Source organism: Engraulis encrasicolus, chromosome 6, assembly GCF_034702125.1.
Source record: "Engraulis encrasicolus isolate BLACKSEA-1 chromosome 6, IST_EnEncr_1.0, whole genome shotgun sequence".
Lineage (NCBI taxonomy): Eukaryota > Metazoa > Chordata > Actinopteri > Clupeiformes > Engraulidae > Engraulis > Engraulis encrasicolus.
In genome coordinates, this window is record NC_085862.1 from 20,751,765 (window position 1) to 20,813,418 (window position 61,654).

At 43.9% G+C, this 61,654-nt stretch overlaps 4 protein-coding genes and 1 long non-coding RNA gene across 8 annotated transcripts in view; 3 read left to right on the forward strand and 2 right to left on the reverse strand.

Annotated features, from left to right (window-relative positions):
• The window catches only part of LOC134450886 (glutathione hydrolase-like YwrD proenzyme), a 21,971-nt gene extending 10,640 nt beyond the window's left edge, over positions 1-11,331 (forward strand). Inside the window, exons 6-11 of one of the 2 annotated variants that reach the window (XM_063200920.1) lie at positions 2,992-3,079; positions 3,418-3,589; positions 5,515-5,671; positions 7,347-7,517; positions 9,344-9,428; positions 10,655-11,331. In XM_063200920.1, the coding sequence (XP_063056990.1) occupies positions 2,992-3,079; positions 3,418-3,589; positions 5,515-5,671; positions 7,347-7,517; positions 9,344-9,428; positions 10,655-10,902 (921 nt within the window). In that variant the 3' untranslated portion in view covers positions 10,903-11,331. The remainder of the gene's footprint in view (positions 1-2,991; positions 3,080-3,417; positions 3,590-5,514; positions 5,672-7,346; positions 7,518-9,343; positions 9,429-10,654) is intronic. The other variant, XM_063200921.1, reaches the window with a different exon arrangement.
• Positions 11,332-15,199: 3,868 nt separating this feature from the next.
• Positions 15,200-21,163, forward strand: tm4sf18 (transmembrane 4 L six family member 18). The gene is made up of 4 exons (XM_063200865.1): positions 15,200-15,960; positions 17,571-17,642; positions 18,685-18,830; positions 19,802-21,163. Exons 1-4 carry the CDS (start codon positions 15,784-15,786, stop codon positions 19,998-20,000), a joined length of 594 nt encoding a protein of 197 aa, XP_063056935.1. The 5' UTR covers positions 15,200-15,783; the 3' UTR covers positions 20,001-21,163.
• LOC134450855 (uncharacterized) lies at positions 18,751-22,470 on the reverse strand. Its single transcript, XR_010035162.1, has 3 exons — positions 22,339-22,470; positions 19,806-19,969; positions 18,751-18,838 (listed from the first exon to the last, which is right to left on the reverse strand). It is a non-coding gene; the product is annotated as an uncharacterized LOC134450855 (long non-coding RNA).
• A 188-nt stretch (positions 22,471-22,658) lies between these two features.
• cp (ceruloplasmin) lies at positions 22,659-39,994 on the forward strand. The gene is made up of 20 exons (XM_063200866.1): positions 22,659-22,839; positions 24,073-24,317; positions 25,420-25,632; positions 26,082-26,255; positions 27,565-27,819; positions 28,160-28,325; positions 29,059-29,198; positions 29,429-29,569; positions 29,897-29,941; positions 31,513-31,727; positions 31,992-32,142; positions 32,800-33,012; positions 33,720-33,927; positions 34,621-34,760; positions 34,945-35,073; positions 35,348-35,454; positions 36,270-36,489; positions 38,814-38,953; positions 39,244-39,403; positions 39,803-39,994. The coding sequence occupies exons 1-20, from the start codon at positions 22,667-22,669 to the stop codon at positions 39,829-39,831; spliced, it is 3,264 nt and encodes a 1,087-aa protein (XP_063056936.1). The 5' UTR covers positions 22,659-22,666; the 3' UTR covers positions 39,832-39,994.
• Positions 39,994-59,406, reverse strand: hps3 (HPS3 biogenesis of lysosomal organelles complex 2 subunit 1). Of its 3 annotated transcripts, XM_063200867.1 has the most exons (19): positions 58,835-59,406; positions 58,092-58,631; positions 56,297-56,471; positions 55,817-55,899; positions 55,356-55,578; positions 54,321-54,402; positions 52,859-53,013; positions 51,909-52,010; positions 51,081-51,128; positions 49,306-49,414; positions 48,680-48,864; positions 47,849-48,026; positions 46,963-47,196; positions 45,259-45,447; positions 44,228-44,428; positions 43,419-43,526; positions 42,249-42,455; positions 41,754-41,844; positions 39,994-41,404 (listed from the first exon to the last, which is right to left on the reverse strand). In XM_063200867.1, exons 1-19 carry the CDS (start codon positions 59,049-59,051, stop codon positions 41,277-41,279), a joined length of 3,255 nt encoding a protein of 1,084 aa, XP_063056937.1. In that variant the 5' UTR covers positions 59,052-59,406; the 3' UTR covers positions 39,994-41,276. The 3 variants fall into 3 exon arrangements, with proteins under 3 accessions (XP_063056937.1, XP_063056938.1, XP_063056939.1); XM_063200868.1 differs by lacking the exon at positions 51,081-51,128; XM_063200869.1 differs by lacking the exons at positions 51,081-51,128; positions 51,909-52,010.
• Positions 59,407-61,654: the final 2,248 nt, after the last annotated feature.

Here is a 61,654-nt window from a genome sequence, read left to right on the forward strand (position 1 = left end):
CAATGCTGTTTATGGCCGCTTGACTCAGTTTTAAATGTCATCACCGTTTCAATGTCGATATCCATTCCTGACTGGAGTGACATACATAATTAACTATCATCACTTATAAGTAGGCGGGCGGATTTGGGGAACGGGCGGAGGCGACTTGGCTATAGCTTGTTACGCACGCAGTGAAGCACTGGGCGCGCTCTGTTTCGAGTTCTTTGCATGGTCCGTAATTAGGCCTATAGGCTACCAAACGGGAAAAAAAATATCCACATAGAAGAAATCAAGTCTTCAGTTTCAATAATCCACGTTACTGCGTTCCGTGGCACAAAGAAAGTCTCTCGCTCGGCCAAAAGTGACTGAGCTCACCTGATGCTTCTGATGAGTTTGCATTTTATTGACATGAATTTTAAACTTTGCAATGATTCACGGTGTAATCCAAAAAGTCAGAGAATGCGCGCACCACCCACCACTAAAGGGAAAAGGTCCCCAACACTGTTTGATGATTCATGGTGGAGTGAAAAGTGTTGCCGACTTTTACTTTCCTCATATGCCGATGTAACCATCTGCGTGAGAATGATGGAATGCTTCTTTTGCACACCTCTTGCTGTTTCTTGGCTCGCAGTGGCTGTATCGAAGACAAAGTTTGAATTCTTTGCCGTCTACAAACGCTAGAAATAGGCTACTCTTCTCGGTAAACCTACACAAATTAAAGATGGGCTGATGGTAGTTTGTCTCGTAACAGCGTTAGTATCCATAGATGATTTGACGACCTGTTTAAAAGGGGGTTGTAGCCGGCCAGCAGTCTCTGCAAGCCCGAATGATCACAATTAATGTTACCAGATTTTTTGCCAGAAGCGACTGCCGTTCTGACTGCGTTAACGTTCTGGGGTTATAAATGCGAAATGATAACTGACGTGATGGACATCTAGGAACCGAAATGTGGAACCGACAGCCAAGGCACGTTTCGATGCCAAGTAGAACCTTAGCCTTTCATTCAATTCCATTAAGGAACCGAATTTCGGTACCCAGTCCTAGGCAAGAAGCGAATGTCAACATAAACAGAGATTACACAATCTTCGATATGGTCAGCAAATGTTTTTTATGTTATGCCTACACTTTGGAATTAGATCAGAGTCTTGTTGTTACACAGGCATATTTGATTTAGCCCAACTGTACCCTATACTTAACTTTACTCAGTCTATCCTACAAGCAGATAGCCTACAGGGCGGATGAGAATCCGGTGCATATCACAAAAGCTGCCACACCGGTGCCTGCGTACGAATTGGATCCACAGAGCCCTTGTTTTAGCCTTCTCCACAGTTGGCCACAGTTCCATCATTCTTCACAGAAGGGAACTTGTGCAAAGATATTCCTTCTGTCAAGTAGCCATTTTTGCAGCTGGCACCGTTCGGCCCTCCAGCAACACACTGCTTGACACTGCGCTTTGGTTTGGTACTAGCCGCCATTGATCTGAACAAGGTGGAATGAGGTGAACTCCCCCCTTTTATGTCACGCATATCATTTGCATAAAATTTGCATGTCACCAAAAAAAAACGAACATAACACTTTTTGGGAACGTTTTAACATGACTTTTAGGACAAAATATCACCCAGACAATATCCCATTTTATTCACAAGGCTTAGAACTGTTAGAGTCTGTCCTGGAAATGGTCCAATTCCTTTACTTTGTTTTCGTTTCATAAACCCTTTAACTCTAAATTTTCAATAAAAAGAGGCTGCAGCTTGCAAACAGTGTTAATACAATAAAAAAACACTGTAGTGTAAAGTGCAATGAAAAGTTATAAGGTACTATATACAGTGCACAGCAATAATGAGTACACCCCTCTTGAAAAGTAACATTTTGAACAATATTTTAATAAACCCACAAGTTATTCCCAAAATGCTTATAGAGTAAGTGTAAAACAACATCTTGTGTGTTTATTGAAATATTGTTCAAAATGTTACTTTTCAACAGGGGGGCACTCATTATTGCCGTGCAATATGGCATACCGCACAGCAACATACCTATCTTTGTGAATTACATGTTATACAGCACAGACAGATGCCTTTCTGCACCGAATTACAAGGTGCACAGCACAGAAAGGCGCCTATCTTCACCACAAGGTATGCCATGCAGAAGCATGCTTATATACACCAGCACAGAAAGGTGCCTATCTTCACCACAAGGTATGCCATGCAGAAGCATGCTGAAGTATCGGCCGGCGATTTAATCGAATCGCATCGTATCGTGGGGCATTCTTAAGAATCGAAAATAATCGAATCGCTGCCCCTGTGCAATGCCCTAGCTCCATAACACAATAGTAGTAGAAAATTAATTGGAAAAAATCAAATCGAATCGAACCGAACCGCATCGTATCGTGGGGAATTCTTAAGTATCGAAAAAAAATAGAATCCCTGATTTAAGAAATCGATACCGTATCGTATCGTCATGAAGGCTGTGATTTACACCCCTTGTCACTACAAGGTAGACAGCACAGGAACATGCTCGCCCCACATACACAGACTGCAAAGTACACAGTACAGGAATGTGCCTATCCTCACTACAAGGTAGGCGGCACAGGAACGTGCCAATCTGCACCGACTATAAGGTCTATATTAGTGCAGGAACGTGTTGCTGTATAAGGCCTCACTCACCCCTCCTCTCCTCCTGTCCTTTTTTGTCACTTTTACACCCTTACTCACATGTCAGCACTCAGCAATCAGATCGGATTAGTCTTGCCCACAGATCATTATCAAGCATGCCAATCAGTGTTGACTGTGCACATGTCTGTTTTATCTTTAGGAGATGATGATCCTAGGTACTGAATAGACGCCTACATGTAGATGTTATCTTGTCCTCATAAACTTTTCAACAAAAAAATTCATTCATGTGATGGTACAATGTTGTACTGTCGTAGGTGACTTCTACAGGTCATTGAAAATATGTTTGAGGTTTTCATTTTATTTCATTTTATTGCTGTATTATTTTGCTGTTATATTACAGACGGTCAGACTTTGGGAGGTCCCGCCAAATGGCCAAGGGATGGCTGCCCTCATTGCTCTGAATATAGTGGAGAACTTCCCCATAAAAGGTGACAGATATACGGTACAGTACTCATGATGCCTCATGGTGCTGTACTGCTTTTCTGCTCCACACAAATTGTCTTTTTTGTACAAAGAATACATTGAATACCATTGAGTTGATTAAAACTGAACTGAAGTAAACCCAAGGTTGTTTCCCAACCCTTTCCTGTCTCTCTCCCCACACTCGTTTCCTGTCCCTCTCTATTGTCCAAAATAAAGGCATAAAAGCTCATAAAAATACATTTTCAAAGATTGTATAAAAATTGAATTCAACTGAAATGAATGGAAAGGATAGACTGGTGATGAATGATGTTGCCCTACCGGCGTCTGCCCTCCCTCATATCAGGAATGGACCACAACAGTGCTGACTACCTACACCTGCTGGTGGAGGCCTTCAAGCTGAGCCTGGCTGACGCCACCCACTTCAACGCAGACCCTGCCCAGGTAGAGGTGCCCCTGGAGGGGCTACTGGCCAAGGACTACAGCCAGCAGCGTGCCCAGCTCATCCACATGGACAGGTGCCGGGAGCAGGGATAGCGACATGGGTGGGGGCAAAGGGGCCAGATTTCCCAGGACCAGGGAGGTGGGGTAGAATTGGGTCCCTTTTATATTACATTACATTATACTCAGCTGACACTTATATCCAAAGCGACTTTCAGTTATTTAGATACAGTACAGGTTGTTGGTTACAGTCCATGGACCAATGTTGGGTTAGGTGCCTTGCTCAAGTGCACTTTCGCCATAGATTGAGGTGTAGGGAGAGGTGAGGGAGGGATTAGAATCTGCAACCCTCTGATCTTAAGACCTCCTCCCTAACCATAAGGCCACGGCTGCCCCCACGAACATATCAAAATGAAAGCTACAAAGAGTTGCTGGACAGTATTCATGGCAAGAGCGACACGAGCGACAAAAGTGATCATTAGGTATGAGGAGTATGGCCGTTAAAAGCAGAGCGCAAACAGTCCGACATTCCAATTTGCTGTGGCAGCTCTCACCGATCCGCATCGTAGCTCATTTGCATGCCCATTACATTGTTTGCATTGAGTGGGGAGCCTTTCAGATGACTTTGTCTGGGGCCCGGTCAAAGCTGTCAGCGGCCCTGGCGATGAGGGTGGTTGGTGACTCAATAGGTTACACAGCACATGACAGTGAAACAACTTAACCACTGGAGTCCAGCAGAGACATTCCCAAGTAATGATAGTAGATTATCAGCCAGACCCTGTGAATTACAGTGTGTTTGTTTGTTTATAGTAGGTGTTGCTTCGTTTGTAATGGAACATCCCCATCATCCTTTATTATTACAATTGAGTTTATTGTGGAGATAGTAAAGCACAGGAATGGACGTCACTGTCAGAGGCTTAGACTTAGAGTATCATACTTCACACGTACCGCACTTCTAGCCATAGTTCAGTTTTACTTTTACCCCACCTCACTCAGGCACCACAGTACTTGCTCTGTCAGAGCTTGGTACCAGCCTGTGATGGGCACAGTGTGCTTACTTTAGATAGCAGTGTTTACCTAACCCCTCCCCAAGAGGAGAACACCAATACCTACAGAGAGAGAGAGAGAGAGAGAGAGAGAGAGAGAGAGAGAGAGAGAGAGAGAGAGAGAGAGAGAGAGAGAGGAGAGAGAGAGAGAGAGAGAGAGAGAGAGAGAGAGAGAGAGAGAGAGAGAGAGAGGAGAGAGAGAGAGAGAGGGGAGAGAGAGAGAGAGAGAGAGAGAGAGAGAGAGAGAGAGAGAGATGCGAGGGAGGGTGGGAGGGAATATTTTTATTGATTGGTCATAAACTGTAGACTTTAGACTCTCTGGTTGCCATCACAAACACAGCCGTCTCATTCTTTCTTTCTGTTGACATCGACATCCAAAAATGTTTCAGTGTGGCTTGGAGGCCTACATTCCCTGGGTACTTGTAGTGATAACAGTATTGATTTTGGGACCAAAACCATATTTATTTTCCTGATATTTGATGTTGTTTCACACATTACTGATGTTGGTGTGTTTTGTGTATTCCTTTTATAAAAAAAATACACTTGTGCAGGCAAAAAGTCTAACAGCAGCCATGGTTTGATTACAGTAATTAATTAGGTAGAAGAAGCCAATACGCAAACCTAACTAAAATGTACATGCAGATACAGGGTATGACTAAAGAGTAAGCATCCCTTATATGGCCTGTATAATTTGTACATATTTAAATTTCATGTATGTCCCAGTAATTTACTGTATACTCTATGTCCTTTGTTCTTTGTCAGAGAAAGCCTAAAGAGAGAAAACTCAGACAGGGTGTCATGGCTTGATAGGTTAGGGTGCTGTGTTACTGTGCCGGGGACCGGGGTTCCCTATCCCTCCCCTTTTCTCTCTCCCACTCTTTTCCTCTCACCATCTTCAAATGTTCTGTCTCCATGAAAACGCCCAAAAAAGATGAAGCTTGTTTTTCTCTCCTCAGAGCGAGGGCCGTGAAGGAAGCCGGGATTCCCAGAGGAAGTGACACGGTGTACTTCTGTGTGGTGGACGGGGAGGGCAATGCCTGCTCCTTCATCAACAGCAACTACCAGGGCTTTGGCACAGGCCTGGTGCCACATGGCTGTGGCTTCTCCCTTCATGTAAGCACACACACACACACACACACACACACACACACACACACACACACACACACACACACACACACACACACACACACACACACACACACACACACACACACACACATGCATTTCTTTATATGCTTTTGGCAATACTGCCTTCTGAAACGTCAATCACAATGACAAGACACAATGAAAGAGTTCAAGAGAGTCCTTGTGCACAAGCCCTCAGTAATGCAGGTGCAGGTGTGAGGCAGGAGAGGGTGAACAATGAACAAAATTCAAAAGACACCGCACACTGCTTACTTTTTCTTACTTTATTTTTCGGAGCGAACAACGCATTTCGCCCAGTGCGTCATCAGGTTCGCTCTTGGCCAACCCCCATTACCCAGGTATAATAAGGTATATACCCAGGTATATAATATTTATTATATATAATATTACATGTTATTATATATATTTGTACACCTGGGTAATGGGGGTTGGCAAAGAGCGAACCTGATGATGCACTGTGTGAAACGCGTTGTTCGCTCCGAAAAATAAAGTAAGAAAAAGAACAGTAAGCAGTGTGCGGTGTCTTTTGAATTTTGTTCATTGTACACAATGAAAGAGGTTTCCATCACATTTTGTTGTTAGAAACGTAACTGAATATGACCTACAGTAAATCCTAAGCTCATAATAACATGACTCCAGGATTGTAACACTGAGTTCATTAATTGGCCCAGCACACAGTTTGGATAAAAGCGTCAGCCAAGTGTTATGTAATGTAATGTGATGTAAATGTATGTTATTGAATACATGACTTTACTTGGTGTAAGCGAAGGTTAATGACCTAACTTGGTCTCGTCCTGTGACGCATCGATTGAATATCTTTGAGGAAGCTTGCAGCACAACACATTACACTGCTATAACTGCGGTATTGTGACGGATCTTGTAATCCTGTAATGTTTTATTTGGGGTGTGTATGACACGGATGTGTTTTTTTTATTAGTGTATTCACTGGGCTTCCCTTTCAGGGTTTATGATTAACAGCCATAGCTGATCATTAACACTTTGATTTTGACATCGTTTTTTTTTTTCTTCCATTTTTCAAAATCATCTTTGAAGGGTTGTGTTTGCACAAACTTAAAAATCAATCTATGAATCAGTCATGTACTGTAGACGAGTTTGGCTGGTTTGAGCAGACACACATATTGAAATGTGATCATTTTTCACAATCATTGAAGAGCTGTAGAATTTGATGGCTAGGCGTATGTTCATCCTTCACACATTCTCTCTCTCTCTCTCTCTCTCTCTCTCTCTCTCTCTCTCTCTCTCTCTCTCTCTCTCTCTGTCTATCTCTCTGTCACTCTCTCTCTCACACTCACACACACACACACACACATGCTGCACACACACACACACGCTGCACGCACACACACACACACACACACGCTGCACGCACACACACACACACACACACACACACACACACACACACACACACACACACACACACACACACACACACACACACACACGCTGCACACACACACACACACACACACACACACACACACACACACACACACACACACACACACACACACACACACACACACACACACACACACACGCTGCACACACACACACCCGCGCGCGCACACGCACTCACCCTCCCTGACACCCTCTCACTCCTGCTCTCCCCTTCCAGAACCGAGGTGCCTTTTTCTCGCTAGACCCCAGCCATGCCAACTGCATGGGGCCCGAGAAGAGGCCCTACCAGACACTGATCCCAGCCCTGCTGACAGAGGCGGCCTCTGGCAGACTGCTCTGCTCCCTGGGGGTCATGGGGGCATTCATGCAGCCCCAGGGACACATCCAGGTACTGTAGCTATATATCCATCCATCCATCCATCCGTCCATCCTTTCGTCTGTCTCTCTGTCTGTCTGTCTCTCTATCTGTCTGTCTCTCTATCTATCTATACAGCCAAGGAAACATTCAGGCACTGTGGCGCACACAGTGCAACTCAATAGGGACGGGCATTGGAAATTAGCTTTTGGCTATAAATGCTATGATGCTTGCTGTTTGGTTGTTATGTAACCTACATGTTATGTATCTGCAGCCTGATCTCCAAAAATTCCATGCTCCTGGACAAGGAATTATTTTCCGTGATGGGCACACGGAAGTGCTTTCTATAGCTATTACCACAGCACTGTGTAACTCTTATCATTAGAAAATACATGCCAAATGCTAATCCTAAACAAAATAATGCTATAGCAATTTAAGTTGTGCCCTGACCAAATCATTCCCTAACCTTAACCTGTTATTAAAGACATATTTTTGAGAAATACCTTTCCAGTTGGTTGCTAGGCTATCAAATTCATATAATGAATGAAAGAAAACTAGCTGTGCCCAGACCAAAACAATCCCTAACCCTAACCTGTCAGTAGGAATGTTTTTTTTTTTGGGAAAAAATATTTGAAATTAGAAAAATCCTGAGAAAACACAAGACTGTGGAAACATAGAGCTGTGGGAGTAGCCTATAGAGAGAGCACTTCTCTGTGTCCATCACGGAAAACAATTCCGTGTCCAGGAGCACAGAATTTTGGCAAAATCTGTGCTCCTGGACACGGATTTTGTGCCCTTAACACCCGTGTCTAGGACCACGGAATTTTTGGAGATCATGATGGTATCTGTCCCTATCAAATAAACTTAACTAAACTAAAACTAAACAATACAATACAATTAAGTTGACTCAAAGCGATTTCAAAATACACCCCGTGCAGCAGTTCGGGGTTCATGTGAGAAAGTGCACACATGCACAGTACACACACAAGACACCATAATAGTAATAATCCTGAAGATTACTCTGGAAGTGATCGTAACATTTCAATTCATTTCATAACATCAAGACCTAGCCCAATAGCACAGGTAGACTGTGTAGTTCTACTTTCTGGACAATGAATGAATGAATCTCCACACAGCTTGGCAAGCAGAATATCTTTTTCCTATAGCATCTTGGTTTAGTTTAGTTTAGTTTAGTTTAGTTTAGTTTAGTTTAGTTTAGTTTAGTTTAGTTTAGTTCAACAGGGACCATGCACAATACACATTGATTACAGAAGTAAAAAGATGGCTTGTGCCAGATTATAGCTATATAGCTAATTTCCATCTGCAGTCCCTTGGTACATGTTCCAACTTGCTATACATCTTACATCCATCTCTTCTCTACCATTGGGGGGCGCTGTAGTATGCGTCACAGAGGTGGCCTAGTTAATCCAGCATCTGTTTTTTCTTTTTCTCACATATCGACACACACATTGGTACATTGCAAGCCCAAGCGAAAGGTGATAGAAATGGCACAGATGTGAATTTGAGGAGAAAGGGAAGAGGGGTTATGACTCACTGTGCAGACACACTACACATGTTTGGTTTTTGCAGTCAGGTGAATGGGCTTTTCCTATAAGCTTGTTGAGCTTTCTGTAAACCAGAACATCAGAGCTTTCTGTGAACCAGACCATCTTTACATCAGTTTGTTCTGATTGGCAGTGTGTGTGCAGATGATTGTTTCAAGTGTGCTTTCCTACCATATTTACATCCCGTAATTTCCTTCAGGATAAATAAAGCCTGTCTTCTCTCTACCCTATCTCTATATTCAAGTCTTAAATACATTGCTGAAATAATTTTTAAAATGTTGGATGTGCTTCCAGGTTTTACTCAATATGCTAGAGTTTGGGATGGACCCGCAACGGGCGTTGGATGCTCCACGTGTGTTTGTGCAGTACGATGAAGCTGGTAAGCCCTACTCAGACCCGGGAAAGCAGTCAGTGTCCAGACAGCAGTCCGTATTCAGGCCACTGGTCTGTATTTTTGTCTTGTAGTCTGACCACCATTGTTCCAGTGGCTGATCAGCATTGTTCCAGTGGCAATAGGAGTGCGGTGCGAGATGCAGGGGCGGGTAGCCATCTCTAGAATCTCCCCCTCTCTCTCGCCTGCTTGCCCTACTTCCATTGCTTGAGTTTCATCCAGCACTTCTCGCCAGAGCGTCTTAAAACTTAAAACTCTGGCACTTGTGAAAATCGTGCCGTGAATCAATCAGATTCTCAGACGCTTATTATTGAGTGGGCTAAATAGGACAGGGCCTTGACACGTGCAGACAAGGTAATGTGGCTCTGTGGTTGGTATGCGTAAAAGTAAGGCGTTTATTTTTTTCCAGAAGGCAAAGAAACACTGAGAGATGGTTTGTGTTTGGTTGACCAGGGCAGTAGAGGATTTATGGATTTTAGCGAAGGTATTTCCTAACACGTCATACTTGTTTACACTCAATGCCTCAGCTTGTTTGCCGTTTCCCTGGTCTCACACTGTGCACACATAGGCCTGCATGCGAATACTGTAGCCATTGCTAATGTAATCTTTATGACTGAAGAGGACTTTTAATGAAGACTTTAATGGAGTCTGTCTCCTATCTCCTATGCTGCCCACAAAGGCAAAGTACAGTAACATATTTTTACACTGAAAAGGGTCTTCATTCCACCTCCTTTATTTTGTGACAAAGCCTTACGGTCTAAATTTGTCCCATTTTAGAGATAAGTAGCTAAATTGGCAGTAACTACAACTTTGAAGGCATTTCTCTCAGTTTCAATGTTGGCATAGTTACTGTACTTTGCCTTTGTAGGGCTATATAGTAGCCTTATTAATGCAGACAATATTTGTTATTGGTACTCAGGAGTTAGCCCAGTTGTATTGTGGGCTATTGTGGAATTGAGAAAAGGGAAGTGGTGAACGATGACTCGTTACACGTCACAACCAAGAGTAAAATCAGATGCAAACATTTCTTACTTTTCTTTTATCCCATAAATGTGTGTGTGTGTGTGTGTGTGTGTGTGTGTGTGTGTGTGTGTGTGTGTGTGTGTGTGTGTGTGTGTGTGTGTGTGTGTGTGTGTGTGTGTCTGTGTCTGTGTCTGTGTCTGTGTCTGTGTCTGTGTGTGTGTGTGTGTGTGTGTGTGTTGGGACCCCTGCAGCCCAACAGTGGACCGTGAACCTGGAGAGCGGCATAGAAGAGGATGTGGCCAAGGAGCTCCGGGGGCGGGGTCACGTCCTGCGCTGGCCAGTGGAGGGCCATGAGCGCGCCCAGTTCGGCAGGGGGCAGGTCATCAGTGTGGGGGCGTGGTGGGACCCCGGGGCCGCCCCCTCCTCTGACCCTCACGTACCCAGAGTGCTCTGGGCCGGCTCTGACCCAAGGGCCGATGGCTGCGCTGTGGGCTATTAGATTTTGCATTCACATGGACAGACTTAGCCCCTATAGAAGAGGGGTGTGTGTGTTTGTGTGTGTGTTTGTGTGTGTGTGTGTAGGTGTGTGTGTGTTTGTGCGTGCGTGCGCATGCGCATGCGTCATGTGTTTTGGAGATATTCCCACAGCATTGTGGAGCTAAACCCTACCAAACACTGTGCAGTCTTACAGGTGATCAATAACTAAATCGGGTAAATATACATAGTTAAGCTGTTGGTACTGACTCAATCACTTGTGATGATCAAAATGACTAAAGATTACCAATATGATGTGTAAATGAAAGAAAATGGATAAAACAGATCTGTTAAGTTTAAGCTTACTTTTATGATGATGAATACATGAAAACTTCATGCGACAAATGTTGGTTTTGTTTGATTTCTGAATGAATCAGATTCTCATTTCAAGCAACTGTGCATGGTCTTTCAAGCTATTTTTAGTGTGACATTTGAAGAGAAAGGCTCTCTGGAGACAAGTAAACCAATTCATTATCATCTACGTGGCCGCTGACAGTTTTGGTGGGGCCGTGGACAAAGTCATCTGAAAGATCCCCCCCACCCAGTGAATACAATGTAATGGGGACCCTATTCTGGGCCCCTTTCTTCTCAGGCCCGGGACAACTGACCCTCCTGCCCCCTCTGTTAGCTTCCCTGATGATCTATAGAGTATTGGCTGGAGGACATGAATAATGGTGTCATTTAGTCCCTGAAGAATGGACTCATTGTGATTAACTGACTAACTTTTTCCATGCAATTTCCTTTTTTTTTGTCCTCGTCACTCACTTAGAAACGTTTTGGGATGTGGTGTACTACTACAATGTCCTAAAGTAGAATATTTGCATCACTATGGATTCAAATGACTCATGCAAGTGTTAATCAACACTTTGGAATGTGTGCACGAGTTGAAATGAGAATAAAGGCAGGGGGAGTCGGAATGGCGGGTGGGGCAGGTGTGGCGGGTCAGATGGCGGGGGTGGGGATGTGGGGGGGGGCCCTCCCTCCATCCCCTCTGACTCATTCCCATTCTCCACTTTTCCTTTTCTTTCTTTTTTTGCTCTGATTCAGAGGAAAAAAGCCAAGCCCATGATCGGCCTGAACCAAGCCATTTTCAAACCATTTCAGGTCTGAACATTTTATTTTATCCAGTGTTTCCCATACATTAAGGAAACTATGGCGCACCGCACCCCAACCCCCCCCCCCCCCCCCCCCCATTGCCCCGTGAAAAATACACCCCCCCAACCCCCCCTAAAAACAAAATCCCGCTGCCCCCATAGTTTCCAAAAATTCTGTGGGAAACACTGTGATGCCCCTCATATGTGGTGTGTGTGTGTGTGTGTGTGTGTGTGTGTGTGTGTGTGTGTGTGTGTGTGTGTGTGTGTGTGTGTGTGTGTGTGTGTGTGTGTGTGTGTGTGTGTGTGTGTTTGTGTGTGTGTGTGTGTGTGTGTGTGTGCAGCGTGTGTGTGTGCAGCGTGTGTGTGTGTGTGTGCAGCGTGTGTGTGTGTGTGTGTGTGTGTGTGTGTGTGTTGGCCTCTTGGGAGGACCTCAAATGTATTCTGTATAAGTTGGCCTCTGAGATGCCCCCATGTGCTTTTGTGTGTGTTGGCCTCTGGGTTTGTGTCCTATATGAGATGGGGTTAATCTCACTGTCAACCTTCTAAAGATACACACCAAGTCCCTGAATGCGCAGTGCACTTTCACATCTATTGATAACAATACTAGGTGAAATACATATTGTGCCTTTTGTTAATAGATTAATTAACTTGCTAGTATGAAAAACAATGACTGTAATTGTAATGCAGAAATTGTAATACGATGTGTACCGGAATAAACTCCTGCAAGCAGCCACACATCCGCGCCACTCGTATGCTTTATCATTCAGTTATTTATAGACAGAGAAGGGGTTGACGCCCAACCGTTAGTTTTAAAACCACAGAGACAAGAAGGGAGTGTTGTGCGCAATCATCCATGAAACCTGTAGACCCGCCTCGGTATTTCCACTTTCAACTCTTCTGCCTCTCCTCTCCTCCCCTCCCACACACACACATTCACAGCACAGCAGAAGTGATCGGTTGAAGGTGCTTATTTCTTTGCTATTGCATCACACATGTTGACATACAGAAGTTCAGCATGCATAGCCTCAGTCACATGTCACCCATGTTGACATGGTCCAACATGCTCCTTCCCTGTCACATTGTAGCCATCGAACACTCGAGCTTGGTTCTGCAGAGCATAAACAGTATTATTCCCTCTCAAGCCAAGCTGCTTCTACCAGGCAGGCATTGTACTGGGCATTTTTCTATCTTATTATGGCCTTTTTTCCCATGGGTCACGGGACAAAATAGTTCTGTTGTTCAAATCCCCTTTGCGTGAATACGTGTTGTCAGCAATTAACAATGAAAAAGCCGGCTGTATTTTCCAAGGAGGGCGAACAAACATTTGGTGGGGCCCCGGCTTTAATCCATGTACTGTAGTCCATGCAGGCAAAGGGTTGTGCTCATTAAAGAGAGGCAGTCTTCATTATGGCGGCTTACTGAGGAGGGTAATCCAGGCTCACGGCCACTTGAGCCAACCTGCCTGGCCTTCAGACATTGCATTCCAGAAAGAACAGACCTATTTGGCAATACGAAAGTGAGATACGGTATAAAGCTCATTTTTAAAAGGCTTCGGGGTGCCTAAAATGCAGGACGTAAATCTTGTTATAAAGCTTGTTTTTTAAAGGCTTCAGGATGCCTAGGCTGTTACTGGATGCTTTCATTATCTCAGGGATCAATAAAGTAGCTTCCTGTATGTCTGTCTCTCAGGCTACTGTATGTGTGGATGCACAGTATGTACAGAATGTGTTGTCCTGCTTCTCTATATACGCCCCTCCTGTCTGTCTGTTTGTCTTTGTTTGTCTGTCTCTCTCTGTTGAAATTTGACCATAATTCAGGGATCTGATGTTTGCTCTTCTAGACTACTTAGAAGTCTTATCGAAGAGAACACATTTTTGAGCTTTGTCTGTGAGTGTCTGAGAAAGGCACGAGCGTGTAGCATTGTACCAATTTTTTGTCTGTTGTGTTGCCTGTTCAGTGGGAACAACTCAAAGTAGAAGTGGTTACGAGACGTTGGTTTATTTTCCATAGTGTTCTCATCATGTCATGCATTACAGTGAACGGGCAAACATTAGTAGGTCTACCCAGGTGTGGTGTTTGGTGTGCACCTGTGAGGCTGGACCACACCCCTCACCTGCTGTACATATGTGTCAGTCTGATGCCATCTCCTGTTGAGCTGGAGAAGTGTATCAGGTGTGTCATGATGACATCGTCGCCACGTTTACATGATGTTTTCAAAGCAGAATTACTTTATATTCTGAATTAAATTGAGTTAATTCTGAATTAAACACCCAATATAAACCAACCAAATATCACTGTACTGGGTCCAGGCACTTAAAATAAAAGTATAAAATGATAGCAAGCCTATTTGCAATTAGATGTTTCCTCCCTTTTTTGTCTCATTGCCATTATCTATTAAACTTCCCCGGTTACCTACAGTCTTGTGTGATGTGCAAGATTATGCCCAAGCTGTTGTAGTTTGAAATCAAGACACTGTCTGAAAGGCCCTGTCGTGGCCTAATGGTAGGGCACTAGGTTACTACGCCGGCGACCCGTCCGGGTCATTTGTCGATCCTTCCCCGTCTCTCTCTCCCCACTCGTTTCCTGTCTCTCCTCCACTGTCCTGTTGAAAATAAAGGCAAAAAGCCCTAAAAACATATATAAAAAAGACACTGTGTATGGGTGTGTGGATATTAGAATATGTAATCTATGGGTATCAGATGAGAAAAGGGTCTCGATTCCATGTGTATATTAGATGGGGCACGTGTTGGGTTGATCACCCCAAGGGGTTATGGGAAAGCACATGCTCTGAGTTCTGACACTCTGCCCTGGGGATTCGTCCTCTCTGTTTGAATGCTTCCTCTCTTTCTCTCTTCCTCTTTCTTCCCCACCCTTACACCCCCCCTCTCTCTCTTTTCTATCATGCTCTACTGCTGTCGTGCGTGCTCTCTCTCTTTCTGTTATTCTCTCCCTACTTATCTCTCTTCTTTATGTTTTTGTTTTGTCTTTTTAATTTCCTAAACCAGTTTGTATACATGTGTACGGCGTCTCTGGTTCCCCCATTTCTCTCTCTCTCTCTCTCTCCCTCTCCATCTCCCTCTCTCTATCTCTCTCTCTCTCTCTCTCTCTCTCTCTCTCTCTCTCTCTCTCTCTCTCTCTCTCTCTCTCTCTCTCTCACCCACTCACACGCACACACATGCACGCACCATTGACAGTCTATGGCACACACACACACACACACACGCACGCACACACACTCTGAGTCCTTGAGCCCCCACCCATCGGTCTCCTCTGGAAAGTCACACTCTCTCCTCTCTCTCCTCTCTCTCTCTCTCCTCTCTCTCTCTCTCTTTCTCTCCTCTCTCCTCTCTCTCTCCTCGCCCTTCTTCCGCCTGTGGGGGTCAGTGTGCCCAGAATGGAAGCCTCTGCGTCACATCCCTGTGGCCTCTGAGAGCCGGGCCGGGCCAGGAGGTGGAGGGTCCACTTAAAAACCTACAAACACTGCTTTTGCCCTCACAGTTTCCTTCCTGGATTACAGCAGTGGACACAGACCAGGCCAGACCCTGGGAGAACCCCACCGCATTTTTTCCTCCTCCTCCTCCTCCTCCTCCTCCCCCTTCTCAACCTCCTCACCCTTTTTTTCAAATTTCCTCAGTCTCTTTCACTCCCTCCCTCACTCACTCACATACTCACTCACTCACACACTCACTGACACGGCTACAGAGAGACGCACACACACACGCACACACAAACGCACTTTGCCATTCGTCGTGATGTGCTCCTTCGGTTTTGCCCGCTCCCTGGGCTTTGCCCTCATCCCCCTGGCGACCTGCTGCATCGTGGCCAACATCCTGCTCTTCTTCCCCGGCGGGGCCACCAACTACGTCCAGGACAACCACGTCTCCCTCTTCCCCTGGCTCTTCATGGGGATAGGCGGGGGAGGCATTGCGGTGAGTTCCCTACACCAGGGGCTTCCTGTACTAAGAACTCCATAGAAATCTTTGTTTCTGTTTGTACAGTATGTAAAAAAGTAAGAAAAACGGCATGCTGTTTATGTTAAAACTTCAAGGATTTGTTTGAAAGGAGCTGATGCAATGTTAATAAACAATCAATCACTCAATACTCAAGACCAGTGTTTCCCCAAACGTTTTGCTTTGCGTACCCCTTAAGCCTTTTTGTCATACCATGAGTACACCCTGACTTGTGTCATGTCTCTCCCTCTGTCCTAATGTGATTTTATCGCATACATTTGTTGTCACGACTTATTTCCTTGTAACCCCTGCAATGTGCTGCCGTACCCCAAGTGGTACACATTCCCCTGGTTGGGAAGCACTTCACCTGAAAACCATCCGGCAAACGCAGTGTTATCACATAGTGAGAGGTAGCCTATAGGGCCGGGCTGGGCAGCGGTATAGTGGGGACAGGACTGATAAGACACCGCTGCTGTGTGTTATTGGGTTTTAGTGTGATGTACTGGAATAGGGTACTGTGTGTGACTGGGTTTTAGTATGTACAGGAATAGGGTACTGTGTGTGACTGGGTTTTAGTATGATGTACTGGAATAGGGTACTCATTAGGGGGGGATGGGCTTTCAGATGTCTGTTTTATTATGTAAATCATATGCCTTCTTGTGTTGAGCCCTAAGGGGGCACTTCTGGCTATGCTTTAAAGGTGCATTGTGTAGGATGGTGGCCAGAGTAGGTATTGCAGCTGCTGCTCATTGAAACTGTGCTGTCTATTGCCAAATTTGATCTTTTCATGAATATTTAATGAATAATAAACTAATATTAACTAGTATGACCAAGGAACAGTGAGCTTTGCAGTTAAAAAAATGTGTCTTTCTGGATATTCTGGATATTTCATGTATGAAAAGTGCAATTTTCTCAGTCAAAATGAATACTTAGAATTTGATGGTGGTGGTAAGTAAAAAGGTAACATTATGAATGGGCAGCATGTATTCGGGAAAAAAAACTTCTAAGAATATAAACAGTGCACCTTAAACTCATTTGGGATTCTACTTAATGGTGTTTTAATTTGTTGAGCATGATTTTTGGAGAAAAAAAAGTTCTAAATATGTAGTAATGTGACTTCTATTATAAACAGTAACAGTGTACTTGAGGTTGTTGACGTTAGGCTCGAATTCTGCGTGTGGGAGAGTAAACTGTGAGCTGAGCTCCCACTAACTAGCACCAAGTCTGCCGACTTCAGTGTCACGTGCAGAGGATGTTTGTGATGGATGGGTTTCCGTTGGATGAGATCACAAACTATTCTGCTGGGGTGTGTTTCCAAGAGTGAAGGACTGCGAACTAAACATCCTCCCTGTCTCTCTTTGCCCCCCCCTCTCTCTCCCACACTCTCTCTCTCTCTCTCTCTCTCTCTCTCTCTCTCTCTCTCTCTCTCTCTCTCTCTCTCTCTCTCTCTCTCTCTCTCTCTCTCTCTGCCATCACCTCATTCTCTTTCTCTTTGACCCCTCTGTCTCTTCTTTTCGTCTTTTACACATGTGGTGTCCCTGCCTTCTATTGTTCCTCTTCCTCTCATCCCCCTCCCTCTCTCCCTATAGGTCTTCCTGCCGGCAGCTGTATTCCTAAGCATGGGGAAGTGTGCATCCAACTGGGTTACTGACAGTTGTGCTGTGAGTACTATTTTGTGTGTGTGTGTGTGTGTGTGTGTGTGTGTGTGTGTGTGTGTGTGTGTGTGTGTGTGTGTGTGTGTGTGTGTGTGTGTGTGTGTGTGTGTGTGTGTGTGTGTGTGTGTGTGTGTGTGTGTGTGCGTGTGCGCGTGTGCGTGTGTGTGTGCGTGTGCTGAGTTTGTTTATGTGGCTGTTTGTTCTTGGGTCCTTTATATTGTTAAGAAGCAACATGTGATGGATTAGAGAAGAGACCTCATGACAGTGTATGAAACAGAGCAGAGCAAATGCCAGAGGGCCTCATCTCTTCCAGTCAGTATATGAAGACCTCTTTTCCAAAACTACATGCATCTGGTTTCAAAAATATTTTAAAAAAATTGTTCTCTGTTAATGTAAACCCAGTTTCAGTTTCCCTGATGCTGTCTTAAAATCAGAATCAGATTATGTCTTAAAATCATAAGAAATATTCATGAAAATTGTTTGTAAGTGTAACCGTGTAGTGTTTTAGAAAATAGCTCTTCATATGAAACTGAATAAAGTGCCTGAGGGCCGACTGAGGGCCTCTTTATTAAGGATGCAGCAGCTGCACAAGAGAGGCAACGAGGGGTGCAACCCATGGCCTTGCACTGCATCCTGCTGTGTGTGTGTGTGTGTGTGTGTGTGTGTGTGTGTGTGTGTGTGTGTGTGTGTGTGTGTGTGTGTGTGTGTGTGTGTGTGTGTGTGTGTGTGTGTGTGTGTGTGTGTGTGTGTGTGTGTGTGTGTGTGTGTGTGTGTGTGTGTGTGTGTGTGTGTGTGCATGTGTGTGCATGTGTGTGCGTGTGTGTGTGAAAGAGAGAGAGAGAGAGAGAGAGAGAGAGAGAGAGAGAGAGAGAGAGAGAGAATGTCTGAAGGTGTGTGCATGTGTGCATGCATGTTCATGTGGTATGTGCATGTTGTGGTGGGTGTGTTGAAGCGTTTATGTGTTGCCTATACTGTATGTCACTGACCTTGTCTCCTCTACTCTTGTGCTTTTTGTGTTGTGTGTTTTGCTGCCTGTGTGTGTGCACAGATGTGTGGCTCGGTGCTGGCCTCTCTGGTGGGGCTGGCTGGCTCGGCGTACTGCTTCGTGGTGTCCATGCTGGGACTACTGAAGGGCCCCTACTGCTTCACCAGCTTGGGATGGGCCTACCCCTTCGACGACGACACCGCCGGCAGGTGCGTTTCTGCACAGCATTTTCAAAAAATATATATGAGGTACAGAGTAAAAATACCAGTGTTGATATAACTTAAATAATAGGATAAGAAATAGAAAATAGTAAATAGAAATTAACTCTGTTTGTTCCCACCCAAAAAATACTGTTCATTTTACTCTGGTTGGCGTAACAATACAGAGTTAATTCTACTCAATATTGTGCCAATGTTTAGAGCTGTGGAGTTGAAGTTACACTGGGCATCTGCAGAATTTTACACTGACTGATTATTTGGCACTTTTACACCGTTATTAATCACACAGGACAGTGAGAGATGGGGAGAGAGAAAGAGTTGGGGAAGGATCAAGAAACTACCTTGGGCCAGAATTGAACCTTATGGCATTTCTATTTATATACACTATATACTGTACGTATGGGTTTACATGTATGGGTCATTGACATTGTTTTAGTCGGGTGGTACAACCGCGGCTAATGCCACTATTTTATTATTTAAGTCATCTCAATTGGTAATTAATTTACATGCAATAAATTCGCATTTTAGATATTTTTGTACCACCCAGACGTCTGCTATAAAACGTCAATGGACGGTATATTTTGGGGGCTTTTGTGCCTTTCCAGGATAGGACAGTGATGGGAGGGCCAGGAAGTAGGTAGGGCAGAGAGATGGAATGGGTTTGGAATTGGTGTGATTAGAATGCACTATAGTGTCTTCAGAGATCATTATAAATGCTACTGTTAATATTGAAAGGGCAGAATCCTGTGCATTTTCATAGGGTCATACCTAATATTAGCCATGTACATATTAGTCTTAATTCCAGCACATCTGAACTTAACTTTTCTGTGTGTGTGTGTGTGCGCGTGTGCGTGCGTGCGTGCGTGCGTGCGTGTGTGTGTGTACACATGCGTGTGTGTGTGAATGTGTGTGTGTGTATGCGCTTGCATGCATGTGTGTTTGTCCTTCCCGTCCCTCCACAGTTACCTGTTCGACAGAGACCGCTGGATCAAGTGCATCCAGCCCGTAAACGTTGTGGAGTGGGACGTCACGCTGCTCTCCATCCTGGTGGGCCTGAGTGTGCTGGAGTTCATCATCCTGTTCCTGCAGCTGGTCAACGGGATGGTGAACGCTGTGTGCCGACCCTGCTGCTACAAGCAAGAGTACAGCCTGAACGCCTGAACAGAGTCCAGCCTAGAGTATACAGTACTATATGCTTAGCCAATGAAGAGAGGTCCTCTTTTTAAAAAGAGCCTCTGTGTGTGTTGAGTATAGACGTGTGTGTGTGTGTGTGTGTGTGTGTGTGTGTGTGTGTGTGTGTGTGTGTGTGTGTGTGTGTGTGTGTGTGTGTGTGTGTGTGTGTGTGTGTGTGTGTGTGTGTGTGTGTGTGTGTGTGTGTGTGTGTGTGTGTGTGTGTGTGTGTGTGAAAATGAGAGGAGTGAGAGAGAGAGAGAGTGCGTGTTTGCGGTTTTGTCTGAGCATAGTCCACCCTACAATTTACAGTATATGCTTAACCAGTGAAGAGAGACTACTTTTTAAAAGAGGCTTTGTGTGTGTGTGTGTGCGTGTGCGTGTGTGTGCGTGCGTGCATGCGGGTATGAGTGTGCGTGTGTGTGCCTGCGAGTGTTTGTGTGCAGGGGCGTACCAATAAATTAGCTGCTCTGTTCATCAGAGTTTATCTGTAATCTTGTGATCCACACTGCTTATCCCGGATATACCTTGGAATTCTGGATCTCGTTGATGAACTTGACCTACTAAAGGCCGAAGGCGCCCAAGGCTTATTTTCAGTAGGGCAACCCTCCCCTGTAGGATTTCTCTCATTCTTTTCAGGATTTCCACTGCACTTCAACAAACTAGTGCACAAACATGTACTACGGTAGCCACTGATTCTCTTGACTGCACCATGCGTGGCCCTGGCAAAGTCCGGGTCAACTTCATTAATCACCCCAGATATATAAAAAACAGCTGCCTGCCTGGCCTGGTGACAAGAGGCACCTCTGTTTGGAGGTCTCATGGAAGTGGTATGGTATGCGAATGGAAGAGGAGGAAACAAGTGGCTCCTGATGTAGGTGTCTTCTCTTGTTGAAGTGCTTCCTTGTATAGGCCCAACCGGAGTGTATCCACCTTGTGATATTCACAGATCGTTTCATGCAAGCACAAGGTCTTTTTTGTATGATATTCCTGTTTGTTTTGTATGCTTGTTCCTCATTTGTAAGAGCTGACGTCGTATTGTAACTTATTTTTTAAATCCTTGGTGTTAGATATGTGTGAAATATGCAATATTTTTATAATGGTTATTCTCTCCAATTAAAGAAAGTTTTTCAGTCTTTGCATACTATTGAAAAGTCTATCTTTTGCTTTTTGAAATTCAAGAGCCTTCAAATAGTTTTGTTTATCATCTACACGATGCTCAAACTATAAACTCCCAGACAGCATACATTTTCTATGTGAAAAACGATGCTGTTCCGTCAGCAAACAAAGCCATGCAATGTCTGCAACTCCACTTGTCAAAGCCTGAAAATCAGGTGTTGTTTGAAAATCAGACGTTGTTTGAAAATCTGTGTGTGTCCACTCCATTTCCCAGCATGGACCAAAATCAATGCGGTTCCAGAAAGTCACAGTTTACAAAACAGACCCAGCTGCCAAGAGTCATGTAGACACTGTGACACAATCCGGCCCTGCAAAGGCAAAGTGCAGTAGCTACATATTTTGTCAAAATGGATTTTAGACCAAAAATGGTCTTCATTACACCCCCTCTATTGTGTGACAGAGTCTTATGGTCCACATATGTCTATTTTTTAGAGATATTGCTATGTCAAATTTGTAGTCGCCACAATATCCAACCTAATAGGCGTTGATTTCCCTCAGTTTCAATGTTGGTGTAGTTACTAGCCAGGCTGTGCCCTCCTAGTGACGCAACACTTTTAGTGTCGCAACTAGTCAGGTCAAGAGCAATGCTAGTACTTTCTGAGTTCCCGCAAATACGGGAACTCCTCCCACTTTGTCGACAAGCAAACAACCATAAGCAAACCAAGGGAGGCAGGTCAACCATGCCGTTTGGGAAACATTAATTGTTATGCTCTTGGTCAAACCAAGTCTCGAAGAGATTTGAACATCGATGATAATCAGCCTAGTTACTGCACTTTGCCTTTGTAGGGCAGACACAAACGCGCAGAGACAGGCGTTTGGAAGTGATTGCTGCATTTGTGCCATATCATTTCTGTTAGAGTAGAGTAGACTAACTTTTTTTATTATTTAAAAGTATCAAGCAAAACACCTTTTATCTACGTACACTCTGACACCACACTGCAAACAGTCAGGTGTTTAGACTTTAGAAGTGCTTGCAGCATTTGCGTCATATGTGTGCTGTCCACTATTTTGCAATAACAAAAAACTGCCTGCATGTTAAAAACTGACCTGGAAAAACTTGCTAATATAATATAGTTCTGCACATGTTGCAGAGAAACTGTTGGAAAGTGATGAACACTTAAAGAATGCTAAGCAAAGTTAATACGCTTACCACGTTCGAACTTTGTGACAGCCAGGTATTAAGTTATCCTGTGGTTGACAGGGCCATTGTATGGAGTCAGACCTGGACTAGACTGTCAATAGGCCCTCTTCTTAAGCAAGGCGGGGGAGCTTTCACCCAAACGCAAGAGTTAGAGGTAGGGTTAGAGTTTTTACTCTGTTATATTTGGAGACAACAACATACACACACACACACACACACACACACACACACACACACACGCACACACAGACACACACTCCCCCCTCCCTCCTGAGCCATTGGACAGCGGGGACCTTTTTACCAATCTATAAAAGCTGTGGGCAGATGCGGCGCGCTGATGCCTGTGCCAAAAATGGGGAGGCTCGTGTGGACCGCTGTTGTGCTTCTCCTGGGAGTGGGACTGGGGTCCTGCGCGCGGAGAGATTACTTTATAGGAATTAAAGAGATTGCGTGGGATTACGCCCCCACCGGGACTAATCAGATCCAGAACAAAACCACCGCGGAGGATGAGTAAGTCTGAGAACAAGTACACTTTTGTAACCAAATTAGGGTGCGATATGTGTGCGTGCGTGTGCGTGTGTGTGCTTGCGTGCATGCCATGCATGGCTATGCATTGTGTTTATGTGACATACCTTTGATGAACACATGTAGGTCACACGCTCTTATGTAGTTAAAGACATGGTGTTAAAGCCTGGTGTTAACCATACAGAGAAGGGCCTTAATCTTCATCCCTATCACAAGTTGCAGCAACACTTGGTTTGAGAGTTTCAGTTTGAGTTTTATGCAAGTTACTTCATTTCTGAGAAAACCTCTGTGGCCTACTTTTAGCAGCACTGTAAGGGATGCCGATCCATAATATCAAAATGTTTTGAAGTTAACAATTAATTTATCATGTTCTCAAAGTAGCATCCCTGTGCACAACCACTGTCCAGGAGCTGGTGATGTGCAGTAAGAGCAATTCAAGTAAATGAAGGAAGAATCACCGCACACTGGTATTCTTTGCTGGTAGTTTATTTGGTGAACAACGCATTTCGCTGTTGCTTCATCAGGTTCACTCTTTTTAATCATGTTTTTCTGTGGCCCTTTGTAAGTGGCTCCCAAACTTTTTCTACTTGGACCCACTTTTGGACCCCAGATTTATTTCCGCCACCCAGCACCATTACATTTCCACATGTTCCAAACATCTTTTGTTCCTTAATATTGCTGAATTTCAATCTGAAATTCACAGGAGAAGTAAATAAATACGTATATTAACTTACAAATGAATACAGGTACTAGGCAATTTATGGAAAGTTGATATTAGATTTGTATATAAAAGTATATATTCAAGGTTGTATGGCAACAGCCCCTTCTCTCTACGTCCACCAGGCTGCAATACCTCCTCGACCCCTAGTTTGGGAACCACTGTCTTACAGATAGATGGAGTTGAGGTGTGGAGTTGTGGAACAAAGTGGTACTCTGAATCAATGATAATAATACGTTCAATTTCAAAGACATATGCTATTTAAAAACCTTAAGTCATTTCATAGATGCAAAGTTAGGCAACCTAGATGTATAATGTAAAAACCTTGCCCCCTTTATTGGTTCTACCACTAACACTTCATGAACTTGACTGCAATGTGCTATTTAGTAAAAGAGAAGAATAACTTGTTCTGAGGACTTTTCTGTGGAGTTTTCAGTTGATATGTGGCTTTTGGCCCTCATGATAGTCCAGCAATCTGCCGAACACTTTTTCCCCCTCAGAATTGCACGCAAGTACCTGGAGAAGGGTGAGGTGCGGATTGGGCGTGTTTACAAGAAGGCGGTGTATTTGCAGTACACTGACGCCACCTACAGGCAGGAAGTGGAAAAGCCCAAGTGGCTGGGCTTCATGGGTCCCATGATCAGCGCTGAGGAGGGCGACGTGGTGTACGTTCACCTGAAGAACATGGCCACCAAGACCTTCTCCATACACCCACATGGCATCAGCTACAACAAAACCAGCGAAGGTGGGAAGAATGGGTCGTGATCATGGGTGTCCTCCGCCCGTTGTGGAGACTCAGAGTGACATAGATTAGGGTGACCAGACCCCAGACAGACAGACAGATGGATTGCTATTTTGCTTTGCTAGATAGGCCTATGACATCACATTTACCTATAACTTGAGGTACATACAGTAGAGACAGCCATGGATCATATCTGTTAAGTTGAAGGTAAATACTATGTCAGCAAATTATTATATAAGGAAATATTATTCTAATATTAACTCAGTACAAACTACACGTAGTGTAATTTTCTTGATGTGGTCAGGTATTTCGCCCAACTCCGCCTACAAAGTACATTTGTCTTGTTATGTGTATTTGAACCACATGTATCATTGTAATGCACATTAATTTCATGCAACCTTTAGTATACTGTAATCAGAGGCGATTCTAGGGTCAGGTGGGGCCCCAAGCGAAAATGCAAAGAAATTAACATTTGAACCAAAATCGGCACTACTGTGGTAAAGTGTGGGCTGTTATTCATTATCTAGGGGCTTGGGGGCCCCAAGCGGCTGCCTGCCTTGCCTGGTAGCAAGATGCGCCTCTCACTGTAATCAACGTAATTCTTATCCACAGGGCCATTCCAAGGTATTTGAGGGCCCTAGGCAAAGAGGAACCTGGGCACCCCCTTTTCCTTTTCAAACTACGGTACCTTAGGGCAGTGTTTCCCAACCTTTTTTGTCTTGCGTACCCCCTAACCCTTTTTTAATTTCACGAGTACCCTCTCACTCATGCTCTATATCCCAATGTGACTATGCTCATACATTTTTTTTCATTTTTCCACGTACCCCCAGCAGTGTGCTCACGTACCCCTAGTGGTACACGTAGCCCTGGTTGGGAAACACTGCCTTAGGGAGTTGCCCCCTCAAGAGACATTTTGATAGCAGTAGTTGACTTTTAGGGGAAGTGATAACACACAAAGTTGTCATTGCTGTCATTTCAATAACAAGTATCCAACCATTCATTACCAGGGGGACCTGTTTACCTGGGGGCCTAGTTTGCTTGCCTGGTTGTGACGTGGCCTTTTCCATCGTAAGTAATGGCATAAATCCCCTTTCTGCTGTCCCAGGTGCACTGTACCCAGACAACACTGAGCTGAGGGAAAAAGAGGACGATGGCATCTCTCCAGGGCACGCGTACACATACATGTGGAACTTGGAGGCGTCCCACGCACCCAGCAGAGATGACACCAACTGCCTGACGCGCGTCTACCACTCTCATGTCAACGGCCCCAAAGATATAGCCTCTGGCCTCGTGGGCCCCCTCATCATATGCAAAAAGGGTACACCATTTGGTACACTCAAAATCAATCTGAACTTGTGGCCAGGGCTGTAAATTAACTTTTTTCATCACAACCCAGATTTGGATGTTAATCACACTACACTAGCCAAACATACACTTACCATCAGTAAAGGTGGCTAGTGAGCTTTCTTTCCTACCAGCCAAACTGAATTTGGCCGGTTGGCTGGTGTTAATTTAGAGCCCTGCTTGTGGCACTGCCAAAAGAGTGCATGTTTTCAGAATTACACAACTTAAAAAAAAATATTTTGAACACTCTTTTTGCAGAGAGAGAGAACCATTATTAGTGTAAACATAAACATAAATATAATGTTGCATAAGAAAGGACAGTTTTGAATAAATGCACTGAAATGCACCGTGAATGGCAAAACTGCTTTTCTGAGTTTTTGCACTGCATATAAGCTGACGTGTAGCTGACCTTTCCTTCCCCAGGAACATTGGATGTTCACGGTGATAAGAGTGGAGACTACCTGTATGCACTGATGTTCACCGTATCTGATGAGAACTTGAGTTGGTACCTGGATGATAATATAAAGACCTACTGCACCGCCCCCACCAAAGTCAACAAGGACGATGAGGGATTCCAGCAGAGCAACAAGAAACCTTGTAAGGCCATGAAAAGGCACATACAGACAAGTCTCTCTCTCTCTCTCTCTCTCTCTCTCTCTCTCTCTCTCTCTCTCTCTCTCTCTCTCTCTCTCTCTCTCTCTCTTTGTCTCTCTCTTTCTCTCTCTCTCTCTCTCACACACACACACACACACACACGGACGCACGCACACACACACACACACACACACACACACACACACACACACACACACACACACACACACACACACACACACACACCACTACACCTCCTTTCATTTCTTTCGTGTTTATGCTGCGTTTGAAGCCTGAACTAATAATTCACACTACACCCAGCTTTTTGGTCTCAGATGTTCTTTAGATATAATTTATCCTACAGTCTAGCTGTCTATGTAAAAGCAAAAGTACTACTCTCCTTTCTCTGTGTGTGTGTGTGTGTCCAATGATGTGTTTGGCCTGAGTATGCGCATGGGCAGCTCTTGTATACAATATTGAATTAACACTGCAAAGGTTACTGTGTATTGATACCTCCCCAACTCCCTTCCCAGTGTTTGTGTGCGCAGCGTTTAAAGGGTACATATTTGGTCTGAGCGCATAGGAAACTATTCTATACTGTAGATGTATTTTGTCCTACTCTCTACATCAGTGTTTCCCAACCAGGGGTACGGGTACCACTGGGGGTACGTGAGCATGCTGCAGGGGGTACGTGGACATATTTGATAATATATAGCATATATTCATGTAATGAGAAAGGCAAAGATGTAGAACATGAGTTGGAGGGTACTCGTGGGATGATAAATATTGCTTAGGGCAGGGGTTCCCAACCTTTTTCAACTTGGGGCCCACTTGAAATTTTCAGTAATGTTTGGGGCCCACCTCTGACCCAATACACATTAAAACTGAAATATAGTCAACAGCAATACACTCACGAATATTATTTTCAAGGCCCTGACCCACAGGTGGAAAATCACTGGCTTAGGGGGTACGCAATACAAAAAAGGTTGGGAACCACTCTCTACATGCTAAAATAACACTACAAAAGTTATGCTTTAATCCCCCAACTCTCCTTTCTGCGTTTGTGTGTGCAGGGATTAGTAAGTATATGTTTGGCAACTCCTCTATAGATATATTCCATCCTACACTCTATGTGTCGAATTAACACTGCAAAAGTTATACTTTATAGTAAGCGATTAACGGATTCATGTTTGGCCTGAGCATGCGCATGGCCAACTCTTGTATAGGCTATATGTTGTTTATGTATTGGATTAATACTGCAAAAAAGTTACTGTGTATTAAAAGTCTCTCCTTTCTGTGTATCTTTCTCCAGCGATAAACGGCTACATGTTTGGTAACCTGCCGGGCCTCAGCATGTGCATGGGCAATAAGATCCACTGGCACCTGCTGGGCATGGGCAACGAGATGGACGTGCACTCCATCCACTTCCACGGCCAGATCCTCACCCACATGGGCCACCACACGGACACCGTCAGCCTCTTCCCTGCATCTTTTGTCAACGTCGTCATGGACGCAGACAACCCGGGCCAGTGGCTCATGGGAAACGCGGTCAATGATTATGTGCATGGTATGTACTGTTCCGTACATGTATGTAGGACAGTGTTTTATTGACAGAGTATTAGTTTCAAGGTGATTGTGGCATGTACATAGTGGCAAGTTGACGTATTATGTGAAAAGACATTTTTAATGTATTATTATTATTAATATTATTACTAGGCCTATTATTATTATCATTTTAATGTTAGTATACATTGGTGCAGCTACTGTTCTGTATGTTCCACCAAGTGAAACAAAAACCACCTGCATCCGGCTAAAATCAAGTATCAAAATGGATATGACTCCATTGGCCAAGTATGCATTACTTTTATGACAGAATGTGAATTTCCCCTCATCATTTGTGTTTGCAGATGGCATGCAAGCCATTTTTGAGATTAAGAAGTGCTTCCCCGAGGTCCACAAGCCCAGGCCACACGGTGACATGCGCCAGTACTACATAGCCGCAGAGGAGTCCATTTGGGACTACGGCCCCACACAGAAGAACCAGTACTCTGGATCTCCTCTCAGGACTGATGAGTAGGTGCTGCTTACTTACTTAACACACCATTTGCATATCATTGAAAATTGTATCGTTATTATTGAATCAAGTTCACATGTTGATATTCATGCCACAGAGTAAAAGCACTTATTAAAAGCTTAGCGCAGCACCTATGTTATAACCTTACTGTTACCAAAATTGTAATGGCCATCTGTGATTAATCTGTTACTTAAGGCTCTTGGCACTGTCATAACAATGTTGTCATGATGTAGTTGAGGATTTTCAGCAAATAGCGAATAGGCCCGCCGGCGACCCCATCTACACTAAGAGGCTACAAATGTTTTAACCTCATAAATGTTTTGCAGATCACTGAAAATCTTATTGGTTTATGAGTTCATACTTATATATCTTTTGAAGGAGGAAACCAACGCACACCAGAGGTTTCGAGGTGCAGGTAGCGGGTAGATCAGTTTTTGAGAAGAAGATACCGCACACTCTTGTCCATCGTGCTGCAATTTATTAAGAAAACAACGTTTCGGGCCGTACGGGCCGAAAGGTTGTTTTCTTAATAAATTGCAGCACGATGGACAAGACTGTGCGGTATCTTCTTCTCGAAAATTCATACTTATATATGACATAGGAAGATGTACAATGTTTAATCAAATAATGTAGCCTATCAAAAGACTTAATGAAAGCTACTTTAGGAAAATGTGAATGCCTTCTTTACATACAATGAACAAACAACAAACAATGTAACGTTATGAATTTCAGTGACGCTGGTACATTTTTTGAGATTGCTAATAACCGCATTGGAGGGAAATACAAGAAGGTGAGATATGTGGAGTATACGGAAGACAAGTTCCTAAAGGTCAAGGAGAGAGCTCCTGAGGAACAGCATCTGGGAATTCTGGGTAAAGTTGTGGCCTTCATTTTTTCCCACCATCTACTTGTTGTCAGTTTAAATGTGTACATGAATGAGTATAATTGTGACTACTAAACTTGGTAGGCTAATTAGTGTTCAAACGTAAGGCAAGAATAATGCAAAGAATTAAGAAAAATAACTCATCATGAATCACCATAATCATCACTATCATTAATCATTAATTACCATGATCGTCATTATCTTTGATCCGTGTTCCAGGCCCTGTGATCAGGGCAGAGGAGGAGGACACCATTAGAGTGACCTTCAAGAACAAGGCGTCGCTGCCCTACACCATCCAACCCCACGGGGTCCAGTACGAAATACAGGAGGATGGCACCCTTTACCACAATGTGCTGGAAGGTAATGGAGGAGTGCCATTTGGGGGAAAATCTAATAAAGCACATGTACTGTATAGCCTACGTGTGTTATGATATGTTATAAAATTCAAAATACAGTGCGGCTCTGGACTGAATTACGTGTAAAAGTCCATCTGGCCAATCTGCTTATTCACGATTTTTAAATAGTTGAAATTTGGCATTTGAAAAGCAGTCGCGGTTGCCAACTAGTGATTTTCTTTTTTGCACAACTCACCTGGTATGTCTAATAAATTAAAAACACATGTATGTCATGATATGTTATAATGCAACTCACGATTTACTTGACTTCTGCTTTTCATCATCCGCCCAGAGTCCTACACGGCCCAAAAGCTGCGTGAACTCAAAAAACTGCCAAGTAAGTCAAACACTCTGCAGGGATCATTGTTGGACTGTCCAACAAGTTGCATAACCTTGTGCGAGTTAGGCAAATTTGGTCTTTACAGAGAGGAGCGCTGTCAAAACAGACACAGGCTCAAAGTCCCCTTGAGTTCAGCGTCCTCAGATGTGGACTTTTTTTTACAGGATGTCATACGATATGTGTTATTGTAGCTGTGGGCTTACACAAGTGTTTTTTGTATCCATTCGCCAGGCATGGTACACAAATAAACCAGAAAGCTGGAGCTATAAGACAGATTCAGAGAACGAGATACAGTGCAGTAATGTTCCACTTTGACAAATGTTTAAATTCAACATTTACTGTTTATTGCTTTTCACCTTGTTCTTTCAGTAATATTGTTTTTAATTTAAGTGTTCATACAAGAGATAACTAACTTACTTACTGTAGTTAGCAATCATTTTATTACTCACTGTAGGGATGTCTTGGGCAGTCATGGGTAAGCGGTTAGGGCATCAGACTTGCATCCCAGAGGTTGCCGGTTCGACTCCCGACCCGCCAGGTTGGTGGGGGGAGTAATCAACCAGTGCTCTCCCCCATCCTCCTCCATGACTGAGGTACCCTGAGCATGGTACCGTCCCACCGCACTGCTCCCCATGGGGCGCCACTGAGGGCTGCCCCCTTGCACGGGTGAGGCATAAATGCAATTTCGTTGTGTGCAGTGTGCAGTGTTCACTTGTGTGCTGTGGAGTGCTGTGTCACAATGACAATGGGAGTTGGAGTTTCCCAATGGGCTTTCTTAAAGGGGTATGCCACTATTTTGGGGCTTAATACAGTTAAAATCGTTAGCCAGGGTTTATATAGGTGGTAAAGTGTCTTATTTTTCATGTAAGCCGTTGTCTTGTTTTAAGACAAGTTAAAAGAGGGAGCATGTTGCTAAGCTAGTGAAAGTCAATGGATCCGTGTAGCATGTAGCAATGCTTTCACTAGCTTAGCGACATACCCCCTCTTTTAAGTTGTCTTAAAGCAAGACAACGCTTCACATGAAAATTAAGACACTTTACCACCTTTATAAACCCCAGCCAACGATTTTAACTGTATTAAGCCCCAAAATAGTGGCATACCCCTTTAAAGTGCGGTTTGAGCTCACGGGCAGCAGGAGTATTTCAGAGAGTTCTTCACCTACTAATGACTCATTTTAGCATCAGATTACATTACATTTATCAGATGCTCTTATCCAAAAATGTGAATGTGAAGTGAAAGCCCACCTGAGAAATGTCTATTGTCATTGTGACACTGCAGCACTCCACAAAATTTCACTTGTGCTTTACCCGTGCAAGTGGGCAACCCCAACAGGGCCCCCATGGAGCAGTGCAGTGGGGCAGTACAGGGTACCTCTGTCATAGAGGATGATGGGGGAAGCACTGGTTAATTACTCCCCCCACTAATCTGGCAGGTAGGGTGTGGAATGGGCAGCCTTTAGGCTACAAGTCTGACAAATCAGCACAGGGTTAAATAGAGTACACACATGTTCAGTTAATTAACTTGAAAAGGTTACTTACCTTTAAATCTAATTTTCCCCATCTCCTTAGGGATCGTGACCCCACCTCCTGCAGCCATGGTCCGCCCAGGGGCCACCTACACATACACCTGGGTGATCCCCAAAGGGGCGGGGCCTGCAGGAGAGGATGCCGACTGCATTAACTACCTGTACTATTCTGCTGTCGACCCCGTCAAGGACACCAACTCTGGACTAGTGGGACCCCTGCTGGTGTGCAAGCGTAAGGCTCTCAAGAACGGAAAACAGGTGAAATACATGTATGCATGAAATTACATTTAGGTCATACGTTTACGTAACATCAGGGACGGAGCTTTTGGGGGGCAAGCAGGGCATTTGCCCCTGGGACCAGGGCCCTCCCGTATTGGTGGTGGGGGGACCTATTATGACCAATTGCTCCGCCACTGCGCAACATGGACCACATACAGTGCTGCAGCTGCCTCTGTGTGTGTCTTGTGTGAATGTCCAACATTTCAAAATATTTATCCGGTGTTTCAACTGCTTTCATTCCAGAAAAATGTTGACAAAGAATTTCATTTACTGGCCAGCATCTTTGATGAGAACTTGAGCTGGTATTTGGACGAAAACATCAAACTGTTCAGTCAGTCTCCAAACACAGTCAAGAAGTACGACGACGAATTCCAGGAGTCAAACAAAATGCACTGTGAGTTCTCCTTGGATGAATGTAAACAGTTACTCACACAACATTCCACAATGAATGCACAAATTAATGAAAGACCCTACACATTTACACATGTCCTGCATCTCGCTTTACATACAGTAAATTTATACAGAAATATAGATATCCCATTTTGTACTGTGCATCTTACCTTGACAACAGAGAGTAGAGGCCCACACATGGTTGCTCTAATTGTAAGGTTTATTCAAGATATACAAGATTTCGACCCATCAGACCTAACCCATCCACACACTGCCACCTGATCGAAAAGTTGTCTTGACTAAACCTTACAATTGCAGCAGCAGTGTGCACACTTCAACTCTCTCTATTGTTAAGATGCGCCTTTTGTCCTGCTCCTGGCCTCAGTGAGGTGGGATGTGCATACTTAACCCATTTTGTCCTGGAGCGACATATATGCTGCATTCAGGTTCTTGAGATTTGAGCTGTTTTATTAAAAATGTGGGTATGTCAGAGCTGAATGAACACATTCAAGTGCAAAATGACTTTTAAATGCAACTTATTTCATGTTTTTATGTGCTCCGGACGCTAAGATATTTAGGTTTTAATAGGCAGAGGGCACCTTTTCCCAAAAAGGGCTTAGGCTAAAATGGGTTAACTCTTGTGAACATCTCCCCTTGACAGCCATCAATGGCTACATGTATGGCAACCTGCCGGGGCTGACCATGTGCAAGGGGGACAAGGTGTCCTGGCACCTGGCAGGGCTGGGCTCAGCACTGGACATCCACGGACTCCACTTCCAGGGCAACAGGTTCATCTACAGAGGCACCCGCAGAGACGTGCTCAACGTGTTCCCCCACATCTCACACACTGTCATCATGGAGCCCGACAGCATGGGTAAACTGACATGTTTTCACAGCCTAATGAAAATGTAAAGCTCTTTGTGCCTTGTCTATGACTGTCTTACCTGTGAAACATTATATAATACAATAGATTGTATTGGATTCGTTCCACTAAGAATAACATTTTTCTTCTTTTGTTCTCTTTTTTACAATGTCCTGTAATAATGTTTGTATTTTCAGTTATAATGTGTGACATGGATGTTTATGTGAACGTAATGTTAACATTTGTTTTTCGGGATGTGTTTGTGTGTGTGTGTGTGTGTGTGTGTGTGTGTGTGTGTGTGTGTGTGTGTGTGTGTGTGTGTGTGTGTGTGTGTGTGTGTGTGTGTGTGTGTGTGTGTGTGTGTGTGTGTGTGTGCGCGCGCGCATGCGTGCATGCGTGCGTGCGTGCGTGCATACCTATGTATGCGTGCATGCGTGCATGCGTGCGTGCGTGCATACCTATGTATGCGCACATGCATGTGTGTGTACATGTGCATGTGCCAAACTGGCTATGTGTGTGTGTACGCTCTAAATGCCCTCCTGCAGTTTGAGGTGGTGTGTGCATGCATGCATGTGTGTGTATGCGTGTGTGCGTACGTGTGTGTGTAAGGGTGTGCGTATGCATGTGTGCATGAGTATACTTGTGGCAACCTGTGCATTCACTACATGCAATGATGACTATTGCATGTGTGTGTATCTACACTGTAAATGTCCCCACAGGGCAGTTTGAGGTGGTGTGCAAGACGGCGGACCACTACCAGGCGGGCATGAGGGCCAACTACACTGTGGAGAAGTGCAGCATCTTCAACCGGCAGGGCGAGGTGATGCTGCAGCAGAAGAAGTACTACATTGCAGCTGTGGAGGTGGACTGGGACTACTCACCCAGCCGCACCTGGGAGACGCTCATGTACAAGGGCCTGCAGGACAGGTAAGGAGTGACACACGCACGCACTCACACACGAATGCACGTACGCACGCACGCAGACACACACACACACACACACACCTGGGAGATGCTCATATATGCATGCATGCACGCACGCAGGCGCGCATGCACACATGCACCTGGGATATGCTCATATACAAGGGCCTGCAGGACAGGTAAGGATGCATGCTCTCACGCACGCACGCAGGCAAGGCACGCATGCATGCACACATGCACCTGGGATATGCTCATATACAAGGGCCTGCAGGACAGGTAAGGATGCATGCTCTTACGCACACACACACGCAGGCAGGCATGCATGCATGCACACATGCACCTGGGATATGCTCATGTACAAGGGCCTCCAGGATATGCGCACGCACGCATGCACGCACACATCTGGAAGGTGCTCATGTCCAAGGGACCACGGAACAGGTCAGGATACAATACATATACAATACAATACAACATGTATTTTTATAGCGCAGTATCACAACTATGAAATTGAATTCAAAGCACGTTCAAAATACACGTACTGTACACACATACATATTCCCACATTCACACACCAGGTCTAGAGGCTATTGATCTGAATGTGGTTGATCATGTTCCTCTGATAACCCTACTGTTCATCTTGGCAAAGCAGACACATACAGAATAACATGTACTGTAAACCCAAATTTGATCTTTCACCAGCCCAGGCAATGCATTCCTGAGCAAAGACACAGGCTTCATCGGCCCCAAGTACAAGAAGGTTGTCTACAGGGAGTACACAGACGACAAATTCGTCAAGCAGAAGGAGAGACTGGCTGACGAGGCGCACCTGGGAATCATAGGTAAATTCTTGCTCCGGTTATCTTTAATAAGTTGAAATTACCCTGGCCAAGTGCTGAATTCTACACTACCTTTTGCCTCCACTGTTAGTGTAATTTGACTGCTACAGTGTTGTAAATACTTTTTCTGATTCTATGTAAGTTTCCTCTGAAATGTTATTGACACCCCATTTTTTTCACTGTGTAGGCCCTATGATCCATGGCAACGTTGGAGAGAAAGTGAAGGTGGTATTTAAGAACATGGCCTCAAGGCCCTATTCCATACATGCACATGGAGTGAAGACCGAAAGCCCCCAAGTTTATGCAACTAAACCAGGTAATACGACTTCATCAAGTCAGAAAAATGCTAGCACAATTGTGTTAAAATGTTCTTTCCACTGTAAAAAATATATGGTGTTAATTCCCTTAAACTGTGCTGCGGAACCAAATATGTACACCCTAGAAGATGTTAAATAGACTATCTAAGTGTTGAATTAACACTGTATGTTTTACTGTGTACGCAAATCTTAACAATTTTAGTGACTTGATAGACTAAGAACTAACATATTGTAGGCTATTTAAAGTGGTTTTAATAAGTCTGTCTGCTTTAGGTGAGACGCACACGTACACCTGGTACATCCCGAATTCAGCTGGGCCAACTAAAGACGAGAAGACATGCAATGTTGGGGCCTATTATTCCACTGTGAATGTAAACAAGGTGAGGAGTGCGGAGTTACGCTTGTGACACTACCAATGACCGTGTACATGCCCGCCGACAGGGGGTGGGGCAAGCAGGGCGGTTATTCAGGGCCCAGAAAGAGAGAGGGGATTACATTGGGGATTACAAAACCAGAGAGAGTAGAGAGAGAGAAGTTCCATTGGCCCATTGTTTCCGGGTTCTATTATTGCAAGGGGGAGAGGGGAGAAACCCCCCTTTAGGCAGACCTAGGCAGACCTAAGGACTGTTCTATTCAATGCTAGGAGTATGATGAAAAGCCCCTTTAGGCAGACCGGAACCTGGTCATGTTAGGTGCCCATAGCGACCTATTACATTGGCATATCTCTATATACTTTAAGAATCTCTGACAAAACTTGATCTAGGAGCCTGAAAAAAACTGATCTGGCTGTTATGACTGTGGCACTACCAATGTCCATGCACATGCCCTAAAATCACCTCTCAGAAAGAGTTACTGTATTTGAAAACATGCACAGTCAGAGTTGGGTTTCAAGTTAGAGGGAAGTGTCAAGAAGTCTGCTTTGGGGAGATTTGCCGTGTCTGTAATAAATTGTGTTTTTTTCTGCTCTTAGGACACATCACGATTAAAAGTCATTTGTAACAAGTGTTATTCCAGGGTTAATTAATGTTGTTCCAGGGTCAATTAGAAAATGTGGCTCCTGCGTGAACATAGCAGCATGAATCTAGGGCCAAAGGCAAAATGTTGTTTCAAGGTCAGAATATAAGATTTATAAGATTGTTGCTTATCTTATTTTTGTATGATTGATACTGGTATTCTTTATATTTTGTTCCCTAAGGACCTTTACAGTGGTTTGATCGGTCCACTGGTGATATGCAAAACGAGCTGGGCGAGGACATTTGGCCTGAAGAAGGAGATTGAGGAGTTTGCCCTTCTCTTCATGGTGTTCGATGAGAACCAGTCCTGGTACCTGGACGAGAACATCAAAACCCACATCAGAAATCCCAGCGCCAGACTGAAGGAAGATGAAAATTTTATCGAGAGCAACAAGATGCATGGTGTGTTTCATACTGTCAGTATATTCTGGAAAGAGATAGTGGTTTAGAGACTACCGTACACATTGCCTAAAAAAGAAATCAAGAAACTTTTGAAGCCTTAACCCTAATGTGAGGGTACCGATGATGACTTTTTGAGCACTGTTGCTGGGCAACAACATAAAAACGGTCAGCCCCACCATGGTTAATAATAGCTAAAGTAATTTAAAAAGGCCCCATGTCTATAGTATATGTTACCTAAAGCACTCAAATGGGTAGAACGGACCGCTGCTGTCTGTGAGAGTTCTCCTACTTGATAAATGGGTAGATGACAGATAGGCTGCAAAAAACATTTTTTTCACAAAACATTGTTTATGAGGGAAAAAAGTACATGTCTACGTAGTGCAGCAATTGATCTTTCAAAAAAATCCAAGTGGTCACAATGTAGGTCTATTAATTGATTATTTATTTACGTTGATAAAGCAATTTGCTGAAAATATGTCCTTTGGTGTGACGTTAAGAAATAAATATATTAAGTAATGTAGAAATGGCTTGATGGAGTTTTATGAACATTGTTACACTCTTCATATTTATTGCAATTTTTTAAAGTGTTAATTAAATGAGAAATTACCATTTAAGTATTTTTTCCCCATTAGAGGTGAGCTTATTAGAAACCTTCGAGGAAATACAGGGATATCTTTCTTTTAAAATTTTCAAAATTGTCCGAATTTATACTAACTTTTCAGGGATGATAATTTGTTCTTCCCTAATGCAATATTCAGTGTTTATCAAAAATATTGTTAAGTCCAAACAAATATTTGAGCATTTAAAAAATGTCACACCGTAGGACATTCATGTCACGCTAAAGGACAGAAATGCAAAACTGAGCCAGAAACAAATGTATCAACATGATTATTTTGTCTTTTGATCATAATGTAATGTTGTAGTCAATATGGACCTACACTTTGCACTTATAAGTCTTTGAGTCATAGCTTATCAGCCTATCTTAACACTTAATGACAACCATGAGGTCATTAAATGTAACCTGCAGAGCTCATAAGACTCATACTGAAGTGTGACCTTGGCATGACCATCACACCTCACCCTCTTTGTAGGTATGCTATGACTGTCACACCATTGAACCTGTAGTGTGTAGTGGCCAGTGCCTGTTTGGTATCTGAAGCTGGGAAGCACATTTATGCTATATATTGAGCTCTCCGCAGCATACTTTATTCATCTATACTTCTCTGTACTCTCTCACTCATCTTTCCTTCACTGTTACTGTTATATTATATGGTTTCAAAGCACCATTAATGACATTTTATATCCTTTGACAGTATCTAAAATCAACAGCAAATATTCATCAACAATGCATCAAAGTATAAATTCTAATGGCCAATAAAGGAATAAGTAATTTGAATACACAATATGTAGGCTATCTAGTCAAACAACAAAACAAACAAAAAATGTACTACCAGTTGTTTTAAAAGCTATTTCACAGATATCTAGTCCTTTGGTGTGACCTGTTTGTCCTTTGGTGTGATACTCCAAAGTGTCACACCATAGGACTTTTACCATCACACCATAGGACTTTTGAGCTTTTGAGTTAATTTAAAGCCATGTCATTGCCAAATGAAATACAATTTCACCTTTAGTAAGATGCATTTGCATACATAAACATAAGAAAAAATATAAGAATATACAGTATTGTCAAAATGTATTTTATGTCTGTCACACCAAAGTACTAGAACACTAATACATCTTGTGGTAGCAAAACGTAATTGATTGATTGAAGAACTCTGAGAGAAAAAACTAAAATCCACCCTTGGTATTGGCTTCTTAAGGGTCTGAAGTCACAATTTAAGAACAGCTGGAGCTTCAACAATAGATAATTATTCACAGAATTACCCAAAAATGTGATGTCACACCACAGGATATTGTTTTCTGTGACAAAGTTTTATAAGTCCATATGGTCTCAGAAAAATTGGAAAAAAATTAAACATTGCCACTTTCCAAAACAGACACCTTGAAAAACATGCCAGGATTGTTTAGAGAAATGACTGAGCTTTGATTATTCATTTAAAAATGTTATTACATTTAGAACCAGGCTTGTGACAGTCACACCATAGGACAAATGTTGCATTTGACTCAAAATTAAGTATACTTATTTAAACTCTGGTTTTATTACATATTACGTTTTCACAACATGGACACTAGTTTGATCATTTAAAACATTGACAATTTCGAAAGCATGAATTTACTTAATTTTAAGAGCCTGTGACAGCAAAATGTTCACGTCACGTCATCTACCCATATTGACTAGCATGTCCATTTTGGGGCATCCACAGGTATCAATGGGCTGATGTACGGCAACCTGAAGGGCCTGAGCATGGAGGTGGGCGACAAGGTGTACTGGTACCTGATGGGCATGGGAAATGAGGTGGACATCCACACCGCTCACTTCCACGGCCACAGCTTTGAGTACAAGGTACAGTACATTGCTGCCCTGACTGGGGACAGACCAAAATGACAATGTTTCTATTTTGTGCACATGCACCTACCTATTTGTATGTGAGAAGGCCAGAATGAGTAATGTATTGTATCTATTGGTCCCTCATACACCCCCCCCACACACACACACAGTAATGTTTGCACTGTGACTTGAACACGTACAGTGGAAAGAAGGACCTAGGCACTAGGCTAAGAGGGACTGTACACAGACACCACCGCCGCCACTTGTAATAATGTGGGACCCCTGTGTTCTGTATTCCTTCCCAGATGGAAGGCAGCCACCGCGCAGACGTCTTCGAGCTGTTCCCCGGCACTTTCCAAACCATCGACATGAGGCCGCTGTACCCGGGCACCTGGATGCTGCACTGCCACGTCACCGACCACCTCATGGCCGGCATGGAGACCACTTACACGGTTAAGGAGAAGGGTGAGTCTGGGAAACGTAGTTTATTGGATTACGAGCTGTTGAGCTGTTTACAACTCAAACGAAATTATTTATGGCATTCAGTATAGATAGATAGATAGATAGATAGATAGATAGATAGATAGATAGATAGATAGATAGATAGATAGATAGATAGATAGATAGATAGATAGATAGATAGAGGAAATTTGGGTTCAAGGTAGCACTATAGAATATATTAGATAGATAGATAGATAGGTAGATAGATAGATAGATAGATAGATAGATAGATAGATAGATAGATAGATAGATAGATAGATAGATAGATAGATAGATAGATAGATAGATAGATAGATAGATAGATAGATAGATAGATAGGGTGAAACCTGACTGGTGCTAACTGTTGATACTCTTTATCTACAGAGAAGAAGAAGGGAATTTTCGGGCGCTGAAGACAGTAACCTCACAGAAAGACGTCCCCCATGTACACTGCTACCGCAAAAGTTTCTACACTGCTACACACAACTTCCTTCATGCTCACTTTCTAATAAACACTACTGTACATAAAGTATCTTTCTGGCACATTCAAATAAACCTCAGAGGAAGAGAGAGAGAGAGAGAGAGTGTGCAGTATCTGAATCTTCAGGTGTACAGTGAGGTTGGTGAAGCGTGTGTGCTGAGGAGGAAGTTGAAAGAGGATGTGAAACTTTATTGCTACCTCACATGACATTACACATGCCGTCATTACACACATCACAGCTGAATGGGAAAGGGCATGGCTCCGATACTCTGTGAAAAATGGGAAAAGCTCTGCAGTCGACATTGTGGGAGAACCACTGAGTCCACTGACGAGCCAACGTTATAGAGTAGGTGCTTCAATTCTGTGGGGGCACCAATTAGTTCTTGGAGGAACGTTAAGGTTCTTGCATGGTTCCTCAGAGAATTTTTTGAGGCTCACCCACAGTGGCAAAGTGAAGGTTCGTTGAGGACATTGTACTGTTTTTACAGCTCAGAAGCTAAAACAATTGCCACACATCTCCATTTATGTAAACACCAGTAACGTATTCTCCACACATGGATGCATGTATAATATTTATTCAAACAAATAACAAAATAGCATAACTTAAGATTGTCAAAGTTGATTAGATAGAAAGTTTAAATAAATCCACAGCATATAAGGGTACAAGATTAGCAAGGAGAGCCCAACCCCAAACTCAGTACAGCATCCACAGTTTGTCTAGTTTCAACTGTATTTGGCCTCCATTTTTTCAAACTTACTTTATGACCTCATAATAAGCCGTCATTCTAATTGGATGAGACGTTAGGGGCCTCTGCACACTGGTTCCGACAAAGTGCGCAGCACTGCTCTGCCAAAGTTCGATTCCACTGTTTTCAATACAACCCCGCACACCGGCGCAGATGTTGGCAGCTGATTAGGAAAGAATTGTATTTTGTCGCCGCCCATTGATTATCCATGCTCTGCTGTAATGAAACGGACCATTCATTACGTATAGCACGTCTGCAGCAGTGTGGGGGGTGGGGGTGTTATTAACCAAAATTGTCGGAACCGATAGAGCTCCGCAGTGCTGTCGGAAACGGTGTGCGGAGGCCCTTAGACTCCCCTTAACAATTACATGTCGAGTTGTGTAAAGCTTATATTTAAAGCATATACCATATACTAGACAAAGACAGCCTCAATAAGCAGCATGGAAACCACAGAGTCTCTGTGGATTGATTGTCTAAAAAAAGGCTTGTAGTGTTTTGGTAAAAGTGATGGCCACTGATTGAGTCATTGAGAAACAGTGAGCGATCATGTATCCTGTGTGTCGGGGGGTCAGTCAGGATGTGCTTGTCCAGCCAGCGCTGGTGTCTCCCAGACAGCAGGGGTCAGTGTGACTCATGTCATCAGGTGGCGCTGACTGCACTCCAACAGGTGAGGCAGGAAGAATGCTGCCGTGCCGTCGTCTGGCAACAATTCCAGGAATTCCAAGGGATTCAGCTCCATGGCAACCACAACTAGTGTCTCTGTTTACACCAGGGAAATGGAAAGAAAAAAACAAAATTATAGAGAAAGGCTGGAAAAAGATGAGTACAAAACATTAATCAAAAATGGTATAACATGTGGTCTGACCGCAACCATGCTTCAGCTCCTACAATTTCAACAATATACTCTTACATCAGATATGGCTTCACATCTTAGGAAAATGTACAGAACTAATCACATCAACCGTGTCAATGAGTATCATATGTCAAGCCCACTTTCCTTCTTCAAGCAGGGAGTAACCTGAGACTCAAAGGATAAGAAACGCCTGTCCTTCACCATCCCAGCATGAACACCATGAAACACTTAAAGCCAAGGCTCCAGGCCACACACCTTTCAGTGCTGTCAGTAAGATGCTGTTCTCGTCTCCCGACGCCCTGGTTCTGGCACACAGCTCAGGAAACAGCTTCTGCCACCATAGCGCCTAGCAACAACAACAAAAACAACATCAACTACTGTACTGTCCAGGTCCCTTTATTATGTTTGACACATGCCAGATCAGGCAAACCAAATCAATTTCAAACAGGAGGTTAAGATCAAAGGGGTAAAAAATGCAGTTGCATGATCCCTGTGCCTTGTAAGGTGCAAATCAATCACGCGTAACAAAATCAACAGATACAGTAGATGCTACACTGCATGCATCAGTGATACAGGGCAACAGTCAGCGTTGCCAGATTGGGTGTTTTTCTGCACATCTATGGCCATTAAAATTGGGATTTAGTGCCTCCAATAATGTGGTTTTGTAGCATTTACTGGGCTGGAAATCATCGGTCACATTTGGCAGCCCTAGCTACTGTACAGTGAGAGCAAAAGGTTTTTCACGGTCACCATTTTGGTGCTCTTGAGCTCATCGTGGGCGAATGAGATGATGGCCTGTGGGCAGCGGTCCAGTAGCCGCTCTATGGAGCGCTCTGTGTGGCCCAGGCGCGTGCCCACCAGCACGTGGATGCTCAGCCCAGCGTTGTCCGAGTCGGGAAGCAGCTTCAGCAGGGGCAGGATGGAGGGGACGTCAAGCGTGGGACCACACAAGAGAGACTGTGGACGGATCACACACACACAGGGACAAAAAGGAACTTGGGTACATTGCTCACTGTCAGCAGAGCCACACTGGAAGTTGAACCGAACCGAACCTCCCCATGCCTCTTGGCCAACCAGACCTGAACACTTGCTCTATAGATAGGGTCAGCTAGACAGGGGACACTGTTCCAGCACACAAGCACAGACAGCAGCTTTAGCAGACACACACACACACACACACACACACACACACACACACACACACACACACACACACACACACACACACACACACACACACACACACACACACACACACACACACACGAGAAAAAGTGATGCAAAGTAAGACACAGTACGGCACATCGTCTCCAAAGCTGCTGACCTTCGTAGTCTCGATGCGTTTTTGTTCAGTTTAGCTAAATTCTCAGAGAGGCCCTATGAAACAGATACCCGTATCAGAGCAGGCATGTGTTACTAATGTAAACCTGCCATTTCTCTATGATTTCCCCCCAAAAATGCTAGTATGTCAAACACACTTCTGCCATGGGAGAGATACTTAAATGTACTGATCAAAACTCATGAGCGATCAGGACATACGTAGCACTGCCTGCCCTGGCCATACTGCTGCAATCAAATATCACTATTTAGACGACCTTATCTACGTCAATGAACTTGATCGTTTCGTGATTTATTTTGGATTTACTTTTTGTTTTCAATTCCATATTCCACAGCCCCCCATGTACTGTACATGTTAACATGTTCACAGTTCAATTCACAGGACATCTAACTTTCAGGTCATAGCTAAGATGATGAAGGCATCAAACATGGTCCTTGATAGTATGAGGTTGAGAGGATTTATAAAAGTCGATTTTTTAAGGTTCATGCTTGGATTTCTTCTTCCTGAAACCCAAATATCCTTATCTTTCTATTAACAGCTGCATGGTGTGCATCAATGGGTGTCTGGGCTCCCATAGTTACCTGAAGCTTCTGAAGGTCCTCGTGATAGCTCTGTGCCCTGCGCAGGTGAGCTGGCGTGAGAATGGTCACCCAGGGGTAGAGCTCTCCGTAATGGACACATGAGTTTATCTAAAGAAAAAGGGCCAAAAGACACATAGCTGAATGAGTAAAAACTTCAATCCAGATTTGGCAAATGCAACGTTTGCACTATGTCAGTGACCAGGGTTGTGTTTTCTGAAATCGTAGTTGCTAGCAAGTTAGTAATTTGGGTAGTTGCCAATTGAGGGTAATTGCACTGCAAACAACAAAGTAGCTATCATAGTTAGCAACTATGGTTTCAAGAACTCCACCCCAGATATCATGTCGCCTTTATTTCCAGTGAAACGTATCATGCCTGAACTATAGTACACTTTACATCACCATCAAGTATTATTATGGGATCTTAATGGTCTACGTTTGTCTGCATCGGGATACTATCATCCCAAATGACCTGAACTGTGTATAGGCCTCCTGACCGAAGCGATATGGATCTTAGCCTTAAGCCCTTTCAGGCAGATGGGACAGCCAGTGATCCCACTGAGTGTTTGCAGAAAACTACAACATTGCTGTGACATTACCAAGAGTATTTTACGGTAAGTAACAGGTTATGACATAGCCATTAGCATTTAGGTAGAAATTTGTTCATGTGGTTGTCAAACAAAAGAAGAAAAAAAAGACACACTGTCACATGAGTTATCATAGAAATACACATGCATGTGTAGGCTGAAGAAGTGTCTAAAAGGAAATAATTTTTCAGTTGGGAAAATTAGTCAGTGCCAGTCGTAGCTCACCAGGTCGTCGGCAGTCTTGAGCGGCTTGGCGGAGGGTGGCTGGCGGCGGGTGATGCGGTCCACGTAGACGGAGGTGAGGCGGAACAGCAGCTCCTGGATGATGGCGTCTTGGGAGGAGGCCACCAGCAGAGCCTCCCAGAAGTCCACGAGCAGCTGGGGGGTACAGGCGCCCGGCCCCTCTCTGGCCTCCTTGCACAGCTCCTGGAGAGCAAGAACATCATGGAAAATGGGGTGGCAATATTTAAGAATAAACTTAAATAAATCCACAAAGAGTATTTGTAACACTGTGGCAGTCAAATTACTCTACCCATGGAGTAAAACGTCAGCGTTTAATTCTGCAGGTGGCCAGAGTGTAATTTAATTCTATAATAAGACAATTACCTGCCCACTCAGTCCTAGATGCCAGTGGTAAATATTCACATTCACATTGTTAATATTGTGTCAAATTACCTCTGAAGATGTTACACTGAGTAAAATTAACATTATCTGCCTTTGACAACCACAGCTGAAGATATTTGTAAATAAAAGAAGCTCTCTCTAGAACTGTATCCAAGGAAATACTGTATTTGTCTAGATAGAGATAGATATAAACTGTATTTATCCCCAAGGGGAAATTCAGGTTCCAGGTAACACTGTATATAGAGAATCGACCATTATCTAAATAGATAAATATACTGAGTGTATTTTATGCAGAGTCGTTAATGTCTTTGTCCTTGATTGCACCTTCTAACCTGGAAAAAGACCTCAGCCTCCGCCGGCTTAATAAGAACTTCCTCATGCAAATAATCACAGTAAATTGATACACAATGTAACTTCCTATTGATCAGCCCACAACATTATGTATATGGCTACATTACTGTTACACTAGACCGTTCTTCCCTGAAAGAAGAAGTCAGCATCCTCCAGCTTAATAAGAACTTCCTCATCCAAATAACTACAGCACACAATACATATACAATACCATTTCCCATTTGCCAGTCCTCACAGTGTACACAGTACACCTAGATTCCTAATACAGTCCACGTTCTCACCTGGAAGAAGAAGTCCGCCTCCTCCAGCTTGACCTTGCTGTTCTCGTGCAGGGCCACGGCGGCGGCCACCAGGAGCCCCTCCTGGGCGTTGTGGCGCAGGTGACGCGCCAGAGGGGTGGGCGTCACGGCCTCCCCCCGACCCAGCAGCAGTAGCTTGGGCTCCTCGATGAAGCCGTACATGTGTAGCATCTGACAGCCAGAGGGAGAAACACACACACACACACACACACACACACACACACACACACACACACACACACACACACACACACACACACACACACACACACACACACACACACACACACACACACACACACACACACACACACACACACACACACACACACACACACAATGTGAATCCACTGTAATATAAGGCTGCAAGAAGGCAGGGACGTAATTTCCACAGGGAGTTGTCCTTCTGTAGATATGGTAGCACTGTACACATGGAACATGTGGGTTGCATCATATAAGTACCTAGGGATTGAGATGGACGACAGAATGTCTTTTAATCAATGTGCACAAAACAAATGTAAGAAGTTGCAACAGAGAATGTTCTTTTTAAGGAAGCTCAAAGATTTTAAACTAGACCGCAGTATTCTTCAATTATTTTACCAATCACTTTTACAAAGTATTTTATCATTTGGACTTATCTGTGTCTATGGCAATATGTATGTGCAGGACCAAAAAAAATTGCAGCGCATCATCAAATCGGCCAGCAGAGTGATTGGTGTTGACCAGACATCTGCAGTTGAGTTGTACAATGAGCTTATTTTAAGAAAGATGGACCAAATTTTAACTGACCCTACACATCCCCTCTACCCAAAGTTTTTAAAGAGTACTAGGTTAAATGACAGACTCCTGCAAAGAACAATCAGGACAGTAAGATACCAAAAGTAATTTGTACCCACAGCGATCAGTCTATATAACAGCAAGTCCAAAGCAACTTCAGCACTTTAGTTCGCTCACCTGGCTTAATTTATTTAATGCATTTTATCTATTTTTACACAGCACTGGTTCTACTTCTATTGTTTTTACTTATTGTTATTGTTATTTCATTTTACATCAAATGCTCTTATCCCTTATTTATTTTAATGTGGTATGTCCAGCGTCTACTGTCTATGTGTTGTAGTATGTCCTGAGGAGATGTGAAATGTTGACCACTTGAGTTTCCCCCTGAGGGATAATAAAGTTTACCTTGACCTTGACCTTGAACAACTTTTTGAGCAATGCTCAATTTAAAATGTAATTTCAAATGTACACAGTGAACTTTACCATGTTAAATTTCACACAGATGTTTACTCTTCCAACATTTAAAGTGAGTCCTGCTCTTTAAGTTTTGGATTAACACTGCAAAAAATATTGATTGATGTCTGATATCAGTGAGACGGTTAAAAAATACAAGGATCTGGCATGTTCCCTGAATCCGTCCATCTAAAGAGCACCTCAAAGGGGTTTCATTCATTTCAACATTTTTTGGAATCCAGCTTTGAGAGTCAGAACTGTTGAACTAAAACTTAAAAACAGTCCCCAAATGCACAGTGTGTTCTGTCCTAACCTCGCCATGGCTCTCCATCTGACTACTCTCAGACACATTTACTGCATTTGCTGCATTTCCATCCTCACATTGGTCGGCATGGCTCTCCATCTGACTACTCTCAGACATATTTACTGGACTATGCGCGCTCCGTCCGTCCTCACCTCGGCGTGGCTCTCCATCTGCTGTTGGTACAGCTGCGTGTCCCCCATGCGGAGGGCCAGGGAGGCCTTGGCCAGCATGAGGGTGACGGAGGGGGCGCCGGCGGCCTCCAGGCGCTCCAGGTGGGCCAGCGCCAAGGCAGGCTCGCAGCTCAGCATGTAGGGGCTGCTCAGCACGTGGGGCAGCTGGGCCGGCTCCGCCACGCTGAAGATGTCCAGCACCGTGTTGGCCGTCTCCTGGTGGGGCGGCAGAAGCAGAAGAGGAGGAGGAGGAGGAGGAGGAGGAGGAAGGATGAGTGTGTGTGTGTGTGTGTGTGTGTGTGTGTGTGTGTGTGTGTGTGTGTGTGTGTGTGTGTGTGTGTGTGTGTGTGTGTGTGTGTGTGTGTGTGTGTGTGTGTGTGTGTGTGTGTGTGTGCACGCACGCATTTGAAAAAGAGTCAGAGCTGGAAAGTAACAGATCGCTCTGTCTTGTGTGTGTGTGTGTGTGTGTGTGTGTGTGGTGCGTGTGTGTGTTTTGACATGCCATGTCAGCAATAACATAAACAAACTGGAGAGCTCTCTGAGACGTACCATGTGCAGTAAAGTATCTATTACTATATTATCATTAGCATTTATATACCTATTTTTATGGCCACTCAAAAGGCATGCCTGTTGCTCCATGTCCTCCTAACTGCTCCTCTCTGAGTTCCAAACTGATTGAACTCCTCCATTTCCTCCTAGCTCTACATTTGTACTTACTGTACCTGGCTGAACCCCCACGTCCTTCTACCTGTCCCTCTCCACCTTTTGAGCCATTTAGCTCCATAATTGCTGGGAGCAGGCTTCACACCATGTTTACTCAGTGTCCATTTAAAGTTACAATCTTCGGGACAAAGTTCAGGGCATCTACCTGAGTGAAGGCCTCCGTGTCCTCTTCGTCCAGCGTGTGCCTGAGGAAGAACATGAAGCCCTTGCCGAACTCCGGCGGGCAGCCGGGCAGCGGCATGTTCCTCTTGATGACCTCCGTCACCGACAGCCCAGACATCCGGTAGTAGGGCAGCGCCAGGTGGCAGTCCCTGTTGTCAAACCTGCCGAGCAGACGTCACAAAACACACATACAGTTGGGTTAGGCCTGTTACAACCAGGCAAGCAAACTAGCCAATTGCCTACGGCCCCCAGCTGAAATGTGCAATGAAGCTGCTATCAAAATACATTGAGAGGACCCCTGTCAAATAGTTTGAAGACAGAAAAGCAACAGGAATAATACCTAAATGGCACCACACCAACATCCCCCTTATCTGATTACTGCTACTGCACACTAAGTGCAACAAACACACTCATGCCATGTTTAAAATGTCCCAGTGGCTCAAAATACATACTCCCCATTCTGTTATTTTGTAAACCATATTAATAGTAACCATATTAATACAAGTTTTTTAATGGATCACTAGGTAGTAGAGATGCTCCGGATCCGGCAGGATAATAGGGTTTTTCACAGGATCCGGATCCGGTTCCAGGATCCAGGATCCGGTAGCCGAGGCTTTTCAGTGAAAATAGTTTGAGCCAACGTGATAAAAAGGGTCCACGTGTGCGAGTAGGCTATGTGTTTCAACCCTTTCGTAGGATCCGGTATCCAGTTCCGGATCCTAAAAATCAGGATCCGGTGCATCTCTACTAGGTAGAGAGGAAATGTCAGGAAGGGAGGGCCGCATTGTTTGTGAGTGGTTCAGTATTGTGCTACCTGCTGTAGCAGTCTGCGAGCTGGGCACAGTTCTCCTTGTAGGCCTGCTGGATCTCCTTCCTCTGGGCCGGGTCGGCCTTGGGCTCCAGCAGGGAGGCCAGCAGCAGCAGGTGGGCCTCGCTCAGCAGGTGGATGCAGCTCAGGGAGAACGGGTCCGACATCTCATACTTCTTACTGTACTCCACCTACGACACAGACCATCACGCACGCACACATCAGATGGCATTGTTCTGTACATATTTTGCACACACCGAATCTATATCCACCTCTACCTACCATATCTATTGAATGACTACATTTACTCTGTACATAGTACTTCACACATTGTTGCACTTCCAGTTCAACTTCTTTTAAAAGTATTTATTGGGCTTTTTGGCTTTATTATGTACAAAGGAAATGCATAAATAGATGGATAAATGGATAAATAGATGGAGCAGGGCCAGGAAATGACCTTGGACCGCATATGTAATATCAGAGACGTTCCATTACACTCTCTGTACTTATTGTTGCACTTCTATTGCAACTATACATGCTATACTTCTGATTAAATGCTTAACTGTGTTTCGTTACACTGCATCCCTACATGTGCAATGATCATAAAAATCTGTCAAATCAAATGTGATTACCATCTCTCTGTAGAGGGTGAGGCTGGGCACGGTGTTGACCACATAGAGATTCCAGCCGTGGTCGCTCTCCACCGGCTCCTTGGGCTTGGTGACCGAGGTCTTCCTGGAGCTGCAGTAGCACGGACAAACACAAGAAGAGAGCAGACGTGTATCACTAATGAGTCTCATGTAACGAATCAGACGTCTCATTAATAAGCCTCATTTCACTAATCAGGGCTGCGTTTCCCAAAAACTCTGAAGTAGGACTTAAGTCTAATTAATACTTAAGTATGAGAACTTTCAGTGATGTGATATATTGCCCCATACTTTAGTACTACTTAAGCGTAAGTATTACTTATATGTTTTTGGGAAACTCAGTCCAGACCTTTCACTAACCAGTATCATGTTACAAATCAGATGTATCACTATCCAGCCTGTCTTGAACGCTCATCTCTTGAGGACAGAAGTGTATAAAGTAGAAGTAGACATTAATCCGTGGGGGTGCAGAGGCTCAGTGGTCTAAGGTGTTGTAACAGTACTGGGATCTGGGTTCAATTCCGACCGGAGCTCATTGACCCAATCCTTCCCATCTGTCTTTCCTTCTCATTTGCTGTCACACTCTCACTGTCCTGTCCTGTCCACAATAGATAAATAAAAGCCAAAATAATATTGTTAAGAAGTTAATTCATGATGTAAGTACGTTTGTACAACACCAGTAAATTATTCTACATAGTTGTTACACCAGTTATTCCCCTGAACTTAGTGAGCACCTAATTGGGATTTTTACTTTCCCTTCACGTCTGCTTCTGCTTTATACATCTCTACTTGAGGAAAGATAATAGTGACTACATCTCACAGTCTCATCTGACTGACTTGGATTGAAAGACAACACGTTTACTAAAGATTAGTTTTAGTTATGGGGATAGACAAGCTGTTTTCCTATTTGTGAGTGTAGCTTTGGGGGGGACTGATCAAAACCCATTCAGAGTAGGCACTGTGGTCTTACATATGCCAAATCGCCATCTAATGCTAAAGTATTGCAACAGATTAACACTGGCAAATCAGATTAAGATCATGTGAGTTTTCGTAGACCTACCAGGCGACCTCCACACAGACCTTGTCTAACAACTAGATACTATGTCAACAAAATAATTAATATAAGAAAATGGCTAATCAAAGCTCTTGTGTGTTACATCCAAAATAAACAGAACTATACTGAAATACTAACCAATTACCAAACCAAGGTGGTTGATTGACAATAATAATTGTTTGCATGTAAAAAAAAACCTAAAGTAATGCATGATTGCAGAAGTTTAGTAATGTAAAGGTATTAGTGTGTGTGTGTGTGTGTGTGTGTGTGTGTGTGTGTGTGTGTGTGTGTGTGTGTGTGTGTGTGTGTGTGTGTGTGTGTGTGTGTGTGTGTGTGTGTGTGTGTGTGTGTGTGTGTGTGTGGTTATTGGGAGCAAACAGAAACTCAGAAACAGAAACAGAGCGATATGTTACTTTGCAGCTCGGACTCTTTTTCAAACGCACGCACGCACACACACACACACACACACACACACACACACACACACACACACACACACAGAGCGCGATTTGTAAGTGGGGATGGGGGGGGGTTTCCCCCTTCTGGTTTTGATATCTCCAATTTTTGTACATGATTTTAATAATGGTCTAATGCAACCCCATTGATAATTCTTTAAATCTATACCGTACTCCCCTTTCTTTTTCTGTCAAATCGCACCCTGCACATACACACACACTTGTGCACGCAAACACATTGGCCCACTGACCTTACTGGCGCTGATTTCAATGTGTCCATGATTCGTTTGTGTGCTTCACTGCAATCCATAGACACATAGGCAATACCACTTAGGATATCACAAGCAATACCACACCACACCACACCATACCATACCATTGAGGAGACTCACAGCACCACACATAAAAAGTAGTGCACCATATACTATTGTATATATATTGTATATTGTATATTATATCATATTGTATATTATATTATATGTATATTGTATATATTGTATATTGTATATTATGAACTCTTTGAGTACTCCATCTCATTCATTCATTTCATTCTGTTTGCCCGTCTGAGATGAATATCATGTGATATGGCAGGCTAAAACAGAAGGCCTTTTCATTCATTGGCAGGTTTTCCCCTGTTAAGCCAGAGTGAAGTTTTAAACTCGGTGTTTCCTCTCCCTCCTCCTTGCAATATGTCTGGTATGAGCTCAGTGTGCTAAAGTCTCTCAGTCAGATGAATACGGGTCATAGGGGATGAAAACCATCACATGACTAGCGCTAGCAAGAATGTCCAGGGGGGAAAAAACTTCAAAGTTCACTGGACCACTCGGTGCACACTTCTGATGAATTATACTATACAGTGCAGAACACCACAAATAATGCTTGTTCACACCTGGGTTAGTTCACACACTGTTAATGGTTCACACTTCAGGGAGTCACAGTTAAGGGAGAGTTTTAGAGGGTTGAAGCTTCTGAGGGTTGGGGCTTGAGAGACGATAAGGGGATGGGCGAGGTGGGAGGATTGGGCTCTGGGGACGGGTGTACACACTACGTGGGACAGACGGTGAGGCCGTGGGACTTACAGGAAGGACTTGGACAGGAGGCTCTCCAGCGCAGGGTTGCTGGACGGCTCTATACCTACCGCTAGCAAAATCCCCGCTAGAGTTTTGTTTTCTTTTGTTTCTCTAAAACAAATATTGTGAACAATTAACAACGAGGTAAAGGGAAAGATCCATACACAAATGTGATACAGAAAAAAAAATAAAGTGGAAATATTCTGAAGTGGGAACCCAGTATACAGTATACAGTATACATTGAGGTGCTATGACGTCATGCCACTCTCTAAAGGGCTCTACACCCATCCGCTTCAAGTAAGGGATAGCGGCTGACGAGGTGTCCCGATATCAAGGGAAATAATGGACGTGGCAGAGGCGTAGAACAGGCTGACGGTGCAACAGAAGGGCTGTTCCCTTCCGCCAAGTACATTTTCCCTTGATATTGGGACAGCCTGAACACCGCTATCCCGCAATCCAGCATTTAAATAATATTATTTTATTAGGCCTACTTTGCTGGTCTAAGGCTTTGTCAGAAAGTAGATTAAACCACTGCACTTCATTCCGTTGCTATGGGTAGCACTTCCTATTTTTCAAGCAACAATGTTCTTGGCTGCTGTCTCGCTGATGGCAGTTATCCCGCTTCTCCCATTTGCAATTATACTCTGTTTACTTTTAAAACTATGACCGTTTACTTTTTAAAGTTATAAACAGGCCAACTGCACCAGGATGCATCAGAATCAAGCGACATGTTGATAAACGAACCAAACAGTTTTGCAGTGATTACGGGTGCGTTGGATGTTGTAGCCAAAATTCCCGCACACCATCCATTGCACTTGAATTATAGTTACACACAGCAATTTAAATGCAAATGTAATGGATGCTCTCTGGGATTTATGTCTACTAAAGTTGAAAATAAAAAACCAACAGCTTAGTGTTGTCTGAACTCAGAAAGGCGAGTTGAGGTGAAGGTGACCTACAAGCTTTTCTTGGCTGCTCTCTCCACCTCCTCCTTGTCCTCCACGTCAGCAGCGGTCAGCAGCACAATGTGGTTATTGTCGTGCCAAAGGCCCTTCAGACCAATGAAGAGCTGGATGCGCAACGCACAAATCTCCATGGAGAAAGGAGGGCAAGCCTAAACAACAAGACACACAAACAACAAGACACACACACACACACACACACACACACACACACACACACACACACACACACACACACACACACACACACACACACACACACACACACACACACACACACACACACACACACACACACACACACACACACACAAACACAGTAACTCAGACCTCCTAATCTAATCAGGACTGGTATCAACACACACATCCAGGAGACATTGGTCCTTCAGTTTCGGCTGCATACCTCTACTGACTACTATACATGGCACAAATTCTGTGACAATTGTTAGGGTGGTGACCCTGGCCCAGACAGATTCAGCATGAGCCCAATTTCATCCTGGTGACATTTAAACCAAAGCTTACTGAAGAAGGTGACCTGCTTTTGCTTTAAACAACTGGGAGGGGTTAATGGAGCTAGACGGTCAAAACAATTTAACAGGTCACAAGTCAACAGGATGCACCTGAATACTGCATGTAGCAGGAGCTACATGTAGCTGAATTCTGTATGCTGTCTCAAATGTACCATCTACCCATTTTTATCGTAATTACACATGTAGTTATGTGAAGTAATACCTACTATTACACATTACTCTCTGCTTTCTGTGTCTGAATACCGAACCAGCTAAAGTGCCTAAATCTTGAATGACCACGTTCCGTAGCCTCTTACTGCAGATGGGGTTGCCATTGCCAGCGGGCCTATTCAGTATTTGCTGAAAATACTCAACTACATCATAACAACATTGCTATGACATTACAGAAAGCCATAAGTATCAGATTAAGACATAGCGATCACTATTTTGGTGACAGGTTATAGCTAAAGTTATAACATAGGCTCTGCACTAAAGGGTTAATTTACTTCTGGACTGATAAGGTATCTCTGCTCCACTAACCTACAGAGGAATGTGGGTTGTGGTTATGAAAGGCATCACAAGACAATAAGAAAGACCACCAGAAGGACAACACAAGCAACCTGCCTTGTCTGTTCTGAAAAATGCCATAAAGTACCTACGACACGATATACAATATAGAGTATTATATACAATTTTGTTAATTATTGTCAGTATCTTTATCAATATGTTTAGCTTAGCTGCACATTGGAGTCTAGTCAAATGCTATTTTGATTTTCTGTGTTAACGCCTGTTACATAAATCTTTGACAATAAAGTACACTTTGACTTTGACATTCAATACGATATTCACTTTGTCAGTTGATACTAAAATTAATTTTGCATCCCTGAAGCAAGACTCATTGAAGTAACATAAACATAAATGTAGAGCATAGAGCAGCAGGCAAAATGTACCTTCATTGTGGTGTCAATGTAGGGGTCCTCAGCCCTGGCGGCTACTGCACTGCAACGCACAGAGTAACACTGGAGAGCATTCCTGGGACAGAGAAACAGGGAGGGGGACAGATAGACAGGTAAGAGAACATTCGGTGTACCAATATTTGTAAAAAGTTGCACTGTTAAGTATTAGAAAAATTTAGCAATGTGTTGAGTTGTGTTTAATTATATATATATATATTATAACTTCGATTCTACAGTTCTATCAGTTGTTGCTGAAGCAGTGAGCTACGAGTCATCTAGACTGTAAACAATGTCGAAATAAAGAAAACATTGTTAACAGGGAAGGGAGATAATTGTAATGTAAGGGAGATAAGTAATAAATATTCATGTTTTATAGGCTGAGGGCAACTTTTCCCAAAACGGGCAGGCGTTTTTTGTTGGCATCTTAGGTTAAAATGGGTTAATTCTTTGCTACATCCACAGCTTGCATCAAACCCATACCCATTACACCACATCTGCATCTAAGCCCCTAAACCCCTTATGTAAAGCAGGCAAGCCAATAGGGGTTAGTTGTTCAGGCCTCAGGAAGAGAAGGGACCAGCATTAATTTTGCATTAGACCAGTGGTTCTCAACTGGAATAGTCTTGAGACCCACAATTTCCTGTGGTCAATATGTTGTGACCCAAACTGTGTGTCGCACCGTCAGATTCTTCCAATAATAATACAAAATATTATCATGCATTTCATAATGAGCATTATTGTTTGCATTGTATGCTGATATACAATGTGTCTTATGAAGTAGTGGAAAGGAAAAGGCCTATTAACCATGTTTCACTGTCTTCGACATAGTCATTTTTAGTGCTGCATTACATCACAGCTCCGTGACCCACCCAGGAACCCTCCGCGATCCGCTTTTGGGTCCCGGCCCACCAGTTGAGAATCACTGCATTAGACTGTATTGGATTGGAAGAGCCTTTCAGATGACTTTGTCCTAGGCCCGACAAAAGCTGTCAACGGCCCAGATACAGAGTGCTTGTACTTGAGTCTTACTTGGTGATGACGTGGAGAAAGTGGCCGCTGATCACGGCTTGCTGGGCCTTCTCGGGATACTGGTAGGCTGACACCAGCTCTACGGAGCCCTTGAGGCTGTACACGTAGCCAGTGTTGGGCAGAGAGAAGAAGCAGAAGATGCAGGACGGCTCAGGGGGGGTGGCCTCGCCATCAGGCCCACGCTTACCCTTACCCTTGGCCTCATCAGCAGATCCTAGCTTACCTGAACATGAAAACACACACCATGGAGAGAGAGAGAGCCAGAGAGAGAGAGAGAGAGAGAGAAAGAGAGAGAGAGAGAGAGAGAGAGAGAGAGAGAGAGAGAGAGAGAGAGAGAGGGGGAGAGAAAGGCAGGCAGACAGACAAGTGCAATGATGGTGAGCTAGACAGGTAGAATTGTACAGTGAATGGTTGAGTGGATGATTTGACTGACTTAACCATGATGACAGACAAGTGTTTACTTGTGAACACTGGATAGAGCTGCAGAGAATGCAGGTGGGTGTCCTCCACTGTGTTTCCTTGGAAGAAGTCAGGAGCAAAGCGCCTGTGAGGGGTTGAAATTCACAAAATAATGAAAAACTCATTATTATCACAGTACACTTCAGTAGCCTACCACAGTCTCCGCCAGCATCTTCTTCCCGTTTGTAGTGTATTACACTGCCCTGGGCCCACTCATACGTGTATTCCTGTGACATCATATTTTGTGTTCAAGTCATGTTATTATACATGAATTAATGGAGCTACGTATAATACACATTTGATTATCTCTAAAACCATTTCATGGGCCCGAGTTGGCCCGCAGGCCCGGGTTTCACATCCCGAATTTAGACAGTCATAAAATAGAACATACCTACCTACTGCCTACATACAACCAGAAAAGTAATGTGGGTGTATGATATGATACCTACATATTACAAACATCTCCATGCGTGGTCACATACCTGTACAAGATGTAGGTCACCCCGGTGTTGAAATGAGACTCATTCTCCGCTCCAGTCCACTCCGGGGTGACACATACGCCACAGTCCTTGGCCTGGTCTCCCAGCACCTCCTGATGCTTTGGGAACATGTAGAAGTCATCTTGCTCCAGGTTGCCCATCCCGCCCTTTTTCATGTCTGGAGGACGGTCAAACAAATAAAGGTGAGTTAGTATCCCCAACACAGAATACCACGACCCTACTGTGCTTCTACAAAAAAAGTATAAAACAGTCAGACTAAAGAGGCCAGATGCTTTGTAAACATGAAGAAGTCATCTTGCTTTAGGTACCCCCTCTTTAAATAAAGAATTACTATTTCTGCCACACTTGAGAATAGGATTCACATGTTACTCACTAATACATGTCTAATTACCGTCTGTATAAGTGATCTATGTAACATCTGATAAGTAAAATCAAATCAAAGGCCCACTAGGTCCTTATTACAATATCAAAGGCCTTACTGACAACGAGCAGGAAATATGTGAATACACATGTCTTGGGATAGGAAACGCATATACAGTCAGTTAGACATGTATTAATGGCTAATATGATAACCTAATATGATAATCCTCCTCCATGACTGAGGTACCCTGAGCATGGTACCGTCCCACCGCACTGCTCCCCATGGGGCGCCACTGAGGGCTGCCCCCTTGCACGGGTGAGGCATAAATGCAATTTCGTTGTGTGCAGTGTGCAGTGTTCACTTGTGTGCTGTGGAGTGCTGTGTCACAATGACAATGGGAGTTGGAGTTTCCCAATGGGCTTTCACGCTTTCACTTTTCAAAAGTGTTACCACCACTATTTCCAACACAGCATGCCACTAGTCCTAGACTGCATGTTTTGACTACCTGGTCTATGCCGCCGCATCCAGACTTAACACACACTTGGTCAAGTGTTGGACCTGAAATTACTCCAGATGCATAGTGAAGGCTAGAATTGCCCCACCCGGATTCGCACCCGGACCTGCTGCGGTTCTGGGGGCTCTGAGCACTACACCAAAGAGCCAGGCAAGTTGACATGACAGTCAGAGTGCACCCATAACCCTAATGATGGTGACTCCATCACACTGAGTGAGTTTTAATATGCGACCTTGCCTCCTCCACTTGCGCTTGTCTCCTCGTCCCGCCTCCTGGCCCCTCCTCCGTGGAGAAAACAAAAAAAGTTTCCCAGCTGTCAGCCTAGCCACAACAACTTTTGAGGGACTGTTTTTCATTCACCATCCCAATTGCAAATGAGAAAAAGACTCTACAATTGAGCTTTTGCAAGATATTGAAATATAAAGCTGTTGTCAGTGATGTCATCATGACGAAAGGCAAGTGGAGGAGGCAAGGTCGCATATTGCAATGCACTCACTGCCTTCCCCTTCAAGGCACAGATTGGAACCAGATTGGCACCACACCGAAGAACAGACTCATTGGCATGACAGTCAGAGTGCACCAACAGTCCTATTGATGGTCACTCCATCACACTGCTTCCCCTATAGTGAAGTGGACTGGTTCCAGAATGATGCTCTGATCGTAATGCCAAAGAGCCAGTCGGGTCTGACTGTCAGAGCGCACCCACAACCCTTGTGATGGTGGCCACTCCATCATGCTGTCTTCCCCATTGGAAAGCGGACTGGTACCAAATTGGGGCTCTGACCGCTACACCAGAACAAGGCTTGTTGGCATGACAGTCAGGGTACACCCATAAGCATAGTGATGGTCACTCCATCACAGTGTACCTGCTGCTCAGTATGTCCAACCACTTTGATTCATACCAGAGTCTCCAGAAAGCATGTCTTGGGGGAGCAGGGCATTCGGTCGCGGCTCCTGGTGACCCTCCCCATCACCTCCATCGCTCTGCTGCTGCTGCGTCATCTCAAACTGGGGCTTCTCCAGCTGCAGCACCAACACCTCCAGGTCTGAATGCATGGCCACGTAGCCCCCGCACAGAGACAGCTGCGAGGGCGTCCAGCCCTTGGTGTGGAGGATGAGAAGGCGCTCGAAATCCAGCACGGAGAGACGGTCGCTCAGCGTCTGTCGACGCAGGGTGAACAGCACCAAGGTCTTGGCGCAGCCCACCAATAGGTCTCCGGAGACTGGGCAGCAGGCTAGGCAGAGAGGGGTCTCGAAAAGCGGGATCTCGATGATCTCCATCTGTTCCTTGGGGATGCCCCTCATCGACGCTGAGCCGCGCAGGAAGTGGCCCAGAAGCCGGACACCCACTCGGGTTTTCTCGGCCGCTTGGTAACGCCAGTTGGTGTAGGCACGGAGGTAAGTAGCTTTGTTTTTCTCCTCAATGGTGACGAGATAGTCACCTATAAGAATACAAACTTAAATTATCCAAAGGTAACTGTTGAGTTACAATTATGCATAACTTTCTACTACGATTCCATAGCCTAGTTATTACTCCATTCCATTGTAGATTTGTAAACATGCATTTTCAACGGCACAATATTTTATTTTTGCCTGATGCCTATCCAACAAGTTTCGAAATAAAATAAAGTTGCATTTGGCTTACCCATGGTGCTATGTAATATCTTGTGGACTGTGCCCATAGTAGCAAATCGACAGATGAGAGGACACCCATCCTCTCGCATCTGGTATGCTTCGATCTTGCATCCTCCGGCTGCGACGATGAAAAGCGCATCACCACCACAACAAACCAGCCCTGGCTCTTGCTCGGTGGGCACAATTTGCTGGGATGCAAACGGGTGGCAGTTATAAACGTGAACCATTATTGTATTACCTTAAGCCTTTGAAATTCCTGAATAGACTGCATTATTTAGACGCGTCAAAATAGCCACTCCGTCCTCCTGTGCTTCACCACAGGCAGGCAGCTCGTACAACCAGGAGCTACGACTACTTTCACTCTGATCAATATCACATGTCCGGTAGTCTTGTGATGAACAGGCAGAACACGCCGCGTTGATTAGCCTCTTAACTTCAGCGCCATGTCTTGGAAAAACAAGCGAACGATTTAACAGAAAACAATTCCCACGAGTTCATGTGCATACACAATCATTTAGAGATTGTCTAAGCGCAAAAAGATTCACTTGACATTACACAGTGCGTTTAGTTCCTGATTTGGGTGTTCTGTGTTGGAGCACCTCCCCTGCCGAGTAACCTTTGGCTGGTATATCTGTCCATAAGCCGTCTGGTCTTTTCATTGGTTACTGACATGGCATTTATGGACGCACAGATTCCTCAACAATATGGGATGTGTAGCCTAGGTCTATTCTATTTTCTGAAAAGTCAAAAGTCAAAAAAAGTCAAAGTAAAAAAAAAAGTAGAAGTTTAAAAAGGCAAAACATTATTCTGTAGATACTTCTTTAGGCACAGGTAGGCCTAACTACACCGTAACCAATTAGACCATTGTATAGGCCCTACCTGTCTCATCAGACTCAGCCCTGGTTGGATCAAATTTGTAGTAAGGAATTTTTTGGGCCCTTTTTATTTTTTTATTTTTTTTCAGCAACAACCACACAGTCCATCTACCTCATTAGGAACAGTGATATAGATGGCGTAACAGCTACATAATATCATGAGCAAGTGTTGTACTTGCACCATGAATTTATGTTTATCTTTACTTTTGAAATCAACAAAATGACCAATCTTATGGGTAACATGAGGCTGTGTGTGTGTGTGTGTGTGTGTGTGTGTGTGTGTGTGTGTGTGTGTGTGTGTGTGTGTGTGTGTGTGTGTGTGTGTGTGTGTGTGTGTGTGTGTGTGTGTGTGTGTGTGCTCGTGCTCGTGCTCGTGCGCGCCTGCGCGCATGCGTGTGTGTTTGTTTGTGTGCGTGGACGTGTGCCCATGCCTGGAACAGTATAATATAATATAAATATAATATAAAATTCTATTGTTAAAGACTCCTGTTATCTCCAGTGATCTACCCTTCTCAAGTTTTATTTTAATTTGCAACCCATGCAGAAAACACAAGTGGAACAGTGTTATCTGGGGAAGGAAATGTGGTTGTAGTTAACACTTGGTTGGTGCATGTTTTGAATCAGCAAAGTTGCTAAACAGTTGTGCTGCTGTGCACATTCACAATTATTTGTGACTGTGGTCTAGCCAGGCCGTTGACTGGTGTGACCGGGCCCAGTGACAAAGTCATCTAAGGCATTGGTTCCCAACCTATGGGTCCCCAAAGATCCACAGTGGGTCGCGAAACCCTCTTGATTTTAAGGGGTTTAATTTATTTTAATACCATATATAGCCCATGTTGAATAAATGACAAAGCATTTAAACTAAAATATGCATAGAAGCAACAAAATGTAAGGGATAAATTTAACATGTATTCTATATTTGACTAAAAACAAATTGAGGGGGAAAATGCAACCAAAGCTTACAATGGTAAAAGGGTCCCTGATGAAAAAGGTTGGGAACCACTGATCTAAGATGTGAGAGCAGTGCAACAAGGAGACTTGTTTGTTTGAGTTGATTCCTTGAGTTGATTCAATCTGAATTGATGAATGTGTCTCTCTTTTGAATAGCAGCTTTCTCCTTCCACACTTACATCTCCCCTCTCTCTCTGGGAGCGCTCTAATGAATGGGCAAGGTGTGGTGTGTAACCTATAACCCTGTGATGGACGTGGTATGGGTGGGTGATAGATGCCTCAGCAACACTTCTGTGAGAATGTGTTCTTATTTCTTATAGACGGGGAGGAACGGTAGCCTACCATGCACCAAACAACAAAACGCCACATGACTTTTTTTAATCTTCAGGATGTCCTGAATAAGAATTTGAGTGGTAACAGTCATATAAAGTTTACAACTACATAGGACTAAAACGTATGGCCTAGAGCATACTGGGGTCATGTACAATATGATGTACAGTAGGAATGTATTACTGTTACCACTCAAATTCTTATTAGGGACATCTTGGAGGTTCAAAGAAGTCATGTGGCACTTGGGAAAAGCCATCTAGATCCAGACATCACAACACAATGTACTCGCAGAGGAACCGTATCACTGATGCTGGTTGCTAAGGAAGATGCTTTGCCTAGCAACTGTTGCTATGCAAAAGGTACACCAAATACAGTATAATATATGTATACTACAGACTCCAAGCTTTCATATGGTATATCATAAGCTATTATAACCAACTGCATCATGGCTCTAGAGGCCTTGGCAGTGTACCACTACATAGGACTAGAATGCATGGGGTCGTATACAATATGATGTGAAAAATCATAGTGGGAGTGAGTTATATGACTGTTACCACTCAAATTCTTATTCAGGACATCTTGAAGATTAAAAAAAGTCATGTGGCGTGTTGTTGTGTGTGTGTGTGTGGGGGGGGGGGGGGGGTGCATGGTAGGCTACCGTTCCTCCCCGTCTA

What these genes read in the sequence shown, in the direction of transcription:
- hps3 (XM_063200867.1), bottom strand. Translation starts at nt 59,051, where the DNA reads ATGGTTCACGTTTATAACTGCCACCCGTTTGCATCCCAGCAAATTGTG. An exon ending in GATATTACATAGCACCATGG is followed by an intron (nt 58,632 to 58,834) that starts GTAAGCCAAATG and finishes GTATTCTTATAG; the next exon opens with GTGACTATCTCGTCACCATT. An exon ending in GCTCTATCCAGTGTTCACAA is followed by an intron (nt 55,579 to 55,816) that starts GTAAACACTTGT and finishes TTTCATGTTCAG; the next exon opens with GTAAGCTAGGATCTGCTGAT.
- cp (XM_063200866.1), top strand. Translation starts at nt 22,667, where the DNA reads ATGCCTGTGCCAAAAATGGGGAGGCTCGTGTGGACCGCTGTTGTGCTT. An exon ending in CATGGAGCCCGACAGCATGG is followed by an intron (nt 33,013 to 33,719) that starts GTAAACTGACAT and finishes ATGTCCCCACAG; the next exon opens with GGCAGTTTGAGGTGGTGTGC. An exon ending in GGCGCACCTGGGAATCATAG is followed by an intron (nt 34,761 to 34,944) that starts GTAAATTCTTGC and finishes TTCACTGTGTAG; the next exon opens with GCCCTATGATCCATGGCAAC.
- tm4sf18 (XM_063200865.1), top strand. Translation starts at nt 15,784, where the DNA reads ATGTGCTCCTTCGGTTTTGCCCGCTCCCTGGGCTTTGCCCTCATCCCC. An exon ending in GGGTTACTGACAGTTGTGCT is followed by an intron (nt 17,643 to 18,684) that starts GTGAGTACTATT and finishes GTGTGTGCACAG; the next exon opens with ATGTGTGGCTCGGTGCTGGC. An exon ending in GACGACGACACCGCCGGCAG is followed by an intron (nt 18,831 to 19,801) that starts GTGCGTTTCTGC and finishes GTCCCTCCACAG; the next exon opens with TTACCTGTTCGACAGAGACC.